The 72,089-nt window shown below is 41.9% G+C and overlaps 3 protein-coding genes and 2 pseudogenes across 3 annotated transcripts; 3 read left to right on the top strand and 2 right to left on the bottom strand.

Annotated features, from left to right (window-relative positions):
- Window positions 1-25,381: 25,381 nt before the first annotated feature.
- LOC148342094 (uncharacterized) lies at window positions 25,382-35,472 on the bottom strand. The gene is made up of 3 exons (XM_088286593.1): window positions 35,267-35,472; window positions 30,801-31,004; window positions 25,382-30,015 (listed from the first exon to the last, which is right to left on the bottom strand). Exons 1-3 carry the CDS (start codon window positions 35,388-35,390, stop codon window positions 28,451-28,453), a joined length of 1,893 nt encoding a protein of 630 aa, XP_088142719.1. The 5' UTR covers window positions 35,391-35,472; the 3' UTR covers window positions 25,382-28,450.
- Window positions 35,473-40,112: 4,640 nt separating this feature from the next.
- LOC148342093 (uncharacterized) lies at window positions 40,113-43,983 on the top strand. The gene is made up of 2 exons (XM_088286604.1): window positions 40,113-40,287; window positions 41,890-43,983. The coding sequence occupies exons 1-2, from the start codon at window positions 40,164-40,166 to the stop codon at window positions 43,650-43,652; spliced, it is 1,887 nt and encodes a 628-aa protein (XP_088142730.1). The 5' UTR covers window positions 40,113-40,163; the 3' UTR covers window positions 43,653-43,983.
- Window positions 43,984-45,297: 1,314 nt separating this feature from the next.
- On the top strand, window positions 45,298-46,425 carry LOC148342092 (uncharacterized). Its single transcript, XM_088284668.1, has one exon. The coding sequence runs from the start codon at window positions 45,691-45,693 to the stop codon at window positions 46,423-46,425; it is 735 nt and encodes a 244-aa protein (XP_088140794.1). The 5' UTR covers window positions 45,298-45,690.
- A 1,193-nt stretch (window positions 46,426-47,618) lies between these two features.
- LOC148342091 (uncharacterized) lies at window positions 47,619-50,203 on the top strand (annotated as a pseudogene).
- A 991-nt stretch (window positions 50,204-51,194) lies between these two features.
- LOC148342090 (uncharacterized) lies at window positions 51,195-53,278 on the bottom strand (annotated as a pseudogene).
- Window positions 53,279-72,089: the final 18,811 nt, after the last annotated feature.

Raw genomic sequence — 72,089 nt, 5'->3', positions numbered from 1 at the left:
CTTGGAGGCTCCGCCCCTCTGTTGTTCTCACTCTCATCCTTGTTTGCATCTTCAGTCTTTATAGGGACAAGGTTCACTGGTGACTTGTTAATCTCCTCCTCCTCCTTTTTGATGTGAGTCAAGTCTGGCTCCTCTTTCACAGAACAGAGATCGTTTTCACAGACGTCTGCAGGACACAAAAAGACAAATTTGGTTTGGTCAAGTCAAAGCTCATGCGGCGACTTTGTCTTATATTGTTTCTACCGTGCTACCTTGACTTGTGCCTGCCGCATACGGAGCAATGTGTGCAACCCCAACTTGGACCGGACCATGGGGGCATTTCACAAAATTACGTCCAACCATGTAAACCTCCCTTTAGCAGCACAACAACAGTGATAAACGAGCAATTAAAAAGTAAGCACGTTGCGGCTAATGCCGATTACATTCCTGACATAGTCACAGACGTTTCTGGAAGCTAAGCGAAGTTAGCACACACAAGCTATTGTGTGCGTCTGATGGAACACCTGTTGTGGGACCCGAACATATTGATGGGGGCCACTGGGGGCCATCGCAACATAATGTCATTGATAAAATAGGAATCCTTCAAGCGAAATATGTTTACAAGTATTTCTTTTTGCATTTAGAGATAGTTTCATCGTGGTTATCGTATTTTCGCGACCATCAGGCGCACTTTAAAGTCTTAAATCTTCCCCAAAACAAATGATGCGCCTTGTAATGCGACTCGCCTATTATATGGACTATGGATCCCCTGCTTGAAAATGGCAGTCTGTTCGGCACGAAAGCGGAAGAACAGGACACACCCCGCTGTGATATGATTGGCTGCTGGCCGTGTGGGGCACTGTCATCAACTCACCGACAGATGTCACCATTTGCGATGCAAATCATTGTCATATTCTTCTAAACATCGGAAAAACTTAAGATTTAAACCGTATGCAAATGAACAAACATTTTAGTTCCCAAACATAAACTTGACAGATGAATTAAACTTAACTTTTGTTTCTGGTTTTGTTGTTGCCACCATGTTGTCGGTTGGACAGTATTCCAAATGTCATGCCATGTCATTATCCACACCGCTTATCCTGTACTGGGTCGCGGGAGGGTGCTGGAGCTGACGTGATAAAGTGTTTCTTAATGTCAACATATTTGCACCTTTGCCTTTTTACAGGCTTTTTCGCCAGTGCTATGGTGCCTTGATTGTCCTCAAAAACAATTAGTCGCTCTTTATTTTTTGCATGAGATATTTTTTTATCTCCCAAGGGGATATTTCACGTGGATTGAGCTCTTAAGTAACTAAAAAAGTAAAAGAAAAAAATAATTAAGGTTCTTTAAGAATATGAATATGCAAGAAAGAAATCTCTCAGCTCAACATTTCACATTGTCGTTTGTCAAATGTTGATAAATTGTATTTTTCATTCGGGATTTGTCTGTTGTTTTTCATTTATTTGCACGTCACTATTTAAGTATTTTTTTCTTTTACTATTCTTTACCTCTATCAGTATTTAATTCGATTTTCATGGAATTATTTAAGCTTGCTTATGTAATACTACAATATTTATTCATTTTCTTTAATACATAAAAATTATTTCAATATTTTTTAATTATTTTTATTTAAATCTTGAATATTTGTCAACATATTTGTTCATTTAAATATGAGTGCAATTATTTTATTTATTTATTGCAATAATTAATACTTAAAATTTCATTCATTATTTTTTATCTTTCAAAATTCATTCAATATTTATTAAATGTTTCTATATTTATTATGAATTTAATTAACTCAGTATGTGGTTGTGAATTTTAAATTGAAATATGTCGCTGTTTTATTATGTAAATGTTAGAGTGTTAAAAAATATTTCGGTATTTATTTAGGTACTTAAATATTTAATTATTCGTTTCAGTATTCATTAAATTACGGTGATTCACTTTTGCAATTCAGACGCGCAGCAACGAACTGCGTAATGCGGATCCTCTCCTCCGTGGTGACGAAAAAAAAGAAGCGGGAAGATTTACGAAAGCAGGAACGGACCGTGCAACAGCAGAGCGATAAATACACTGTGTTCAGGAGGCGCACACGATATTTGTGCCTTTCTTCATTTTTACTTTGTTTATTAATGTACATTGTTTGCATTGGCCTCAAGGACTCATTCGGCGTGTATGTATTTGTAGTTTTCACTGTGTCACGTGATTTCCTAAAGCCATCAAAGGAAGAGAAATAAAAAAAGAAAATCTGGACATCAGTCTGAATCGTGGCCTTTTCGCTGGACCGGTGTAGCTACACTCTTGACATTCCAAAATCTTTGAGAGAAAGTTAGACTACTTGCATTTATCTTTCTTGTTCTATTTAAAGTTCAACTTCTCGTTCAGTTTTTCACCTTTTCACAGCGTAATGAAGGCCAGTTGAGCAAGTGGAACAAGTGATTTTATTGATGATCGTGGAAGGCACCGATTTCATAAGCACCGTTTCTTATACCGTTTCTTATATTTTATTCAAAATCACATCTTACCACAAAGAGTCGGTTCCTTCAGTTTTTTTGTCCTTTTTTTAAGCTTCAGATCGCTGCAATTCTCACCAGCACAATCGTGTTTCTCAGCACTCTGTTTAGTGGCAAATTTCTTAGCACAAACGCTGCAACTGAATGTCTTGTCTCCACTGTGCGTTCTTGTGTGGATTCGTAAATTTGACTTTACAGAGAAAGATTTACCGCAAACCGAGCAGGAAAAAAGGTTTTTCTCCACTGTGTGTTCTTGCGTGCCTTGTTAAATGAGAATTTTGGGAGAAGCTTTTACCACAAACTGAACAGGAAAAAGGTTTTTCTCCATTGTGTGTTCTTGTGTGGCTTGTTAACGTTGAGTTTTGAGAGAAGCTTTTACCACAAACTGAGCAAGAAAAAGGGTTTTCTCCAGTGTGTTTTCTTGTGTGGATTTGTAAATGTGACTTTCCAGAGAAGCTTTTACCACAAACTGAGCAGGAAAAAGGTTTTTCACCACTGTGTGTTTTTGTGTGAATTTGTAAATTAGCCTTTCTAGAGAAGTATCTTCCACAAACCAAGCAGGAAAAAGGTTTTTCTCCACTGTGTGTTCTTGTGTGGTTTGTTAAATGCGACTTTTGAGAGAAACTCTTGCCACAAACTGAGCAAGAAAAAGGTTTTTCTCCAGTGTGTGTTCTTGTGTGCGTTTTTAAACTTGACTTTTGAGAGAAACTCTTGCCACAAACTGAGCAGGAAAATGTTTTTTCTCCACTGTGTGTTTTTTTGTGCAGTTTTAAAGACAACTTTGAAGATAATGAGTCAGTGTGACATGCCCTCTCACCTTTAGTTTGCTCATTATCATCATCATCGTCACGAGCGCCTGATAATGTGTCCTCATTTTGTGCTTGTGATGGCCCCCAGTGGTCTTCATCACCTTCTGTTGTCACGTGATGACTTGAGCTGCTGCTTGGAGGCTCCGCCCCTCTGTTGTCCTCACGCTCACCCATGTTTTCATCTTCAGTCTTTATAGGGACAACGTTCACTGGTGACTTGTTGATCTCCTCCTCCTCCTCCTCCTTTTTGATGTGAGTCAAGTCTGGCTCCTCTTTCACAGAACAGAGATCATTTTGTCTGACGTCTGCAGGACACAAAAAGACAAATTTGGTTTGGTCAAGTCAAAGCTCAGGCGGTGACTTTGTCTTATATTGTTTCTACCGTGTTACCTTGACTTGTGCCTGCCGCATACAGAGCAATGTGTGCGACCCCGATTTGGACCGGACCATGGGGGCATTTCACAAAATTACGTCCTACGATGTAAACCTCCTTTTAGCAGCACAACAGTGATAAACGAGCATTTAAAAAGGAAGCACGTTGCGGCTGATGCCCGATTTAATTCCTGAATTAGTCACAGACGTTTCTGGAAGCGAGCTGAAGTTAGCACACACAGGCTATTGTGTGCGTCTGATGGAACACCTGTTGTGGGACCCTAACTTATTAATGGGGGGCACTGGGGGCCATCGCAACATAATGTCATTGATAAAATAGGAATCCTTCAAGTGAAATATGTTTACAAGTATTTCTTTTTGCATTTAGAGAAAGCTTCATCGTGGGTATTTTTGCTTCCATTATAATCTGGATCCCTAAAAGAATTAAAGGGGCCCTGGCATCAGAGTCGCTATTTATTGCATGATTTACGTTTGTTTTTTGTTTTTTTGCCCAAAATGACATTTAGCCTGCGAGTACGTTCCGACATTACCCTTTTTATTTTTTATAAAATTTCTGTTTTTAAATAAAATTTAAAACAACATTATGTTTGAAGAGTCAAAATCCCTTCACATAAGCATTAAGCAACAACACTTTCACTCTGACTTTCATGTTGACATATTTGAATAATGACTGTATATTTTAAAGTTATCCAATATGTATTCAAATTCGACTAAGATACACCATAATATTTTTAGAGTTCACTGAATTATTTTGGAACTGCAATGATGCTTAACAGCCATAGGGTGTCAGTAATGAGTAACAAAGTAACACAACATTGTCATTTGCATAAATTACCAGGAACTATGAGTTGCGGGGGAGATGCAAACCACCTGGGCCACAGGAACTTTATGACCAGGAACTAAATGTTCCTGGCCTTGTTGGTAGAAAAGGGGGTTGTGGCGTACTCCCTTTTTAAGCCCATTGTAAGCCAAAAATGCAGATGCATTCCTTGCAGCATGCGCTTTTTCACCGATGAGATCCTTGCAACCCTGGATGGATGCATTCAATGTATTTTAAATGTTTGGATGGGGTGAATCTACGCACATGTGCACAAAACAGTGCAGATCCACCTGAGGTTCATTGACTCTCACCCGACGAAGCCAGTACAAACTTAATAAATGAATAAGACCATTACGTTCTTGATTTTTTTTAAAAACTTAATATTTTGTGTTTTATCCACTAACATTGATCAACCGCCATTGATGTATTCGCCGCAGTGTGCACATTTTTTAGAGTCAGGCAGAATTCCTTCCGGGAGAAATTGCTTGAACAAGATATAAATACCAGAAAATGTAAAAGGTTAAATCAGTTCAAATTTTATAAAAAAAAAAACATGGAGTTCACCCCCCCCCCCCCATTGGTTATTCTTTGGCATATATTTTCTGCACTGATTTCATTTGGCAAAAACAAATGTTCAGCAGACCTGCAAGTAAAAGGCAATATTTAAAAATAAAGCGGCAATAACCTTGGACGCATTTCCCCAAACAACTTAATGTTGTGATGCATATTTTTAACGATAGAAAGTCGTTCTTGACAAAGCAAATGAGAGTAAAACGTGTACAAACCTGCTTTGTGTGGCACAACACGAAGCTGCTTGCAACCTTCGTCCAGCAGTTGAAGATGTTGCTCGTTCTCTTCTTTTATTCCACAAAGTTCCTCTTGGTACTTGGGTGTCGTTCTTTCACACATATTCAAATGATAATTCCCAAAAATCCGCACTTGATCTCTGCTTGGCGATGAGTCATGTGCCTCTTTTTGTTAGCGGCTAGCAAGCTAACAAGCTAAGCTAACTACGCCGAAAAGCATCAACGCGCGAAGATAAGGTTATCGGGACACAAAGACTTAATGAATTATGTCGTAGTCCTTTAGCGTATCACTGGACATCCTTTGAGAAAATTACAGTCAGTTCCACACTAAATCAGAAGAATTTAGCGGTGGGTGTTTTTGTTCCGGTGTGGACGGGTCGGTGGATGTGGTCGAGGTCCTTCGGAAGCTGCGCGCTTGCTTATGACGTCATGCTTTAAGCGCGTATTTTCCAAATATATTTATTTGCCTCAGTGGGTTTTTTTACACCTGGCTGTTCTATTTTAATATTTATTTTATATAATATTTTAATTCGGTTGATAAAAAAAATTAACAAAATAACTAAATTAACGCCACATTGGCGAGTCATCTCTCGCGTCACTTCCGCCTATGCCCCGAGAAGCCGCTGCTGGAACAGCAGTGGGACGTTTACGTTTCTCCGACCGAACTTGCAACAATGCTGTGGTTCACTCGGGCTGCAAGATTGTATGAATATAATGTCGGCATATACTCGCAGTGCCTCTCAATTATTTCCCCTACCAAGAAGAGAAAGATTCGCGCCCTTCACCACCATTTTTTTTCTGTCTTTGTATATTGATGTTAGATTGTCAATAAAATATCCCTTAACTAACCTAAATTGCCAAGAAATATAATTTTGAGAACTATTATAGTGAGGATCTCGAAACTCAGTACTCTGTTGTGCAAATATTGATGAGATGACAAATATTTGTCATGTTATTGTTGGAGTTGGGTCACCGTGGAAATAAGAAGTAGTTAGTAAATCAACCTTTAAAAGCCAAACTTACTCCAATGCGTGTTCGTTTTTTGTGCTCAAGAAGAAAAGGGTAAAAAAAAAGACTCAACAACTGATTAGAGTTCCGATATTTAGTTTCTTCAATTTCTGGAGTTCAGGAAATAATACAAAGACAGATATCTGGGCGTCTTTTTCTTAATCTCACGAGAAAACTGCACTCGGGCGAGCACAGTCGAAAAATGCGCGCCATCTTTCAGCCCAGCTTCAGTTTTTATAGGAGTTTTATATGTCAAAGGTAATGTAGGTTGAATCGGTCGTCCTCGCTCCCTCCCACGGTACGGGTCCACGTCCAAGGGAAGGTCCTCCCCAGGTTAGTCATCATCTGGTTAGTTGATTCCCGTCTGGTCCCCAAGACTGACACGCCAAGGCTGGCCTTCTCCGGCGGGCAGTCCCTCCGTCTCTCTCTCCGCTGGCATTCTTTTGTAATCTTGTCGGTGTGTGCGTGTGTATGTGCATGTGCTCCGATCTCCAATTGTTCTGTCTTTCGGAATGTGTTTCTTTTGATAGCGTCTGTGTGAGTCCTCCAGTGCCCAATTTGGTATATTTCCCTCTACAGCCCATGTGGAGAATGTGCTTCGTCGTATTTGTCCATGAAGTGCTGTGAATGTGAGGGCAGCTCATGGAAATGCTATGTGTAGAGGTTATTTTAGATTCCATTAGTTTCTTCTTATTTTCGTTGTTCAACCTCTTCGTTTGGTGGCGAATAAAAACAACTTTTTACGCGTGAACAAACACTGATGGTCGAAGCACGGCAAAAAGACCGTGTTGCTCCTTCGCCATCATCTTTATTTCTTCTTCAACCAAAAAACACTTTCCTCTTCGTGCATTACAGTAAATAAAGAATTGCGCCCTCTAACGTTGACACATTTCACTCCACAAATCAAAATAATTACAAAAGACAAAGAAATGTATAATTTCTTCTCACAAACATGCAAATGGCAAAAAACAAATATTTGCAATCATTATCCATAAAAATATAAACATTTGTGAAATGGCGCTAACAACTCATATTCAGAGACACAAAAGACAAGGGCCCGGAAACCCTCAGTGTTGAGAGAACACTATATCGGCAAAGGTAGGCCCCGCATTGTCTCCCTATACATTGATGACGGCGCTGAAGAAAGCGGACACAGAGACCGTGACTGAATATGTCATCAGAGCTGAACAGATTATCACGGCACTGAGACGCGCGGGTGAAGCGCCGAGCGAAGGGTTGATGATGGCAATGATTATGAGAGGGCTACCGGAAAAATATAAGCCTTTCACGTTAATGGTGACGCACAACTCAATGGACGTTTCGCTGGGGGAGTTCAAGGCCAAATTATGGAACTTCGAGGCAGCGGAAGACACAGGATCGCTCGCCGAGGAGGCGGGAGAGAGAGTGATGAAAGCACGGGCGGCGCAAAAGAAGAAAAGCGGACCGCCGACGGGGCTGGCGTGTTGGCGATGCGGCGAAAAGGGTCACCGTAAAGATGACTGCTCAAAGACTGTTTGGTGTAGTTTCTGTAAACACACGGGACACGCGGACAAAGCATGCCGGAAGAAGCGCGGACAAAGCGCTCGGTACGCGTGCGTCCAAAAAGGTGGAGACGATGACGCCGGTGGCAGCCATGAAATGCAACATGATGACGCCAGGAGCGCAACCGGAGGTGAGGATTACTTCTTCAGGATGGAGACTGAGAATACCAACTGGACAGCACAGCAATTTCAACAAAAGGTATTGATTGTGGACACAGGTGCATCGTCCCACTTTATGAATGACAAAAGATGGTTTAAGAACTTTGTGAGCAATTTCAGGCCGGAGAAACACAGCATGGGGCTCGCAGATGGGAAACGTGTTTTTGGGCTGGCACAAGGCAAGGGAGATGCACAGGTATGTTTAATCGACAGTAAGGGGCGTCGGTGTAAAGTCGCGTTAAAGAACGCCCTATACATCCCATCCTTCCCTCAAGAACTGTTTTCTGTGAAGTCAGCTACGGCTAACGGTGCCGAAGTGTTCTTCAAGGAAGGTGAAGACGTTCTTACGGCACCTAATGGCACAACATTTGACATTTATGTGCAGAACAGAATGTACTACTTGAAAACAGCGTGTGATGAAAACGATGTGTGTAAAGTCAGCCATGATATTCAGACATGGCACGAGATAATGGGGCACTGCAACTATGAGGATATATTGAAATTGCAAAATGTAACAGTTGGCATGCACATTAGTGGTGCGAAACACAAGCCTGATAAAGAATGTGATGTATGCATAAAAGGGAAGTTCACCCAAACGAGAAACCGAAATCCAACTGACAAGGTAAAGACATTGCTAAAACTGGTGAACACAGATTTAGCTGGTCCTATTAGCAACAAATCCATTGATGGTTTTAAGTATGTACAATCTTTTACAGATGTGTATACAGGTGCGGTGTTTGTTTATTTTTTGAAAGCAAGGATGATGGCGATGCTCTTCAAGCTACCAAGAAGTTCTTATCTGATGTAGCACCATATGGCACTGCGATCAGACAATGGAACCGAGTTCACAAACAGAGACTTTAAGACACTGCTACGAAAGAACAATATGAGACATGAAACCTCCTGTCCTTATTCCCCACACCAGAATGGGGTAGCTGAGAGGGAATGGCCGACTCTTTTTGATATGGCCAGGTGTAAGCTTATTGACTGCAACTTACCAAAGAGCCTGTGGCACAATGCTGTTCAGGAGGCGGCATATATAAGAAATCTGTGTTTTAATAAGCATACAGGCACCACACCATACACAGCACTGACAGGGAAAATGTGTAACTTATCTAGGATGCACAAATTCGGGTCAATATGCTATGCCTATCAACAAGACAGGGGTAAACTAGACTCTAGATGCGAAAAAGGACATTTTGTGGGGCACGACAAAGGCAGTCCAGCCTTTCTAGTTTATTATCCCAGCGACAGAAAAGTACAAAAGCATAGACTGGTAAAGTTTGTCACCAGGACAACATGTGAAGACGAAACGCAGACTTATGAGTTAGAACTGGAACCTAGAGTGAGTTGTGAAGTCAAAGACACCACACAATCAAGTATGAGCACAGACATAAAAACTGGTGATTCAAAACTACAGAAGGACGATGATGACAAGCACCCAAAGGGACACCACAGGTCCCAGGCAGTGGGAGATATCCTACTCAAGAACGAAGACCACCGGGTTATCTAAAAGATTATAGTCAAGACAGCAGTGAGGAGGAGGACAGTACACTCGTGAGTATAGACTACTGCAACAGAGTAATGTGCAATATTTCCCAAAACTTTAAAGAGGCCTTAACATCAACTGAGTCAGAAAAATGAAAGAAAGCAATGGACGAGGAGATGGTCCTTAGAGGACATCCAGACTTTTACTTTGACTAAATTGCCAGATGGCAGAGAGACAGTGGGAGGAAAGTGGATCTATTCAATCAAGGAAAGCAGTGATGGACGTGAGATGTACAAGGCCAGGTTTGTGGCTAAGGGATATAGCCAGAGAGCAGGAATAGACTATGGCGAAACATTCTCACCGACAGCGAATCTGACTAGTGTACGGGTAGTAATGCAAAAGGCTGCCCAGGATGACTTAATCTTACACCAAATGGACGTAAAAACAGCATATTTGCACGCACCCATTGATAGAGAAATATACATGGAACAACCTGAGGGTTATGAGAAAGGAAGAGATGGGCTAGTGTGTAAGCTGGAGAAGTCCATTTACGGCCTAAAGCAATCTGGACGTAATTGGAATTTATTACTTCACAAATTCCTAACCGAGAACAAATTTATCCAGAACCCAGCAGACCACTGTGTATACACAAAGGAATCGAAAGTAGAAGGGAAAGTGATAATTGTTATCTGGGTGGATGATCTTATTATTGCAGCCAATAACACAAGTGGATTAGAACAAGTGAAGAGCATGCTCTCCATCAAGTTTAAAATGAAGGATCTAGGCAGGTTAAAACATTTCCTTGGCACGGTCTTCAGCCAGTCGGAAGGCTGTGTATATATGTCACAAACAAAGTATGTGGAAAAGATCCTAAACCATTTTGACATGTAAATGTGTAGAACAAGGCAAACACCCTGCAAACAAAAACTAGACTACACTGAAGAATGACTGATGTAAAAATGTACAGAGAAGCGGTTGGCAGTCTCATATATTTGGTCACCGGCACACGCCCTTTTCTGAACCCCCAGATGAGCACTGGATCACGGTCAAACATGTCTTGCGTTATCTCAGAGGTACAACCGACGGACAGCTCTGTGTCCAAAAGAGCTGCGAGGGTCTAGGCCTTCGCGCTTACAGTGATGCAGATTGGGCATCAGACGCTACTGATGGACGCAGTACCACGGGGTATTGTGTGAGTATGTGTGATGACAGTGCACTGGTCTCATGAAGGACCAAGAAACAACAAACAGTAGCACTATGTTAGTGTGAGGCAGAATACATGACTTTAGCCTTAACAATACAGCAGTGTATATATTTGGAACAACTATTGAAAGGTATTGATGACTATGTGTACACGAAAACTGTCATTCATGAGGACAATTAAGGGGCTAGCGCACTTGTGAGGAACCCTGTATACAGGCAGAGGTGTAAATATGTGGTCATCAAATATCATTTCATTAGATCCATCATAAAAGATGAGAAGATGATACTTGTTTCCTGTTCCACAAATGACATGGCAGCAGATGTTATGACCAAGCATGTGACCAAATCTAAATTGTAGAAATTTACCGGGGTCATATTTGGCATATAAATATTCGACATTCAAATGTCATGTCATTTGTTTTTCTTGATATGTCTTTGTGAAAGTTGTACAGTTTACAAGTTATTCATAAGTGGGAATGTTGAGTGTTATTGTATGACTGCTTATTTATGTAATGTGCTTATTTGCCACAAGGGGTGCTGTCGCTGACAGATGATGTTAACGTGCGATGTTCAGCAGGTGTTCACGCCTTATTTCTCTCTCTCTGCTTTTGGCTCTTGTGAGGAGCAGTTCGTGGGCGTTGCTGGAATAAACTACGCCAGTTGGCAAAAGAGAGAAGTTGTCTGCATATCAGAATTATTCGTCTGCTGCGACTTGGCATTAAGGTATAATCCTAGGATGCGACATAACCGTGGATTTTATCAATGGCAAAATGGTTCATTCGTGCAGATTTATTAAGAGTCGCCCTTTGTTTTTCATTCATACAGAAGAAACGGACAATTTTAAAAAGATATTGTAGAAATGAGAAACAAAATGTGCTGTTCTAAAGATAAAGATAAATATGTCCTTTATTAGTCCCACAATGGGGAAATTTGATAATATGTTGGGTTTGTTTCTCTGAATATACTTTTTTTGTTGTTTATTATTTTGTGTGTTGTTTCCAGCAGCCAATCCCATCACAGCGAGGAATGTCCTGACTGACTTCCGGTTTTCACTCCGGTGTCGGTACCAGATGGGGACGGGTTGCTCGATGTGTTCGGGTTGTGGACGGGGTCCTTCGGAAGCCTGTTGATGACGTCAGGCGTTATAATATATTGATGAATTATATTTCTTTGACTGCATGTTTGCCACCCCTGTGTGTTACATTTGTGTGTTCTGAGTTACTAAATAAAAACAATTACAAAATAATAAAGTTCATTTACATCATACTTTTTTTCTTCTTCTTTCGGTGTCCACTGCGTGTCTGTCGAAGAAGTCACGTCAATTGTCGGAGGGAAAACTTGGAAATACTAGATTGAGAAATATTTCCCACTATATGCAGACATATTCATACAATATTGCAGCCCGAGTGAAACACAGCATTGTTGCAAGTTCGGCAGGAGAAACGTAAACGTCCCACTGCTGGAGCAGCAGCAGCTTCTCGAGGCATAGGCGGAAGTGACGTAAAGCTGACCAGCCATCGTGGCGGTCATGCAGTTATTTTGTTTTATTTTTTTTATCAACCAAATTAAAATATGATTTAACAGATATTAAAATAGAACAGCCGGGGGGTAAAAACAAACACAGAGGCAAAGAAATATATTTGAAAAAATGCGTGTTTGAAGCATGACGTCATTAGCAAGCGCGCAGCTTCCGATGGACCTCGACCACATCCACCGACCCGTCCGCACGGGAACAAAAACACCCGCCGCTAAATTCTTCTGATTTAGCGTGGAACTGACTGTAATTTTCACACAGGATGTCCAGTGCTACTCTAAAGGACGTCGACATAATTAATTAAGTCTTTGTGTCCCGATAACCTCATCTCGTCACGCGTTGATGCTTTTCGGCGTAGTTAGCTTAGCTTGTTAGCTAGCTAGCCGCGAACGAAAAGAGACACATGACTCATCGCCAAGCAGAGATCAAGTGTGGATTTTTGGGAATTATCATTTGAAAATGTGTGCAAGAACGACACCCAAGTACAAAGAGGAACTTTGTGGAATAAAAGAAGAGAACGAGCAACATCTTCAACTGCTGGACGAAGTTTGCAATCAGCCTCGTGTTGTGCCACTCAAAGCAGGTTTGTACACGAGTGGGTTGATCTGAATCAGAATGACTTGACCAAACTAAATGTGTGTTCGTCTTTTTGTGTCCTGCAGACATTAGTGAAAAAATATTTCTGTTCTGTGAAAGAGGAGCCAGACTTGACTCACATCAAAAAGGAGGAGGAGGAGGAGATTAACCAGTCATCAGTGAACTTTGTCCCGATAAAGACTGAAGATGAAAAAAAGGATGAGAATGAGGACAAAAGAGGGGCGGGGCCTCCAAGCAGCAGCTCAAGTCATCACGTGACAACAGAAGGTGATGAAGACCACTGGGGGCCATCACAAGTACATAATGAGGACACATTATCAGACGACGATGATGATGACGATGATAATGATGATGATGGGCAAGCTAAAGGTGAAAGGGCATGTCACACTGACTCATTAACCTCAAAGTTGTCTTTAAAACGGCACACAAGAAACCACAGTAAAGAAAAACCTCTCGTTTGCTCAATTTGTGGCAAAACTTTCTCTCGAAAGTTTCATTTGACAATTCACACAAGAACACACAGTGGAGAAAAACCTTTTTGCTGCTCAGTTTGTGGCAAAAGCTTTTCTGGAAAGTCACATTTGACAAGTCACATAAAAACACACACTGGAGAAAAAAACTTTTCCTGCTCAGTTTGTGGCAAGAGTTTCTCTCAAAAGTCGAATTTAACAAGCCACACAAGAACACACAGTGGCGAAAAACCTTTTTCATGCTCAGTTTGTGGCAAAAGCTTTTCTTTTAAGTCAAATTTCACAAAACACACAAGAACACATAGTGGAGAAAAACTTTTTTCATGCTCAGTTTGTGGCAAATGTTTCTCTGATAAGTCAAGTTTAACAAAACACACAAGAACACATAGTGGAGAAAAACCTTTTTCATGCTCAGTTTGTGGCAAGAGTTTCTCTCAAAAGTCGAATTTAAGAAAACATAGAAGAACACACACTGGAGAAAAACCTTTTTCCTGCTCAGTTTGTGGCAAAAGCTTCTCTGTAAAGTCAAGTTTACAAAGCCACACAAGAAGACACAATGGAGAAAAACCTTTTTCCTGCTCAATTTGTGGAAAATGCTTCTCTGTAAAGTCAACGTTAACAAGCCACACAAAAACACACAGTGGAGAAAAACCTTTTTCCTGCTTGGTTTGTGGTAAAAGCTTTTCTATAAAGGCAAGTTTAACAAACCACACAAGAAAGCACAATGGAGACAAGCCATTCTGTTGCAGCGTTTGTGCGAAAAAATTTTCCACGAAACATAGTGCTGAGAGACACAATTGTGTTGGTGACAAAAGCAGCGATGCTTGAAGATTAAAAAAATGACAAAAAAAACTGAAGGAACCGACTCTCTGTGGTAAGATGTAAATGTGATTTTGAATGAAATATGATGAATTGAATTTTGCAAAGCTCTTTTATTGACATTAAGCCAATGTGATCCGTGCCAGAAGAACCATTGTGTCTGAGTGATGAGAATTTTTTTTGTGTGTTTACATCGAACATTATAAATAAAATTAATTGCTTTTGCCTGGAACAACATTTTTTAACATTATGCTTTTCAGTTGTCTTTTTAAACGTACTTAATGGAAAAGGTGTGAGAAGAAAAGGTGCTTATGAAATCGTTGCCTTCCACAATCATCAATAAAATCACTTGTTCCACTTGCTCAACTGGTCTTCATTACGCTGTGTGAAAAGGTGAAAAACTGAACTAGAAGTTGAACTATAAAAAGAACCAGAAAGAGAAACGCAAATCGTCTCAGTTTCTCTCAAAGCTTTTGGTATGTCAGGAGTTGGCAACTTGATGGCGACTGGAGTCAGCGCTGGTTTTCTCGCTGTGTTTGGCTGGCTCGTACATGTATGGTCCATTGAACAAAACTCAAACTCTTCAAAGATCCCCTCAGATACATTTAATATTATGCTTTGTGAATAAATTTCTGACTGGTTAAATACACTTTCTAGGTTGAGCTCTATCAATTTTGTCAAATATACCAAATATTTTTTTCATGCTATATTATATTTTTTGTACGTTGGATTGTTTATATAATGTCAGGTTTAAAATGCCCTGACGCCGTTTTTAGACTGAAATAACTTACTAAAGACGGCTGAAAACCAAAACAAACCAGGTAAAGCTTTCGTTTTGCACCATTCGCGAATGGGAGAGGGCCAGCGGCAAACAGGCGTCTTGCCAGTTCAATCCCGCTCACCTTCTGCCTGGCTCCTCCCTGCAGCCTCTTTTTAGTTGTCTTTTTAATCGCACCGAATGGAAAAGGTGTGAGAAGAAACGGTGCTTATGAAATCGGTGCCTTCCACAGTCATCAATAAAATCACTTGCTCAACTGGCCTTTTTTTCTGAGCCTTTGTGTTAGTGGAGTCATTTCAAAGTCTAATATCGAAAACAGTGTCAGTGTGAAAATGTCGGTTTCTGATTGCCAAACTTACATTTATGAATAAAAACCTAGCCCTAAGTATGAGCAAATAAATTATGAAAAAAGCATCTTCGGCACCACTTTTCTAAAAGAAACAGAAAACAACATTTTCCCACTTTAAAGAAAAGTCTTTATAAATAAATAAACTGACAAATTTATTGAAGTCCCCCCAAAATGTCCTTGAGTATGAGCCGATCCAAAACGGCTGTCTCTGTGTGGGTTCCACAAAAATGAGCAACTCTTCCGGCTTCTCTCTCCTCTTGGGTACAAAACACAATTTTACGCCTACGTTGCAAACTGTGCCACAATTATTAACCAATCAGGAGTCGGACACTCGGGCTGATTTTGATTGGCTGTTTACTGTCCAATCGGATTTTACAACAGTACGACATCCGGGAAGACTCAAAAACACAGTCGAAAGAAGGGTCTTCTGCATTCTAACTGCTGCTCTTATTGTTTTTGTAATAATTTAAAAAAAAATTGTTTCCAAATATCATTGTTTGGTTCAATAATATTGTCCCTTGAGTTCTATATGCTTCGAAAACATTTTTGTTTGTTTGTTTGTTTTATTTTTAATAAGCAAACGTCACCACTCGGAGTTGTGCATTTGCGTCTTCGTCGTTAGATGGCGCCATGGTACTTTTTTTCTGAAATAAATTTGAAAATATCGATACGCAAACAACTTTGGCACATATTGAATACAAAAAGTGCATCGTTGAACAACAAAAATTAGGAGAGGAAGAAAAAAAGAACAATGTGAGGATGTCGTCCATTAAAGTTGAAGTATAGTTAGTGGAGAGAAGGACATGGACTTTTTGGGAACAATTTAATTTCACTTGCAAAACATTTTATCTGTTGGAGCAGTTTTCTTTTGAGTAATGCAGTATGGCAACACCACCACTAGGGCAATTGATGACGTCAGCACTGGTTGCGTTCATCCATAAATAACGAATGCAGGAAAAAAAAATAAATAAAAAAAAATAACGAATGCAGGACAAGTGGGGGAACGCTGGTCGGATACCGTTTTTCAACACTTACTCAAGACGCATTATTTATGTACAAACTGAAAGATAGAAGATAGTATATTGTATTGATTACCGCATATGCGCGTATGGTTTTGATTTGAAGTTTGGAAGACCGTAGCCATTGGTTTATTTATTTGATTTACTTGACTTCACGGCATGACATCTGGACTGAAATGACTACGATTAAGACTAACCCTTGACTTTTTGACGTGACATACATAACTACACATCAACATCAAGACCAGTGAAGCCGAGCGAACGTCATCGCAACTTCAACCCATGGTGAGTGAGTGCGCGTTAAAACTTTCTTTCGCCAGCTCATTGAAACGGCAGTAACAAAAGGTTGAAAAACGTCCGAAAGGAAAGTAATTGACGAAAGAAGTAAAAGTTTGAAGACGGAACGCTGTCGTGTGGATAGTGGCGTGGCCGTTTGGAATGATTGATCGTTTATAAATAAAGTGGATCGTTTAATGGTGATCGTTCAGCCAACGCGGAATGAATTGACGTGAAGCATTATTGAAACGCATGCAGCTTAAAGATAGAGGTATGACTTGTATTGTTTTTAACGCTTGCAAATGATAAACGAAGCACAAGTGAACGAACACATTCCAAACTCCCGTGTTGACTTTGCCGATTGTATATCGTGATAGAGACACTATTTTTTGAACAACGAACGAGCCAGTCAAGTCGCTGTCAAAACAAACGCCGCCTTGTCGCTGTAGATTGCGTGTACGCATATTCATGAAGTTAACACGATGTCTCGCACCAATGATAATAATGGCAATCTCGACCAAACTATTGGAATTGAGGATATTAATAAAGGCAGAACGCAAAATGACATCGTTAAGTGTCTCACCCATGAAATGGAAGAATTTGATCCCAATCATTCCGACGCCGATAAAATGACGGGTGACAAAAATAAGACATCAGAACCTGAGAAAGTGACCCCCAAACCAGTCGAACATGGGAAAAGAAAACCCAAACTAACTGAGAAGGCTCTGAAGAATAAAATGGAGGGATTAATAAAACATAGATCTGCTAAATATAGTAAATTAACATCAAAGATGAATTACATTGAGTCCATTATGCAAGTAGGATATGATGACATTGAAATAATCACCCAATCGTACAGCAATTTCAACGAAATAACTGAAGAATTTACAGCCATTCAAAAAACAATTTATGAATTGCTCAAAGAGGAAGAAAGGGATGTGGATCACACACATTGGTACCTGCCCAAAGCTGCTCAGATCTATAAATTTAGAATAACAGTAAAACAATGGCTGCAAAAGGCAACAACAGTTGAACAGTGGGTGCAACAAAGTACAGACTTTCCTTCTAATCAATAACAACATCTGAAGAAAGCTAAAGGACAACGAACGCAGTCCAACTGTGAAAGGGAAAGTCAGGATTCTTGTGTGTCAGTGGGAATAATGAGCAAATTGGAGCGGGATACCAAAGAGAGCAAATGTAGCAGCCGCTCATCCTCAACCAGATGCAACGCTGAAGTGGAGAGAGCTGCACTTTTAGTCCAGGTCGAAGGTCTAAAGAAAGCACAGGCCCTTGAACAAGAAGAAGCTAAATTAAAGGCGAAAAGAGAAATGTTGGTTCTTGAAATGCAACTTGCTGCTGCAGATGCAAAACTCAAAACCTATGAGGACATGAGTTTAAGTGTAAAGGGCAACAAATAAAGGCCAAAGAAAGGATTAGAACTCCGTTATGGTTATGGTAATGGTGAATGGGATATTGATGACGGCAGTGCTACGGAAACTGACGATGCTGATGATGAATGTGACGATGATGATGATGGTAATGATGAGCGGAGTGGAAAAACAGGTTGGCAACCACAACCATTTGATTGTTTTAACGGGACCAGGCCTCAAACACCATGGCCCACACACAGCAAAACCACCAATGCCAAGCCGACCCAGAAACCAACTGATTCCTGTTCCGAGCTATTAAAAATAATGCAAAAGCAAAACGAAATAACCGAAATGCTAATTAAAGAGCAGAGACTTTCCACTTTACCTGCGAAGGAGCTCACAATTTTTAAGGGAGACCCCCTGCATTACCATACTTTTATACGCACCTTTGAGCACTGCATTGAAAGCAAAACGGACAATGCTCGTTGTAGACGCCAAATAGGGGTCAAATGTGTGTGTGTGTATTACTTTTGTTGAGCACTGTGTGGCGCTCTGACTGATTATATAAAAGGGAAGAGCAAGAAGGTATGCCCAGGTATGGACTTGAAGGGCATACAGGTTTTTGACCGCTTGGGCGGAGCGTGTGCAACTTTATGGTGTTTTAGATTGATTTTAATATTGACGATTGATAAATAAACCTAACCTTTGAACAAGATTCTCATGGACTCTTTGGTGAATAACATCGCAAAGCAATCACAGGTAGCAAAGCCGCCAGCGCGTCAAGCCAAGCCAATCTAAGCAAACAAACAGACAGTCAATACCTCACTAGCCTACTAGTATACTGGCTAGTACACTGTCAAAAACCTGCCCAAACAAAGACTGTGTTGGAGGAAACGACGGAGCACGGCAGACGGCGTGGGACGATCAGGGAAGCCGGTGTGTGGAGGAGCAGCTGGGGTTGATCGACTTCGCAGGCAGCCGTGATGGTTGCTATCATGGCTGATCCAGAGGAGTGCTGCTGACCACCGAGTGGATTGGAGCACCGACGTCATCGTGTGGATTTACAGTTAAGGCGCCCAACGAGAGGTATATGTAGCGCTACTCTGTCGATGGCCAATTGTGTGCACACTTTAAAAAAAAAATATATTAAAATCCAATGCATTGGTAACGCTCCGTGCGTTAAAATTAATTCGAACGTCGCGGTTCAGAAATTGCGCTGGATCACGTGACTCACTGACCAACCTTCGCGTCATCACCGGAGCTGAATTTTGCGTTGCGTTCACTGCCAGCACGTACAATGGATGCCTGTGCTTCGGACATGGACACAAATAATGAAAATGAAGTACTTAATGATTCGGGAACTCAAAAACGTATTGTTAAATTAACAGAAAAGGGTTTGGTTGATAAACTTGAAAGGTTACAAAACAATAGGAAATGTAAACTTAACAATGCGAGTAAAGTTAGAAGCGAATTGAATGCGTTCATGTCTTGTGGTGATAAAACCAAGGTGATAAATGGTCTTGATGAGTTGAAAGGGTTGTGTGTTGATGCTAAAAATGTACATGATTCAATGATGGGTTTGTTGTCTGTTGAAGAGGGTGAAAAGCACGAAATATGGTTTAAAGCCAAAATGATCCCAAACAATGAGTGTTTTTCAAGGGTCAATCTATGGCTTTCTCAAGGTTCAACACAAATACAAGAAATCATAAAAGAAACCGATAAAGGTTATGCTAATGATGACATCTCTCCTGAAGATAGTGTGTCAAACGTGAGCAGCAGGGTTAGCAAAAAAAGTACCAAGTCCTCTGCTTCATCTGCTAAACTAAAGGCAGCAGCGGAAAGAGCTGCAGTGCTGGCTCGTGTGAAAATATTGGAACAACGACATGCTATTGAAGAAGAAGAAGCAAAACTAAGGAGAAGAATGGAGATGCTTGATTTGGAGGCGGAACTGGTGGCATTTGAAGCGCGGATGGACATTTATAATGCCATTGAAGAGGGCCAGTCTCAAGCGCAGTCAACTGTAAAGAAAAATGGAGCAATGAATGGACAAGGTTTAAACCCCACAGTCCAAGAGTTTAAACCTCATCATGATGATATGGAAACAGCACAACAAAAGGAGAGATTCAGGATGCCACAAATGGAAAACAAAACAACAGATGTGAGGCCAAAGAAATTGATTGCATCAAATATAAAGCAACAGCATAACCTCCTGGAACAAAGGAAATGGAACACAAATCAGGAGCACCCTTTGGTGGAGCAAGATGGAAAAGCAATGGAAGTAAAGGTACGGTCAACACAAAGTGATGCGCAAGCTCATTCATCAACCACTTCACAGGTTCCTGCAGACCTTTTGACCATTATGAGCAGACAAACTGAGATTACAGCAGCCTTAATGAACCAACAGCGTTCAATGACACTTCCACCAAGAGACATTCCAATATTTGATGGTGATCCATTGCACTACAGAACTTTCATTAAAGCATTTGAGCAAGGAGTGGAAAGTAAAGCAGCCGCAGCAGACAGTTTGTATTATTTTGAGCAATACACCCGAGGGCAACCTCAGGAACTTGTGCAAAGTTGTCAACACATGGCTTCAGATCGTGGTTATGCCGTGGCCAAGGCTTTGCTCCAGGATCATTTTGGAAATCCTTACAAAATGGCCACTGCATACATTAGTCAGGCTCTGTCATGGCAAACAATAAAAACAGATGACACAAAGGCACTGCACAGTTACTCCTTTTTTCTACGCGGCTGCTGCAACATCATGGAGGAGCTGGAGTATGTGCAGGAACTGGACATGCCTGCGAACTTGAGGGCAATCTTGGCCAAGTTGCCCTATAAATTACGAGAACATTGGCGTGGCAAGGCCTATGACATCATGGAATCAACAGGATACAGAGCTGGATTTGCTGACTTGGTACAGTTCATAGAGCGGCACGTAAGAATTCTTTCGGACCCCTTCTTTGGAGATCTGCATGATTACAGCCCTAACTCAACATAAATAGGTCAAGGCAGGTCATATGCGGGCAGTAGAGTGAAGGGGAACGTGGTGGCCAGTACCGTGACTGGGACAGACCCTCCCAAGGTTAAGCAGCCACACTCCTTCGAAGACTATGAAAATGGCCGTTGTATTTTTTGCTCACTGGAACATTTGCTGGAAAATTGTAAGCAGTTTGGAAGAAAGAAACACATGGACAAGCTGTTTATTTAGAAGAAAAGAGGTTTATGTTTTGGCTGCCTTCGTCATGGACATGTTAGCCGTGACTGTGATATGAGATTGAAATGCGACATTTGCAAGCAAAATCATCCAACAGTGTTGCACATAAATAGACAGGCAACTGCTCCTCAACAAGAGTTGGAAACACCAGAGCTTATTCCCATTTCTCACACAACTTGTGGACATACAGGGGCCGGCAATTGTCGCACCATGTTGTCAGTGCTGCCCGTTAAAGTAAAAGCTGCCAAAGGTGACTGTGTGATCTTAACATATGCATTCTTGGATCCAGGCAGCACCGGAACATTTTGTTCTGAACAACTGATGAATCGCTTGAACCTCTCTGGAAAGAGAACCCAAGTCCTGATACGAACAATGGGTCAAACAAAGATGAGACATGCCTTTTCACTTTTTAATCTCGAGGTGGCCGGCCTGGAAAGCTCTCAGTTCCATCCACTGCCGGAAGTGCTTACACAGGCGCAAATGCCAGTCACTACAGACGATATGGTAACATCTCAAGACCTCCTTAAATGGCCGTATTTGTCAGGTATACAGATACCGTCCATTCAAGCCAAGGTTGACCTGTTGATCGGGATCAATGCACCCAAGCTATTGGAGCCATGGGAAGTTATTAATAGTCAAGGTAATGGTCCGTATGCTGTCAAAACTGCGCTCGGCTGGGTGGTTAATGGCCCACTGGATGGGAATAGTAGGATGGAAGCTTCTGTCGTATCTGTGAATAGAATTGGTGTCAGCAGGCTGGAGGAGCTGCTAATGAACCAGTATAATCATGATTTCTGCGAGAAGCACATGGAAAGCCAGGAAATGTCAAGAGAAGACCAGCAGTTTCTCAATATAGTGGAAACATCTGCCAAGTTACAGGATGGAAAGTATACTATAAACTTACCTTTCAAGAAGAAAGATGTCTTCTTGCCAAACAATTTTGCTGTGGCCCAACAACGGTTACAAGAACAAGTACCTGATGATCAAAGAGACCTTGATTCAGGAAGAGTTTGGGATATTCCCCATCATGGTGTCCATCATCCCAGAAAGGGAACACTGCGTGTCGTGTCTGACTACGGTGCCCCGTTTAAAGGCTTGTCCCTGAATACGGAGCTGCTGCAAGGGTCCCTTCTCACAAGCACGTTGATGGGCGTCCTCATGAGGTTTAGACAACAGCCAACAGCCTTCATGGGAGACATTCAAGCTATGTTCCATCAAGTCCGTGTGCCAGAGGAGGATCGGGACTTTCTACGTTTTTTGTGGTGGCCTAATGGAGACACAACACAACAACCAGTCCCTTACAGAATGATGGTGCATTTATTTGGAGCCATCTCATCACCAAGTTGCGCAGCTTATGCTCTGAGAAGAATGGCTCAAGACAATCAGTCTAAGTGCCTACCGGTTGTTATAGAAGCTGTTCAACAGAACTTTTATGTTGATGATTGTCTGAAGAGCACAGCCACTGTCACAGAAGCTATCCAGCTGATACAGGGCCTCATTGCTGTCTGTCAACAAGGAGGCTTTGCTTTGAAAAAGTGGATTAGCAACAGTCGTGTTGTTTTGCAAGCCATCTCTGAAGGGTGGAGAGCCAAAGAGCTGAAGATGTTGGATTTGGACAATGACAAGCTTCCAGTAGAAAGAGCGCTTGGTCTTCAGTGGTGTGTGGAGACGGATGCTTTCGTCTTTGGATTGGAAATAAAGCATCGGGCTCTGACCAGACGTGGGATGCTATCAGTCAACAGTTCTGTTTACGACCCATTGGGTTTCCTGGCGCCAGTGACCCTTCAGGCCAAAATAATGCAACAGGAGCTGTGTAGAAGGGGCTGCAGTTGGGATGATCCTTTGCCACAAGACATTTTAAAGCGATGGAGAAGGTGGTTGGAGGACTTGGGCCAGCTAGCTACATTTAAAGTTGACCGGTGTATTAGACCAGCTGGGTTTGGAGCTGTAAAGCAGGCACAATTACATCATTTTTCTGACGCCAGCGAAGGAGGCTATGGAACTGTCACAGATGTGCGTTTAGTGAGCGACGAAAACCAAGTTCACGTATCCTTTCTCCTTGGCAAGGGTAGAGTAACACCCTTAAAGGTTGTGACTATTCCCCGACTTGAACTGTCTGCAGCTGTTCTCGTTGTGAAGATGGATGCTATGATCAAGGCTGAGCTTGGAATGCACCTTAATAGGTCTGTGTTTTGGACCGATAGCACATCCGTGCTGAAGTATGTTTGCAATGAAGATCGGCGATTTTATACAGTTGTTGCAAATCGAGTTGCCGTAATACGAGACTTGTCTGAGCCTGCACAATGGAGAGATGTTGGTACAAGGGAGAATCCAGCTGATTATGTGTCGCGAGGTCTGAGTGTTTCTGACTTTTTGAAAAGCAGAAGATGGCTGGAAGGACCAGAATACCTGTGGAGGGAAGAGGATCAGTGGCCACAGACACTGCTGGATGTCTCTTTGGACGTGGAAGATAAAGAAGTCAGGAAGGAGGCAGCAGCTCATGCTGTCAGTGTGTGCACTCCTGTACCAACAGATCAGCTGATCCTATTCTTCTCAGATTGGAGAAGGCTAAAAAGAGCAGCGTCTGGGTATTCAAAGTTGAAATCATGGTTGAAGGAAAAGTGCAAGGGGAACAAGCAGCTGCTTCCCTCAAGAAATGTCACCGTGTTATGTAATAAGCCCATCAGAAAGCAACAAAGACACATTTTAGCATTAAAAGATTTACAAGATGCTGACATTTCCATCATCCGTTACTGTCAGCATCAGAGGTTTAAGTTGGAAATAGAAGCTCTTGCAAAGGGTTCGAGTGTGAGCCGCCATAGCCCTATCTGTAAATTGGACCCTACCTTAGATGATGGGCTGCTAAGAGTTGGAGGTAGGCTAGGCAAAGGTGCAATGCCAGAGGAGGCCAAGCATCCAGTCATCCTTGGTAAAGGTCTGCATATTTCGAGCCAATTTGGATCAGGCAGCGATAACAGGACATCTTGCGCAAGTTGGAGTTAATTGGACTTTTAACCCACCTCCGTGCTCCCACTTTGGCGGCGTTTGAGAGAGGATGATTTGTTCAGTGAGAAGGGTCCTAAACTCTGTTTTACGTCAACAAACCTTGGATGATGATGGACTGGCAACAGTGTTATGTGAGGCAGAAGCTATCTTGAATGATAGACCAATCACCAAGCTGTCAGATGACCCCAATGACTTGGAACCACTCACGCCCAATCATATTCTCCTGTTACGAGGGAAGCCGTCAATTTCGCCTGGTGTCTTTTCGGCTGAGGACCAGTATGGGAAAAGGAGGTGGAAGCAAATCCAATTGCTTACTGATTTATTTTTGAAGAGATGGGTTCGTGAGTACTTGCCATTGCTTCAACAAAGACAGAAATGGAATGACAAGAAAAGGAACCTGGCTGTCGGAGACATTGTGACCATAATGGATCCATCTGCTCCACGGGGATCCTGGCTTCTAGGGAGAGTCTTGGAAGTTTATGCAGATGCACTTGGGTTAGTGAGATCCGTAAAATTGAGAACAAAATCCAATATAGTTGAAAGACCAATTTCCAAATTATGCTTAGTCTGTGAGACCTAATTTATTTAAAATGTTCGGGGGGGGGAATATATTTTAGGAATTGCCATGTTTGTGAACCATGTCAATTAGGGGCCGGTGTGTAGACGCCAAATAGGGGTCAAATGTGTGTGTGTATTACTTTTGTTGAGCACTGTGTGGCGCTCTGACTGATTATATAAAAGGGAAGAGGAAGAAGGTATGCCCAGGTACGGACTTAAAGGGCATACAGGTTTTTGACCGCTTGGGCGGAGCGTGTGCAACTTTATGGTGTTTTAGATTGATTTTAATATTGACGATTGATAAATAAACCTAACCTTTTAACAAGATACTCATGGACTCTTTGGTGAATAACATCGCAAAGCAATCACAGGTAGCAAAGCCGCCAGCGCGTCAAGCCAAGCCAATCTAAGCAAACAGACAGTCAATACCTCACTAGCCTACTAGTATACTGGCTAGTATAGCGGCTATGTTTTACAAAGATACACCAGGACATATGGATTCAACAGCCTTAACGGGGGATGCTGTTCACAAAGGTTTGATACGCCGATCGGAATTTGTGACGGGTTCCCGACCATTCACCGTGATAGGACCTCTACACACCGACATATTCGAGACATCTTCTCAATAACGTGGATCTACGAGTGAAACTCATCAAAGCCAACGACCAATTTTGTTTTATGAGTCCTCCCGATATGAACTATCATCTGAAAATCATGGGCGCATCCCTCTTTGTGAAAAGAGTCGCCGTCTCACCGGCCATCTCTATCGGTCATGCTGCGGCGCTCAACAAAGAAAATGCTTTATACCCGTTATCAAGAATTAATGTGAAAACTTATTCTATCCCCCAACATTCCAGAACATGTCAACAAGACAACCTTTTCCTCGGCCATACACCTCGTTATGTGGTGTTAGGGCTTGTCAACCACAACGCCTTTGTGGGCAGAAAAGATTTGAATCCATTTAATTTTGCTCATCATCATTTGGAATATTTAGCGCTATGTCAAGAAGGGAGACAGATTCCAGCCAAAGCCTTCCAACCCCAATTTAATGCGGGAAACGCGGTTCGAGAGCTTCATAACTTGTTTACAGCGACAGGAAGACATTTGAAAGATTTACCTCTTTGTATGAACCGCGAGGACTTTTCAGGCGGATACGCGCTCTATGTTTTTAACTTAAACCCCAACGATGATTCGGGAGCTCTTGCACCCGTCTCCAACGGGAGTTTGAGGTTAGAGATGAGATTCAGAGTCCCACTCCCACACACAACCACCCTTATTGTGTACGCCTGCTACGATTCCATCTTGGAAATTAATTCAAAACGACAAGTCTTGGTGGATTATTACTGATGAACGGGAGAGAGCTGGAGAAACTCACGAAACGTCTACGAGGGCGTTTATTTGGAGGCGTTTACGCTTCGGATGAAATAAATTCGCTGCAACCTACCCCACCAATCTTCTACATCGTCAACACACATCCTCGCAACCTACCTGGAGAGCATTGGCTAGCTCTCACGCTGGAAAAAGATGGAACGAGTACTTTTTTGATGCTTTTGGAATTCCCCCGGAATTTCAATATTATCCGCAAACCATAAACTCATTTTTGAAAAAACATTCCCGACGTATTTTGTACCATAACAGACGTCTGCAACACGAGCTGTCAATCACCTGCGGACAGCATTGCGTCTATTATTTAACCCATAGAGGCTGTGGGTTGAGTTATCAGGATGTGCTAGCATGCTACAAGGATGATGTGTGACAGAACGACGCCATGGTGTCTACTTTTGTTAAACATTATCAAACGTGTGTAGAAAAGCCATGTATCGGACAGGCGGTGTGTTCTTTTCACAAATTTAAAACATGTCATTGTCTGTAATGATTTCAAAATGTTTTTTATTGAATAAAACATGTAAAAACATAAACATTTCCGATTTTTCATTGACACTTATGAGGGGGTATAACCCAACCACTTTACAGAAGCAGGTCTTCTTTTTCTACTCATCTTCTTCCTACTGGATGTCCTCCTCTCAATATCGCCATCATCAGAGCTTAACGACCCTCGGAGTTTCAATCTTCTGAATTCATCGCAGGCGTGGGGGTTGACGATGGTGGTTTCAGGAATATTGAGTTCGTATAGAGTGTGCAGAAACTCCTTCGCGATGTTTTTGCCCGTCACAGTAATCTGTCTGAGTAAATCGGTCATATGAGATCCTTTTATCGGTTTATCTTGATACATAAATTCGTGACGAGGGGTCCAACTTCTATGGGCGTCCTCGAGTTTTCTCAAAACATAGTTGGCGTTTTTCCGATAACGAGTCGGAACGTTTTGCAGGATATCGAACCAGGACTCAGTTTCATCCCCCACCTTTTTGTCTTGCACTTCGACAACCGAGCTCTTTGAAGAGTTCAAAACTTCTGGTGTTAGCGGTAGGGTCATTGCCAGGGGTCGTTCTTCCTTTTCTCCTTGTTTGAGAAGAGTTAAATAACGGTGCAGTTAAGACTGATACTTTGTTATTTTTTCATGCTGGGTTAACGATCGATCTTCTAAAATGGCTTTCATCTTCACATCCAAAGCCTGTTCAGCCGTTTGTCTGATGGTAGGTTCGGGTTTTTTCAGTCGTTCCAGTTGTTGAGGCGATAGAAGAAACATCTTCTGGGTTGCTTTAAACTCATGATGGTTAATTTTTGTTGATTAATCCTTCTAAAAGATTACCTAGGAGGGGTACAACAGTCCCCAGCAGAGGAAGAATAAATCCACCCCTTTGAGTCAAAGCGGCGCGTTTTTTCTTCAGGCTCGTTTTTTTATGAGCCAATAGTCTAATAATTTTCTTTTGTTTTTCTAATTTCTTAAACTGTGCAGGTGAAAGGGGTATATGACCTTTCAACAGATTGAAAGCAATTTCGCACAATACCTTGATCAAAGAGGCCGGACCCTTGGTCAGTATGTCTTTACGCTTCTTGGTCGAGGCTTTAAACAGGGTCTTGAGGAGCGGAGCGTTTGTTTTTAAAAGCTTAGACATGTTAGCCTTTGGGGATGTAGACGGTAGGCCACTGATCCGGAAGTACACCCGTCCTCAAACGATATTGTTCTGGACATGAAGGATTTAAATCCACCAATAAATACCCATGAGCGTCTTTGGTAGCATCTTCAAAACTTTCTAAAAAGTATCTTTTCTTCGCAGGGAAAATCTGATTCGCCAAAATACTGGTATGTAATTTATCCCGAGGATTTTTGAACTGACTTCAGTCGCCATCAAGTTGCCAACTCCTGACATACCAAAACTTTTGAGAGAAACTGAGACTATTCACGCTTCTCTTTCTTGTTCTTTTTATAGTTCAACTTCTAGTTCAGTTTTTCACCTTTTTACACAGCGTAATGAAGGCCAGTTGAGCAAGTGGAACAAGTGATTTTATTGATGATTGTGGAAGGCAACGATATCATCAGCACCGTTTCTTCTCACACCTTTTCCATTAGGTACGATTAAAAAGACAACTGAAAAGCAAAACATTAACAAATGTTGTTCCAGGCAAAGGCAATTATTTTTATTTACATGTTTGATGTAAACACCAAAACAAATCATCATCACTCAGAGACAATGGTTATTCTGGCACTGATCACATTGGCTTAATGTCAATAAAAAAGCTTTGCAAAATTCAATATATCATATTTTATTCAAAATCAAAATTTACATCTTACCTCAAAGAGTCGGTTCTTTCATTTTTTAAAATTTTTTTAATCTTCAAGGATTCTCACCAGCACAATTGTGTCTTTCAGCATGCTGTTTAGTGGAGAATTTTTTAGCACAAACGCTGCAACTGAATGGCTTGTCTCCACTGTGTGTTCTTGTGTGGCGTCGTAAATACGACTTTTGAGAGAACCTCTTGGCACAAACTGAGCAGGAAAAAGGGTTTTCTCCACTGTGCGTTCTTTTGTGGATTGTTAAATCAAGCTTTTGAGAGAAGCTTTTGCCACAAACTGAGCAGGAAAAAGGTTTTTCACCACTGTGCTTTCTTGTGTGACTTGTTAAATTTGATTTTCGAGAAAAGCTTTTACCACAAACCAAGCAGGAAAATGGTTTTTCTCCAGTGTGTGTTCTTGTGTGCCTTGTTAAATGAGACTTTCGAGAGCAACTCTTGCCACAAACTGAGCAGGAAAAAGGGTTTTCTCCACTGTGTGTTCTTGTGTGGATTGTTAAATCAAACTTTTGAGAGAAGCTTTTACCACAAACCAAGCAGGAAAATGGTTTTTCTCCCGTGTGTGTTCTTGTGTGAATTATTAAATGAGACTTATGAGAGCAACTCTTGCCACAAACTGAGCAGGAAAAAGGGTTTTCTCCACTGTGTGTTCTTGTGTGGATTGTTAAATCAAACTTTTGAGAGAAGCTTTTGCCACAAACTGAGCAGGAAAAAGGTTTTTCACCACTGTGCTTTCTTGTGTGACTTGTTAAATTTGATTTTTGAGAAAAGCTTTTACCACAAACCAAGCAGGAAAATGGTTTTTCTCCAGTGTGTGTTCTTGTGTGCCTTGTTAACGTTGCGTTTTTTGAGAAGCTTTTGCCACAAACCGAGCAGGAAAAAGGGTTTTCACCACTGTGTGTTCTTGTGTGGCTTGTTAAATTTGCCTTATGAGAGAAGCATTTTCCACAAACTGAGCAGGAAAAATGTTTTTCTCCACTGTGCGTTCTTGTGTGCCTTACGAAATGAGACTTTCGAGAGAAGCTTTTGCCACAAACCGAGCAGGAAAAGGGTTTTTCTCCACTGTGTGTTCTTGTGTGGATTGTTAAATGAAACTTTCGAGAGAAGCTTTTGCCACAAACCGAGCAGGAAAAGGGTTTTTCTCCACTGTGTGTTCTTGTGTGGATTGTTAAATGAGACTTTCGAGAGAAGCATTTCCCACAAACTGAACAAGAAAAAGGTTTTTCACCACTGTGTGTTTTTCTGTGTCCTTTTAAAGACCGCTTTGAAGTTAATGAGTCAGTGTGACATGCCCTTTCACCTTTGGCTTGCCCATCATCATCATCATCATCATCATTAGCATCATCATCATTGTCATGAGCGTCTGATGTGTCCTCATTATGTGCTTGTGATGGCCCCCAGGGGTCTTCATCACCTTCTGTTGTCACGTGATGACTTGAGCTGCTGCTTGTAGGCTCCGCCCCTCTGATGTCCTCACTCTCATCCTTGTTTTCAACTTCAGTCTTTATAGGGACAACGTTCAGTGGTGACTTGTTGATCTCCTCCTCCTTTTTGATGTGAGTCAAGTCTGGCTCATCTTTCACAGAACGGAGATCGTTTTCACTGACATCTGTAGGACACAGAAAGACAAACACACATTTGGTTTGGTCAAGTCAAACCTCATGCGGCGACTTTGTCTTATATTGTTTCTACCATGCTACCTTGACTTGTGCCTGCCGCATACGGAGCAATGCGTGCGACCCCAACTTGGACCGGACCATGGGGGCGTTTCACAAAATTACGTCCCTGTTAAATGTGCCTTTTGAGAGAAGCATTTGCCACAAACTGAGCATGAAAAGGGTTTTTCCCCACTGTGTGTTCTTGTGTGCATTAAAAAATGAGACTTTTGAGTGAAGCATTTACCGCAAACTGAGCAGGAAAAAGGTTTTTTTCCACTGTGTATTTTTGTGTGGATTTGTAAATGTGACTTTTCAGAGAAGCATTTTCCACAAACTGAGCAAGAAAACGGTTTTTCTCCACTGTGCGTTCTTGTGTGCCTGACTAAATTAGACTTTCGAGATTTGCATCTGCCACAAACTGAGCATGAAAAGGGTTTTTCCCCACTGTGTGTTCTTGTGTGGATTTGTAAATGTGACTTTTCAGATCAGCATTTTCCACAAACTGAGCATAAAAAAGGTTTTTCTCCACTGTGTGTTCTTGTGTGCCATTTTAAAGACGACTTTGAAGTTGATGATTTCCCACACTGAGAACATACCCAACTGTCAGGGTGACATGCCCTTTCACCTTTGGCTTGCCCATCATCATCATCATCATCATCATTAGAATCATTGTCATGAGCATCTGATGATGTGTCCTCACTATGTGCTTGTGATGGTCCCCAGTGGTTTGCATCACCTTCTGTTGTCATGTGATGAATAGAGCTGTGGCTTGGAGGCTCCGCCCCTCTGTTGTCCTCACGTTCACCCTTGTTTTCATCTTCACTCTTTATAGGGAAAACGTTCAGTGGTGACTTGTTGATCTCCTCCTCCTCCTCCTCCTTTTTGATGTGAGTCAAGTCTGGCTCCTCTTTCACAGAACGGAGATCATTTTGTCTGACGTCTGCAGGACACAAAAAGACAAATTTGGTTTGGTCAAGTCAAAGATCAGGCTGCAACTTTGTCTGATATTGTTTCTACCGTGCTACCTTGACTTGATTTTCACAAAATTACGTCCTACGATGTAAACCTCCCTTTCCTAGCAGCACAACAGTGATAAACGAGCATTTAAAAAGAAAGCACGTTGCGGCTGATGCCCGATTTCATTCCTGACATAGTCACAGATGTTTCTGGAAGCGAGCTGAAGTTAGCACACACAGGCTATTGTGTGGGTCTGATGGAACACCTGTTGTGGGACCCTAACATATTGATGGGGGCCACTGGGGGCTGTTGGTGGAAAAGGGCATTGTGACGTTCTCCCTTTTTAAGCCCATAGTAAGCCAAAGATGCAGATGCATTCCTTGCAGCATGCGCTTGTTCACTGATGAGATCCGTGCAACCTTGGATGGATGCATTCAATGTATTTTAAATGTTTGGATGGGGTGAAACTACGCACACGTGCACAAAACAGTGCAGAGCCACCGGAGGTTCATTGAACGAGCCAGTAAAAATTTCATAAATAAGACCAATACGTACTTGATTTTTAAAAGAAAAATGAATCCTTTGTGCTTTATCCACTAAAATTCATCAACCTCCATTGATCTTTTTGCCGCAGTGTGCACAGTTTTGAGAGTCAGGTCGAATCATTCCAGAAGGAATTGCTTGAACAAGATATGTCAGAGTTTTTGTCAAAAACGAGACAAGCCTTCATAAATGAATCACCCAGCCAAGATTGTCTTTGTCACTTGCGAGGAGCAGTCCGGCAAAGAGAAAAGCGTTCCCGCTGCTGTGCGGCGTTTTATTGAAGCACAGGAAAGCAATTTGAATATGCAAACTCATAAAGAATGGAAAAACATGAACACTTTGACTTTATCACACCCGTCCACACTCTTCCTGTTGTTCGAACGGTTTCAGCTTACAAGACATGTTTGGGTCACACTTCTGTTCAATGCGAGCTAAACGGTTTCCTGTCAAACACGGTTCAAGACGTGCATCTGTTTTTGTGGCTTCTTGTTAATCTGCCAGCATAGACACAACTCTGTTACCACTGAACTCACGTTTTCCTGTTTAAGAGGTCCATGTTTTTGTGACCTTCTATTAACCCGTAAGCATAGTTTTGAAACATGATGACATGACAAACTTAATTTCTTTCACAATAATATAAAAACATTTGCAGATATAGCAAAAACAAATTGCAGAAGCTGTGGAACAGAGCACAACATCAGTCAGACCCCGGGTCCACAACCCCTCTGGCAGAGACGCAAACAGATTTCGCTTCAGAGTGACCCATTCACTGTCTACCATAGTGTCGAAAAACTCTGAAAATGTTCCATAAGAGAAGAATTCGGAATGGGTGCTGAAACACCACACCCTGCTAGTGACATGGAGTATTCGACATCTAAAATTAACTCTGCCAACCGTCTTCACCAATGGGCCGAAATCTTTAGTATGATGATGCGCACCGATAGTTAATGTGATTTGTGGCTCAGCAAACAGAGACAATTCATACCGTTTCCTCTGCTCTGGGGCAAGGCACACATGCGAGGCAGCACCGGTAGACATCACAAAAACATAATCCTAATGCAAGATGCGCTTCTGACTCTCGAAATTGGGTGAATGCATCCTGACAAACCAAATCATCAGAACTCAGTGTTCAATGCAAAGGACCAATTGGTGGTTTGAAGGGGTGGAGGCGGCTACACCGCGCAGACCAGAGCAGGAACAGGACGGACCACCCGCGGGAGGATGGAGACCCTGGTCTCAGAGCTGCCCAGTCGACTGGAACGGAGGACAACATATGCTTCCCCCGGCGGATGTGCACAGTCAAATTCAGTCCCTTCTGGAAATTCAGTCCCACTCGAATTCCAGTGTTTGTTTCACAGGTGTGGGTTCGGACCATGGCAGTGACTCGGCCAATGTCAAGAGTCCCACAAGGGTGACAGTGTTTTTGCTCACTGGGATATGCAGAAGGAACTTGCAAAGCGTGGAATATCTTGTTCCACCATCAAAAACTGTTGTCCATCAATCGTCACCGGAATGCCAAGACCTGCCGGTCCTTGAATGCTGAGGCGCCACGGGCACCCCTATCGTGGAATGTGGTCCCAATCGGGTTGAGGCGTCAAGTGTGCATTTGGAAGCCACAGAAGCGTTGTCGGAGGAGGGGGTAGCGATGGCGCCCCCGTGCTACTGGAGCTCTTTGTGTCAGGCATGGCGCTGGTCCACAGGCTGACACATTTCAGGAAGTGGCTCGGTTTGGACCGCTCATCACCCAGTGACCCCACAGCAAGAGCACGTCCCACTCACAACCCATGTCTATAACCACCCCTACTTCTGTTACGTGACCTTGTTGACCGGCCGGTGCGGACAACAAGTCTGCTGTGGCACTGCGTCACCAGAACCTGGCCCAGGAGCAGCGGAAACGGAAAGAGCAGACGCAATGGGAGCTGCATGCGTCGGCTGCTGCATTAACTGCTTCCCCCTGTTTTATTTTATTTATTTTTCCGTTTTCCGTTCCCGGTGAATTAGCACTCTTGGCCCTCTGAACCCACGAGTGTAACAATTCTTTTTCTCCATCCAATACAATATTTTCTTTCATCGATGCAAAAACGGGGGTTCTACTCATACTGATTAGCAGTTTCTCATTGACAGACTGTTCCGCATGATGTCAGTAAGGACAATTAACATTAGTTCGGAAAATATCCCCTTCTTAATCACAACTCAAAGGGATGATTCTATAAACATGCGAACCTTCAGAACACCCATGAACACGTCAACTATAATTTAGCTATTCTTTTTTTAACTAACTAATACAGTGATTCTCAAATAATGGGGCGCGGTGCGATGCTGAGGGGGGCGCGTGAGTTGATGACAGTGCGCCACATAGCCAGCAGCCAATCATATCACAGCGGGGTGTGTCCTGTTCTTCCGCTTTAGTGCAGAACAAACTGCAGTTTCCACGCAGGAAATCCGTTCAGCGCTGCTCTAAAAAAACGACGCCATCTTTCATTCGTCTCGTCGAACAAATAGAAGCACACGAGTTGTCGCCAAGCAGAGATCAAGTGCGGATTTGTTGGGATTGGCGTTTGAAAATGTGCGCTTTCTGAATTTATTGGTCTACGTTAATTACAATATCTTATTCAAGTGACTGATACAAGCTTCATAAACAAGTTTAAAAAGGTGATTGAGTGCAATTAATTACGGTAGTGTTGCGATTATTTAGTTAAGAAATTTAATTGCGGGACGGCACTAATTAATTTGTTACTTTTTGTTGGCTCATATAACTTTGATTGGGATCAACCCCACTAGGGGGGGGGGTCATAGTATATTTCTTGCCGCATGCATTTTTTGTGGCCACAGGTTGCGTTTTCATTTTGATGGTAAAATATTTTTCGGCGGGGATTAAAGGATTATATTACGATTACTGGCATTATTTTAAACACATACGGGACAGAATGTTGATTATCAAAGTTAGCAGGTAAGTAATTAAATAAATACAAAAAGAAGTAATTGAATAAATACAAAAATAATGGCTGGGGAATAAAAAAATAATAAGTTTTAATTATAATTTGTTTTTTTGTTCTAACATGAATTTCACTCTCTCTCTCTACCAGTATATATATATATTCTTTTTTTAAGCATTTTTGAAGGTGTGCCGCTACTTTGCACACACATATATATCTATATATATATATATATCTATATATCTATATATCTATATATATATATATATATATATATATATATTTTTTTTTTTTTTTTTATATACACGGTGTTTTTTTTTTTTTTTTTTTTTAGGTGCGACGCTACTTCGCGGATTTTCAGTTTTCGCGGGTGGTCTCGGTCCCCATTAACCGCGATAACCGGGGGTTCACTGTACACTACATCTGTCAGCATAATTTTGAAACCTGACATGACAAACTTAATTTCTTTCACAACGTATAAAAACCGGAATATGTAAAATGTTAAATAATCAGTTCAAATTTTAAACTGGGAAAAAAACACGGAGTTTCCCCCCCACTTATGGTTATTCTTTGGCATTTATTTTCTGCACTGATTTCATTTGGCATAAACAAATGTTCAGCAAACCGGCAAGTAAAAGGCAATATTTAAAAATAAAACGGCAATAACCTTGAACGATTTCCCCCAAAAACTTAATGTTGTTATTCATGTTTTTAACGATAGAATGTCGTTCTTTACAAAGCAAATGAGAGGAAGACGTTTACAAACCTGCTTTGTGTAGCACAACACGAGGCTGCTTGCAAACTTCGTCCAGCAGTTGAAGATGTTGCTCGTTCTCTTCTTTTATTGCACAAAGTTCCTCTTTGTACTTGGGTGTCGTTCTTTCACACATTTTCAAACGCCAATCTCAACAAATCCGCACTTGGTCTTTGCTTGGCGATAACTCGTGAGCTTCTCTTTGTTCGACGAGACGAAGGAAAGATGGCGTCGTTTTTTTCCTTCGAGAAAATAGCAGTCTGTTCGGCACGAAAGCGGAAGAACAGGACACACCCCTGCTGTGATATGATTGGCTGCTGGCTATGTGGAGCACTGTCACCAACTCACCGACAGATGTCACCATTTGCGATGCAAATCATTGTTATCTTCTTCTAAACATTGGAAAAACGTAAGATTTAAACCTAGGATGCACATGAACAAACATTTTAGTTCCCAAATATGAACTTGAGAGATGTATTGAATTTTACTTTTGTTGCTGGTTTTGTTTTCACATCTGACACCATGTTGTTGGTTGGATAATATTCCAAATGTATTTCCCTATTATTAACAGTTGACATAATAAAGTGATACTTTATGTCAACATATTTGCCTTTTTACAGGGTTTTTCCCCAGGTTGCGATATGGTTGCGAATTTTAAATTAAAATATGTCACTGTTTTATTACTTAACTGTTATTGTGTTTGAAAATGATTTCGGTATTTCTTTAAGTACTTTAATATTTCATTATTTGTTTTAGTATTCATTAAACTACAATAATTTACTATTAATTTCAAGATTCATTGAACTGTTTTAGGAATAATTTAGTATTCAATGTTTAATTGTTACAGAATTTACTTTTTAAATTTTTTTTCACCATTTTATTTATCTCTTGGAAAATTATTTAACAAGCACCAACACAAGATTTTTAAAGATAAAGATAAAGATGTCCTTCAATAGTCCCACAATGGGTAAATTTGAGGTGTTACAGCAGCATAGGTACAGATCACACAGAGGCGGTGGCGTAATGTAGCCGTTAATGTATAACATTAGCAGCAGACATTCAGAAAAAGCATGCAAATATATACTGTATGTACGTAAATGTGGGACTAATAAACGCAATCTTGGCTGCCAGGATGGCCGAGTGGTCTAAGGCGCCGCGTTCAGACCCAGATTCCCGAGGAGGCCTGGGTTCGAAACTCGAATTTCCACATTGTGGGACTAATAAAGGGATTCTTAAATACACAAATCCCCCTCAATATCCACACTTACCTCTGTTTTAATATACATTTTATATAATATTTTAATTCGGTCGATGAAAAAATTAACAAAATAACTAAAATAACGCCACATTGGCGAGTCCGTTCTTACGTCACTTCCGCCTTTGCCCGGAGAAGCCGCTGCTGCTTCAGCAGTGGGACGTTTCCGTTTCTCCTCCCGAATTTGCAACAATGCTGTGGTTCACTCGGGCTGCAAGATTGAATGAATATAATGTCTGCATATACTAGCAGTGCTTCTCAATTATTTCAAGCCCGCCCCTACCAAGAAGAAAAAGATTCGCGCCACCCCACCACCATTTTTTTCTGTCTTTGTATGTTGATCTTAGATTGTCAATAAAATATCCATTAACTAAGCTAAATTAATAATAAATATAATTTTGAGAATTATTATTGTGAGGATCTCGAAACTCAGTACTCTGTTGTGCAAATATTGATGAGAGGACAAATATTTGTCATGTTATTGTTGGAGTTGGGTCACCGTGGAAATGAGAAGTAGTTAATAAATCCACTTTTAAAAGCCAAACTTCCTCCAATGCGTGTTCGTTTTTTGTACTCAAGAAGAAAAGGGTCGAATAAAGACTCTGTCATGCACGGTCGGGCTCAAACAGGGGTCCATGTGGCGTCTCGACCACAAGTCGGATGTGGATGCAAAACGCTTGACATGTCTCCGCTCCCGTCCCGATGTTGTCCATATCGGGAAGTACGGTTTGCAACAAATATTTTCGTACCTCTTGTCGACTACTTTTATGAGGCGTTTAAATCTTGTGCGCACTGTCGCTCGAGGAGCTACATCTTTAGCTATGTGCTAGGCCAGTGTTTTTCAACCTTTTTTGAGCAAAGGCACATTTTTTTCATTGAAAAAATCCCGCGGCACACTACCAGCTGAAAATGTGAAAAAAAGTGTTTTTTAACATTGAAAAATGACCTATTAAAAGTCTTGAATATGAATCAAATCAACAAAGAATAAAGTATCGTAAAATCTTTCACATTTATACTCAGTGTGAAACCTGTGCCTGTTTGGATGAACACAGAGCTGATATATTGGCAGGAATCAAAGTATTAATTCCTCTGCCACGAGTGAGACTTTTTTTGATTTAGCCACAAGTTCAGCGACGTGGTAGCTAGCTTTAAGGGCTCTCTCGCTTACCTTTGCGGTTTTTCTCATGAAAGTTGATTGTTTCTCCGTGTGTTCACTCAGGCCAACAAAATACGCCACATTTTTGTTTTGAAGTAAAGGGCGTTTCGTTTGGAGATGGCGTTTAAGCGTGCTTGGGACCAGAGCGCCGTTGGAGAGCTTTTCACCACATACCAAGCACAACGGAGTCGGTGTCGTTGCATCTCCGGTAAAAGTGAATCCAAATGAAAGATAGCTTTCGCTGTATTGCCTCACGGCAGAAACTTTGCAGGACATCTTTGCTTTTTTTTTTTTTTTACCTCCACTCATACTAGGGCCTTCATCTATGTCTGGGTTTTGTCCAGGGTCCAGTTCAGAGTCAGCATTTTTTTCTCTTCAAAAACATATCCATTACTTTCACTGTCGTTCTGTTATCCACTTTTTTCATTCTGCTATCCACTTCTCGCTTGTCTCCAAGCACAAGGCAATTCACTACCTGCTGGCTGCTGCTGCCGCCGCCTACTGGTTTGGAAGAGTACTACATTTTACTACTCAACTCTGCAGGCGCTAGACCGCACAGGTACACAAATTGAATAATTTCCCACGGCACACCTGACAATATCTCACGGCACACTGGTGTGCCGCGGCACAGTGGTTGAAAAACACTGTGCTAGGCTATCGCGTCCACCTCTTAGACGTTCTCTCGTATGGTGTTTTTTTTTTTTTAAACACCGAATTAACCGACATGGGCAAAATGATTTTATTAAATTTCGATCACTGTAAATTTTCGGTTTATTGCCCAGCCCTACGAGAATAGCAGCGATCCTTGAAGCTTAAAAAAAGACAAAAAAAACCTGAAGGAACTGACTCTTCGTGGTAAGATGTAAATGTGATTTAGAAAATATGATATATTGAATTTTCAAAGCTTTTTTATTGACATTAAGCCAATGTGATCAGTGCCAGAAGAATCATTGTGTCTGAGTGATGATGATTTTTTTTTGTGTGTGTTTACATCGAACATGTAAATGAAATTAATTGCCTTTGCCTGGAACAACATTTGTTAACATTATGCTTTTCAGTCGTCTTTTTAATCGTATTTAATGGAAAAGGTGTGAGAAGAAACTGTTCTTATGAAATCGGTATCTTCCACAATCATCAATAAAATGACTTGTTCCACTTGCTCAACTGGCCTTCATTACGCTGTGTGAAAAGGTGAAAAACTGATCGAGAAGTTGAACGATAAAAAGAACAAGAAAGACAAACGCAAGTAGTTTCAGTTTCTCTCAAAGGTTTTGGAATGTCAGGAGTTGGCAACTTGATGGCGACTGGAGTCATCACGGAGGAGATGATCCACATCACGCAGTTTGTTGCTGCTGCTGTCTTAATTGAACCCCGCAGGCCACCCGCCAGCGTCCCTGAATTTCACCGTCGGATCGTCAGCTATCCCACGTCTGACCCCAGATTGTTGTGGAATTTTCAGCAGTTAGGGAAGATCAATGAGATAGTCTGGAAAATAAATTGTTTTTTGGGTCAGTATGCAGAGTGATCTCAGTGGGAGAAGTGCGTGGGAAGATACTGATGCACACAGGAAGATGAAGATTTATTTGACAGGAACTGCGTAATCTTAAAACAAAAAGATACTTTTTCTGCGTTGAGCCTACTTATCAGTCAAGGTCGTGTTGTTTTGGCTTCACAAAGAATCCTCGAGTACAAGAAGCGAAAGGCACTTCCTTCAAAAGCAGGTGGCCACAATAAATAACAAAAACCTTACTTGCAAAATAATTGTCCATAATATTAAAATTGAACAAAGTAGTGACACAAATATTGAAAAAGTAAATAATGTCACGATTAAACATTGAATACTAAATTATTACTAAAACAGTTCAATGAATCTTGAAATAAATAATGAATCACCGTAGTTTAATGAATACTGAAACGAATGATGAAATATTTAAGTTAGTTGTTATAAACACTGAAATCATTTTTAAGACTAACATTTAGAGAATAAAACAGTGATGTATTTTAATTTAAAATTCACAACCACGTCGCTGGCGAAAAACCCTGTAAAGAGGCAAATATGTTGACATAAAGTTTCACTTTACCATGTCAACTGTTAGAGAAATACATTTGGAATACTATCCAACCAACAACATGGTGTCAGATGTGAAAAGAAAACCAGCAACAAAAGTAAAATTCAATACATCTCTCAAGTTCATATTTGGGAACTAAAATGTTTGTTCATGTGCATCTTAGGTTTTTCTCTATGTTTAGAAGAAGATAACAATGCTTTGCATCGCAAATGGCGACATCTGTCGGTGGGTTAGTGACAGTGCGCCACACAGCCAGCAGCCAATCATATCACAGCGGGGTGTGTCCTGTTCTTCCGCTTTGGTGACGACCATTTTCTCGAAGGGAAAAAAACGACGCCATCTTTCATTCGTCTCGTCGAACAAAGAGAAGCTCACGAGTTATCACCAAGCAGAGATCAAGTGCCTATTTGTTGGAATCATCATTTGAAAATGTGTGCTAGAACGACACCCAAGTACAAAGAGGAATTTTGTGGAATAAAAGAAGAGAACGAGCAACATCTTCAACTGCTTGACGAAGTTTGCAAGCAGCCTCGTGTTGTGCCACACAAAGCAGGTTTGTACACGTCTTACTCTCATTTGCTTTGTAAATAACGACTTTCTATCGTTAAAAATATGCATCACAACATTAAGTTGTTTGGGGAAATGCGTTCAAGGTTATTGCCGTTTTATCTTTTAATATTGGGGGGGCTAGCAGAGAGAGGGTGCACAGAGCTGAAGGAAGCAGGACGGCTGTAAAAATGAACAACAATGCCTGCTTTTTCCCTGGTGTCAGTCACCTTTATCTGGTGCAGTAAGCTATTTCAGTCAGCAGCAAATTAAGCTCTCCCAAAGGCCTCAGGGCATTTCAACCTGACACCTCATGTTTCAAAACTATGCTTATAGGTTAATAAAAGGTCACAAAAACATGGACCTCTTAAACAGGAAAACGTGAGTTCAGTGGTAACAGAGTTGTGTCTATGCTGGCAGTTTAGCAGGAAGGCACAAAAACAGATGCACGTCTTGAACCGTGTTTGACAGGAAACCGTTTAGCAGATGTGTGACCCAAACATGTCTTGTAAGCTGAAACCGTTCGAACAACAGGAAGCGTGTGGACGGGAGTGATAAAGTCAAAGTGTTCATATTTTTCCATTCTTTATGAGTTGGCATATTCAAATTGCTTTGCTGTGCTTCAATAAAACGCGGCACAGGAGCGGGAAAGCTTTTCTCTTTGCCGGACTGCTCCTCGCAAGTGACAAAGACAATCTTGGCTGAGTGATTCACTTGTACAGGCTTGTCTCGTTTTTGACAAAAACTCTGACAGATCTTGTTCAAGCAATTCCTTACGGAAGGAATTCTGCCTGACTCTAAAAAATGTGCACACTGCGGCGAAAACGTCTATGGCGGGTAATCAATTTTAGTGGATAAAACACAAAATATTCAGTTTTTTTTTTTTTAAATCAAGTACACTTTGTACTGGCTTGGTCGTGTGAGAGTCAATGAACCTCGGGTGGCCCTGCACAGTTTTGTGCACGTGCGTAGTTTCACCTCATCCAAACATTTAAAATACATTTAATGCATCCATCCAGGGTTGCTTGGATCTCATCAGTGAACAAGCGCATGCTGCAAGGAATGCATCTGCATCTTTGTCTTACTATGGTCTCAAAAAGGCTGAACGTCACAACCCCCTTTTCTACCTACAAGTCCAGGAACATTTAGTTCTGTCTCTTAATGCAAAAAGAAATACTTTTATTTTACTTGAAGGATTTCTATTCTATCCATGACATTATGTTGCGATGGCCCCCAGTGGTCTGCATCAATATGTTAGGGTCCCACAACAGGTGTTCCATCAGACGCACACAATAGCCTGTGTGTGCTAACTTCAGCTCGCTTCCAGAAACTTCTGTGACTATGTCAGGAATGAAATCGGGCATCGGCCGCAACGTGCTTCCTTTTTAAATGCTCGTTTATCACAGTTGTGCTGCTCGGAAAGGGAGGTTTACATCGTAGGACGTAATTTTGTGAAATGTCCCCATGGTCCGGTCCAAATCGGGGTCGCACGCATTAATCCGTGTGCAGCAGGCATAAGTCAAGGTAGCACGGTAGAAACAATATAAGACAAAGTCGGCGCATGAGGTTTGACTTGACCAAACCAAATTTGTCTTTTTGTGTCCTGCAGACGTCTGTGAAAACGATCTCCGTTCTGTGAAAGAGGAGCCAGACTTGACTCATATCAAAAAGGAGGAGGAGGAGGAGGAGATCAACAAGTCACCAGTGAACGTTGTCCCTATAAAGACTGAAGATGAAAACAAGGACAACAGAGGGGCGAAGCCTACAAGCAGCAGTTCAAGTCGTCACGTGACAACAGAAGATGACGAAGACCACTGGGCGCCATCACAAGCACATAATGAGGACACATTATCAGACGCTCATGATGATAATGATACGAATGATGATGATGCTGATGATGGGCAAGCCAAAGGTGAAAGGGCATGTCACACTGACAGTTGGGTATGTACTCACTGTGGGAAATCATTAACTTCAAAATTCTCTTTAAAACAGCACATAAGAACACATAGTGGAGAAAAACCTTTTTCCTGCTCAATTTGTGGCAAAAGCTTTTCTGTAAAGTCACATTTAACAAGCCACACAAGAACACACAGTGGTGAAAAACCTTTTTCCTGCTCAGTTTGTGGCATGAGTTTTGTTCATAAGTCAAATGTAAAAAGGCACACAAGAACACACACTGGAGAAAACCCTTTTTCCTGCTCAGTTTGTGGCAAGAGTTTCTCTCAAAGGTCTAATTTAATAATTCACACAAGAACACACAGTGGTGAAAAACCTTTTTCCTGCTTAGTTTGTGGCATGAGTTTTGTTAATCAGTCAAATGTAAAAAGGCACACAAGAACACACACTGGAGAAAACCCTTTTTCCTTCTCAGTTTGTGACAAGCGTTTCTCTCGAAAGTCAATTTTAACATGTCACACAAAAGCACACATTGGTGAAACACCTTTTGCTTGCTCGGTTTGTGGAAAATTCTTCTCTGAGAAGTCTCAGGTAACAAGACACACAAGAACTCACAGTGGAGAAAAGCCTTTTTCCTGCTCAGTTTGTGGCAAGAGTTTCTCTCAAAAGTCAAATTTAACAAAACATAGAAGAACACACACTGGAGAAAAACCTTTTTCCTGCTCAGTTTGTGGCAAAAGCTTTTCTGTAAAGTCAACTTTAAAATATCACACAAGAACGCACAGTGGAGAAAAGCCTTTTTCCTGCTCAGTTTGTGGCAAGAGTTTCTCTCAAAAGTCAAATTTAACAAAACATAGAAGAACACACTCTGGAGAAAAACTTTTTTTCTGCTCAGTTTGTGGCAAAAGCTTTTCTGTAAAGTCAACTTTAACATATCACACAAGAACGCACAGTGGAGAAAAGCCTTTTTCCTGCTTAGTTTGTGGCAAGAGTTTCTCTCAAAAGTCAAATTTAACAAAACATAGAAGAACACACTCTGGAGAAAAGCCTTTTTCCTGCTCAGTTTGTGGCAAAAGCTTCCTCCGTAAGTCAACGTTAACAATCCACACAAGAACACACAGTGGTGAAAAACCTTTTTCCTGCTCAGTTTGTGGCAAGAGTTTCTCTCTAAAGTCACAATTAACAGCGCACTCAAGAACACACCGTGGTGAAAAACCTTTTTCCTGCTCAGTTTGTGGTGAAAGCTTTTCTATAAAGTCAAGTTTAACAAGCCACACAAGAAAGCACGCTGTAGTAAAACCCTTTTCCTGCTCAGTTTGTGGCAAGAGTTTCTCTCAAAATTCACAGTTAACAAGCCACACAAGAACGCACAGTGGAGACAAGCCATTCAGTTGCAGCGTTTGCGCTAAAAAATTCTTCACTAAACGTAGTGCTGAGAGACACGATTGTGCTGGTGAGAAAAGCAGCGATCCTTGAAGATTAAAAAAATGAAAGAACCGACTCTTTGTGGTAAGATGTAAATGTGATTTTGAATAAAATGTCAATTTAATTTTGCAAACCTCTTTTATTGACACTAAGCCAATGTGATCAGTGTCAGAAGAAGCAATGTGTCTGAGTGATGATGATTTGTTTTGGTGTTTACATCAAACATTATGAATATGATTGCCTTTGCCTGGAACAACATTTTTTAACATTATGCTTTTCAGTTGTCTTTTTAATCGTACTTAATGGAAAAGGTGTGAGAAGAAATGGTGCTTATGAAATCGTTGCCTTCCACAATCATCAATAAAATCACTTGTTCCACTTGCTCAACTGGCCTTCATTATGCTGTGTAAAAAGGTGAAAAACTGAACGAGAAGTTGAACTATAAAAAGAACCAGACAGAGAAACGCAAAACGTCTCAGTTTCTCTCAACAGCAGTTAAGTTGAATACGTTTTTCAAGTTCGTATTTGGGAACTGTCAGAGAAGTTTCTGCAAAACAACCGGACAAGCCTTCTGACTGTACAACTGAATCAACCAGCCAAGATTGTCTTTGTCACTTGTGAGGAGCGGTCCGCCAAACCTCTCAGTGAGAAGGCCCAGAGAAAAGTTTTCCCACTCCTGTGCGGCGTTTTATTGTAGCACAGCAAAGTGTGACCCACGAAATATGTGGTCACAGTTTGGTTCATTTGGGATGGTTGATGTGAAGGGAAATCCATTTTCCAGGTTGATTTGAAACATGTGCGTGTTTCGACAGCAGAGGGCAGTAAAGGAACAGCACAGTACCAGCGATGTGATTGTATCTTCACAACAAGCTGCAGTAAAGTGGCGTTGTGTCGTAATTTCTATGAGTTCGCGATTCTACGGAGCCCCTTAGGGGACACGGAAGAGAAAAAAAAAACTTTGCGTTCCCTCGCAAAATCTTTGCGTTCCCTCGCAAAGTTTGCGGGAATGCAAAGTTGTTTAGTTTTTTCTTCGAGTGAATGTTTTTTTTTTAATGCGCGTTTATGTACTTCCGGGTCATCTTCCGTGTAAACAAACGCAGCAAAGATGGCGTGTGTTCACCCGTGGGCGAGTTTAATTGAATTTTACTTTGAAATTGGCTTGAAATACAAAGAAATAAAATCAGTTCTGGATATTAAGCACGGTTTTCAAATAAGTGAAAGACATCTGAAGCGAGTGCTAAACAAAAAAGGATTATTTCGTCGTAAAACGTTCACTGACTTGTACGGAGCCCCTTAGGGGACACGGAAGAGAAAAAAAAAACTTTGCGTTCCCTCGCAAAATCTTTTCGTTCCCTCGCAAAGATTGCGTTCCCTCGCAAAGTTTGCGTTCCCTGGCAGACTTTGCGAGGGAACGCAAAGTTGTTTAGTTTTTTTCTTAGAGTGAATGGTTTTTTTTTTTTTTTTTAATGCGCGTTTATGTACTTCCGGGTCAGTTTGCCTACCCTTGCCTTGAATGCGCGGCTGTTCAAGAGACGACAGTACGTTGGAGGCGGCACTAATCATGGAGGAGGGCTTGGAACGTTTCTTGCAGTCAAGAGATGTCCCTCACGGTGACATTATGCGCATGAAAAGCGACAAGCAACATACAATCTCTAACATAATTCCTTAATAATAGCAATATGGGTCCCTACTGTTAACTTTCCGTTTTGCATAATACTAGCGTGCAAACTGTTTACCTCTTGAGTGTCAAGAAAAGCATAAATTTGATTGACTATTATTTTAGTAACTATTTTTTAGTAACATAGAGGTAAAAATACAGTGTGAACTTAACTGGGGGAGGGGTGAAGCCAGCATTTCTATCTAGTCTAGCTGCACTGTTAATGCTCTTATAGTATTGAAGATATTTAACACAAATTAAAAACTACGTTACAAAAATAGTAAATGTACTGCCACTTCCAGATGTTTAATATTGAATACATTTAATTATGACTGCTGTGTGCCATTACTCATGTGAATATATACAAAATACGTTATTAAGTAAGTAAACATTGCAAGTATTTATTCTCATATTTCATATTTGCAGGTTGACATGGCAGTAATTTCCCTTTTGACTGACGAGCAATTGGGCAAATATATCACTTCCTACGGTGATCGAGTAGCTGTCCTTTGCTTTTGTCGACAGAAAATGCCCAGTGCTGATAATGAAACTCTCATACAGACATTAAGGGACAAAATAAGATCAAGGAAAAAAGGTGTACTGAGTGGAACTCCAGGTGTGCTCCAAAACCACGACAGGGGAATGGCAAGAGAAAAAAAAATTTCTGCGGAAACGAGTTGCAGGAAGATTGAAATAGGATGGCTCCATTTTTATGGCAATGAATACCATCAAGTTAGGACAACCAATGGTGGAGGAACAAGGCATGCCATTATGGAAAAAACAGCAACTGTTGCTCAGATTTTGGAATTGGGAAAAGAGTTATTTTTCCCAGATGGAAGCTCAACCAAAGGATCAGTTGGTGACTTTACTTTTGAGGTATGTGACTTTAAAAGAAATCAGATTACTTTAGATGAAACGGTTGGCAGACTCTATGAAAAAAACAAACTGAAGCTGCTGAGATTTTACATTTGCACAAAAGAAGTTCCTTCCACATGTCAAGTGGATGAACACAGTGAAGATACTTTATCTGTCACCAACATGAAGGGAGGACTTTCACAGTTGAATGAAGATGGATCTCACCTTGACGGAGGTGATCTGTATAGAAATGGACTGGATCACGGACACTCATCTGACAGTGACGTAGGCGAACAGGTTTGTGCCAGTTGATGCATTATTTGTTATGCTCGATTTAAGTAAAACAGAAGTGAAGTCTTTTTGCTACTCAAAAAACAAAAACATGTGTGCCAACAATGAACATGTTTGCTAAAAAATGCATCACAAAGACTGAGGGAAAATTCACAGCTATTTAATACTATTTCTAATGTGTTTTATCCTAATCTGTAGTGTTCGCCCAGCATTTAATCAGAATAAAGTGCTTACCATTAGATGATTTTAAATTGTTGCAGACAATTGTTTTAGAGTTCACTGTATTTGTTGCAGAGTTTGCAATTACAAGCAAGGTGTGGCGGTTCGGTGAACCGAGTGGAGTGAAAACAGGACCCAAAAGCAAGCGTGGAGAGGAGAGGAGGTTTTATTGGTATGATAGGAGGGGAAGCAGTGAGTTCGGTAGCCGGGGAAGGGTGGCTGGTGGAGGAGCGACGCGACAGGGCAGACGAGCCTGCAGCAGCGGGAGAAGGCGGGCCGGTGACGGCGCAGCGGGAGCGGTGAGCGGGAGGCAGACAGGCGCTGTGGCGGGAGGAGCGCGGGCGAGGAGATCGGCGAGGCAGGGAAGATGCCGGCGAGGAGGCGGAAGCGGTGAACGGCAGGCAGGCAGCGTAGGGGCGGCCAAGGTGCAGGCGGCGGTCAGGAACTCGACGGTAGGCAGCAGAGGAGCGGGCTCGGACGGGCGCTGGGCGGCTGGAGGGAGAACGAGGACATTCAGAGGTTAACGACGAACGCATGTCACGGCAACCAGGCGAGAGCAAGGTGAACGACGACATGAGCCAGGTGCCACGGTTGGTCACGGGATAATCCGGCGTCTGGCTCCTGGCAGCGCTGAGCTTTAACCCTGCGGTGATTGCTGTTGATGAGCTGCAGGTGCGCAGGAGCCGACGCCCTCTCAAGCCGGAGGCGTGCCTGGCTGGAAACTGCCGGAGACCTGAAAACAACAATAACCTCGCCAGGCCCCACAAACCCGAACCCCCACACAAGGTTAAACAAACAACGACGACTTTCTGAGAGTGGGAGAGCAGAAGAGGCAGGAAAATCCCAACCATCTTCTTCAACCTCAACAGCAAATAATGAAACAAACATTGGCCAGGGGAAGGAGTCAGACATCAACACAAACGGACAGGATGCAGTTTGGATTAATCTCCCAAATTCTAAAGACTTCCCCTGATGCTTGCTTTGAAATTATGGACATGACCAGAGCAGTTCCGAATGGATTCTCACAAACAGAGATGGAGTACAGCTCCCCCGACACTTTTGAAGAAGCAGATACAGTTGAATGGGATCCAGAGGACAGCCTTGGGAGAATATATCAAGATGAGTCTGTAGTAATTGTTGGGGTAAGGTAGAAATACTAATGCAGGTTTTAAATCATTTGAAAGAGTGGATTAATCTGCTAATTAAAGTCTGTACATTTCATACTGTCATACTTTTCTTTTTCTGAAATATATTGAGATTTTGGGGGCGTTATAAAAATATGTAAAATTCCATTTTAGAAAGACTCAGTATACAGTAAATAACAGCGTAATAAATTGTTTGACAAGGCCATTAACTTGAGGTTTAACGAATAATACGTTTGTCATTTAATACATTGTGTTCAATTAATTCTTCAGAGTTCTGGGATGTAGGTGGGACCGAACAGGCTTCACAACCTCCTCTCCCTCCTGCTGCTAATGACCTGCCTTCGCAAGTTGGACAGTCCACTCAACAAGAGGTGACTGCACAGGTAGGCTCCATTGCAAGTTACCCCAAACACACTCTCTAAACTACTGACTTATTTTGCACAACTGTTAAGTAATATAATATCGTATTTTGTCATTTAATGGTCCTACAGTTTACATTTACAGTTTCAGGGATTGAGGGGAACATTATCATGGAGAAGCAGCATTCAGTTTTTGTGCGACGTCACATATATAAAACATACTTCCAGAGAATTGCAAGAATGCTTAAGGTGTGAATTTCTTGAAAACAAAAATATAATTTCGGAAATGTTTGTTGTTAAATAATCTGAAGCAACACTTTAATTTTAATCCTTAACATAAATTTTAAGTTGACTATTTATAGTAGTTCTGTTGGTTTTTGGGAGGTAGGGGCCAGGTCAGAGGTACAACCATTCGATTCCCACTCCATCCAATCATGTGTCCTCCACAGCCACTCACATTAATGTATGGCTTGGTGTGAATGTTTGGTGGTGGTCGGGAGGGGTCGTAGGCGCACACTCGCAGCTACGCTTCTGTCAACCTGCCCAGGGCAGTTGTGGCAAATACGTAGTTTAACACCACCATCGTGTGAATGCATGAGTGCATGAATAATGTATTCATTGTGAGCACTTTGAGTGTCTGGTAATTGTCCAGAAAAGCGCTATATAAATATGATGCATTATTATTATTGTTAGGTTTTTACTTGCATTATAGGACACATAGGATCAGGCATTATTTTGATACTCACACAATTATCGTCAAAGTTCATTTCACATTTCACCTTTGCTTTGTTGACTAAACAGTATTTTTGTTGTTTGAATGTTTATTCTTTCAGGACAGTGGACCAAATCAAACGCAAGACGTGCTCTCAATTTCAAGCAGTCTCCTGTCCCCGACAACCTCACCTGACAACCATAGCGATCCAAGGACTACATGGCATGCATCGATTTGTAGGATAAAGATTGTTGATGATCTTTTGTCAGTGTTTATGGACAGTAGTATAATGGAATTCAATTTAAAGATTAAGTTTGTAAATGAAAAAGCTATTGATGATGCTGGCGTGTCAAGGGAAGGTTACACTGCATTCTGGGAAAAATTTCTTGAACAGTGTGAGGGGGAAACAGAGCGGGTTCCAAGGCTGAGGCCAGATTTTTGTGAGGCTGAATGGCAAGCGGTTGGCCGGATCTGGGTGAAAGGGTTATTAGACCATGGTGTCATGCCAGTGAGGCTATCAAAAGCTTTCATGTTAGCCTGCATCCATGGCATTGACTCAGTTGATGTAGACATCCTTACATCATCATTCCTTAACTACCTTCCTCCCATTGAGAGATCAGCAGTTGAGAAGGGCCTCCAAGGGCACAATAGAGGAAAGTGATGAAGAGGACTTGCTTGATGTATTTACAAGAATGGGTTCCCATTTCCTCCCACCAAAGACTAGCTTACAGCCTGCCATTCAAACAATGGCTCATAAAGCCCTTCTACAAGAGCCCAAGTTTATACTTGATTGTTTCGCCACAATAATGATACCTGTGCATCACAAATTACCAGATAAGCGAAGTGTGTTGTCCCTGTATGACTCCAAGAAGGCCACAGGCAAAAAAGTGTTGCAACTGCTTAAAACAACAAAGATGGTGATGTCTCAAGGAGAGCAAGCAACCTTTAACTATCTCCAACGTTATGTAAAAAATGCTGATCAAACCAAAGCTGAAAAAATCCTGCGTTTCTGGACTGGTTCCTCTGTCATCTGTGTTGACAACATTCTGGTATGCTTCAATAGTGAAAGTGGACTGAACAGAAGGCCTGTTGCCCATACCTGTGGAGCCACACTTGAAGTACCATGCACATACAGCTCTTACCCTGAATTCCGCACAGAGTTTGACAACATTCTGTCCAGTAACTACTTAGAAATGGACATTCTTTAAATCTGACACCATGCAGAGAGTAGGCTTTTCTGTTTGTACATTAATACACTGCCATAGTTTCCACATTTTCTGCTCCACTTATTTTTATGATGGTTCCATGTTAGATGGAGCACTATCTTATTTTTGTGTGAGAAGCGGGGTTCATCGTGGATTGTTCACCAGACCAGGACCAGGAATGTGGGAGAAAGTTGGAGCACATGGAGAAAACCCACATGGTGCCAAATGCCACGCAGAAGGCTGAAGACTGGATTTGAGCATGCAACTTTTTAGGTGGATGTGATAACTTCTCATCCTCTGCTGCAGTTATATACATTTGATTTGATTAATTTAGCTTTGAAAAAGGCATGTTGTACGAGTGATCATCACGTTCCACAATTTTGAGGTCCTTTTGTGTGTGAAGTTGGCTTGTTCTTCCGATGATTGCATGGCTGTTCTACAGGTACTCCGGCTTCCCTCCAAATTCCCAAAAGTTCCCTAATTAAGGTCCGTTGAAGTTTCTAAATAATAATTAAAAATAATAATTGGGGAAAAAAGATGTCCCAAGACTCACAACACTTTTTTTAAGACCCAGAGTTGCCCATCAAGGGTCGAATGGTTAATTGCTGTTGATATGTAGTGTTCATACATCCTAAATTGTGAAAAAAATATTTGCTCTGTTACGAGAGTTTTTCCATTTGCCATTCCATTTGCATCCAAAGGCTGTTCGTGAACAGATATCCTAACGTTGCCTTTCTGTCAGGTAAATTGATGTTTGTAAGAATTTGTGATTGCTAATAAAATTTGTTCTATTTCAGTGTAACATATTGCATTTTTTAAACACATGACACCACCTGCTGTCCAAAGCAAGGAGTGACAATTATGTCATCATCTTTAACAGGCAAGTTTCTAAAATCTCAATTAGGATAATACAATACTACTTTATTTAAATAGCGCATTCCACAACAGCTGTCTGCAGAAATATTTAACATGCAGTTAGGTTCAGAAATTGTGGCTGAAGTCAGTGACCAAGACAGAAAGTGTATGTCATATTTTAATTTGAATGTAAAAGAAAATATGGATACCATACTCGCATGATTGGTGATAGGAAGGAAAAATAGTTTCACCAACAATGAATCTTTATGGCCAATGAAAACGTAATGCTTGGGAATTACAGAATTGCGGTGATGGCCTCTTTGAGGTACAAATACATGTTCACAGCCTGATATGGATCTCTTGGTAGAGTCATATCAGACTGGGCCATTAACACAGCACACAATACAAATGCATCCGGATCACAAGGCATGGTCTTACGAAAAACACACTGGTTTTTGCACAGTTGAACTTTGTCAGGTATCGCTCGCCGGTCGGCGAGGAGGAGGTGGACCCAGAAAGCGAGGAAGCAGGGGAAAGGGTAACTTAAAGGGAATTTATGAACTGAATCAAACAACGAGGACAAACAACGTGGCGTGGACAAACTAAACGTGACTAAATAGAACGAAAGAAGACAAGTGACGAGGATCGTGACAAAACACAAGGGACCGTGGGCATGAGCATGGGGCATGAGCATGGGGCAAGAGCATGGAGCAGGAGCGGGGGCATGAGCGAGAAGGAGGGTGGTCGTGAAGTCCATAAAATGGCGTAGCAGGAGAAATGTTCCGACGCAGAGCTGTCGGCCAGGGGTGGATAAATAGTCCGCTAATTAGGGGGAGCAGATGGGAATCAGGTGCGTGATGGTTGACAGGGAACAGGTGCGTGGCTGGTGGAGACGGAGTGCTGAGGGGAAACGCCCCTTCTCAGCTGACAAACATAAACAACGTGCACATGGCAGGGAGGTGACAAAAACAATAACAAAAAACACAGACATGCCCGACACGGGTCATGACAAACTTGTTCATTGTCAACAGGGGAAAGGAAGTCCCTTGTCCCATAAAGTTCAGGTAAAGCATACATCACGTTGGGCCGACCACTGGGGACATTTATGTTCTTTGAGGGCCGAATGAGATGGGAGTTCCAAACTTGGGCAGTCTCATCCAATTCATCCTGTTGAAAATAATATGCAGATAGATGTAGGAAAAGCTACACAGTCAAATCAATTTTAAAGAGCAAGAAATTACAGCATAAAGCCCCTTTTCTCTCCTTATTTGCCACTCACTCGCACCTTCATCCCACCTTTTCTCCATCTCTGTTTACCTTGGTCATTTCATATTCACTGTGTGAAACCCACCACACACACACGTACCACCATCTTCTTTCCCCTATCCATCCTTTTTTATTTCCTATCCTTGTTATTTCCATTAACACACTCTCATATGCACAAATACACGTTTAATAAATTACTATATTGGAATGTAGTAACTCACCTGAATAAGTCCCATGCAACAAAATTGCAGGAGGCTTTTGTCCAGAAATCCAGCATCAAAGAAGCCATTGTCTCTAAGGTCTGTGAAGAGTGATAACCAGAACTCCATACACTGGCTGCGAAGAAACCCCCACCAATATTCAATTCTTTGATTGGCGGTACTGGCTCCATCCAAGTAGCTGTCAAGGGTGCTTCCTGGTGGTATGGGGACAAGGAAACGCTGGAAGCCTTTGACATGGCCATTTTCAGTTCCAAGATCACCTCTAACGATTCGAGGACAACCCCCTAAACGCTGCACAACTCCCATGTAGTAACCTCCAATCAACTTTGGGTCACTACTTGTTGTGTAGGCATTGAGCCACATTATTTTCCTTGAAAAGCCATCAATAGCCCCATTGATGCAAATTCCAAATGGCTTCACTTTATCATAGGAATCCAGGTGCCAAATAAAGTTCGGCCCTTTAGAGAAGTAGCTTCGTCGTCTCAGACGTCTTGCCTGCCTTCAGGACACTCCACTCGGGTCCAACTCTTTCAGCACCAGACGAACATCCTCTTTCCTGACTTGAAGTCCATGTTCTCTGCATTTACTGTACATCCATCGGTACCCGTGTAACTGTCCGGAGTGCTGCAATTGACCTCTAATAAAGTCAACCAGGACTGCCAAGTCAGTGAACGTTTTACGACGAAATAATCCTTTTTTGTTTAGCACTCGCTTCAGATGTCTTTCACTTATTTGAAAACCGTGCTTAATATCCAGAACTGATTTTATTTCTTTGTATTTCAAGCCAATTTCAAAGTAAAATTCAATTAAACTCGCCCACGGGTGAACACACGCCATCTTTGCTGCGTTTGTTTACACGGAAGATGACCCGGAAGTACATAAACGCGCATTAAAAAAAAAAAACATTCACTCGAAGAAAAAACTAAACAATGCGAGGGAACGCAAAGATTTTGCGAGGGAACGCAAAGTTTTTTTTTTTCTCTTCCGTGTCCCCTAAGGGGCTCCGTATTCTAGTGATTAGTTTAGACTAAACAGACTTTCATTGTATTTTAATTTCTTGTCTCCTGGTGATTCTTGAGTCAAGCTAATAAAAGCAGAGCAGATCAGGGAGGAGGAGGAGAGAGGAAGGAGTCACGCGGAGCTGCCTGCTCGCTTCTGCTTTGTCCCACTCTTTCCCCCGCCGGCTGGTGAAAACGAACGCCATGTCTGGTTCCTCCTGGCCTCTCAGCCATCTTTTTATTTCGGCTGTTACCTTTAGTAAGTTATTTCAGTAAGCTCTCCCAAAAGGCGTCAGAGCATTTAAACCTGACAAAACGACAACTGAAAAGCATAATGTTCACAAATGTTGTTCCAGGCAAAGGCAATTTTATTTATAATGTTTGATGTAAACACAAAAAAACTCATCATCACTCAGACACAATGGTTCTTCTGGCACTGATCACATTGGCTTAGTGTCAATAAAAGAGCTTTGCAAAATTAAATTTACATTATATTCAAAATCACATTTACATCTTACCACAAAGAGTCAGTTCCTTCAGTTTTTTGTTTTATTTTTTTTAAGCTTCAAGGATCGCTGCTATTCTCACCAGCACAATTGTGTCTCTCAGCACTATGTTTAGTGGAGAATTTTTTAGCACAAATGCTGCAACTGAATGGCTTGTCTCCACTGTGTGTTCTTGTGTGGCTTCGTAAATGCGACTTTTGAGAGAAACTCTTGGCACAAACTGAGCAGGAAAAAGGGTTTTCACCAGTGTGTGCTCTTGAGTGCACTGTTAATTGTGACTTTCGAGAGAAACTTTTTCCGCAAATTGAGCAGGAAAAAGGTTTTTCACCACTGTGTGTTATTGTGTGGCTTGTTAAATTTGCCTTTAGAGAGAAACTCTTGCCACAGACTGAGCAGGAAAAAGGATTTTCTCCAGTGTGTGTTCTTGCGTGACTTGTTAAATTTGACTTAAAAAAGAAGCTTTTGCCACAAACTGAGCAGGAAAAAGGTTTTTCACCACTGTGTGTTCTTCTATGTTTTTTTAAAGTTGACTTTTCAAAGAAGCTTCTGCCACAAACTGAGCAGGAAAAAGGTTTTTCACCACTGTGTGTTCTTGCGTGACTTGTTAAATTTGACTTAAAAAAGAAGCTTTTGCCACAAACCGAGCAAGCAAAAGGTTTTTCACCACTGTGTGTTCTGGAGTGCCTTACTAAAGTAGACTTTCGAGAGAAACTTTTTCCGCAAACTGAGCAGGAAAAGGGTTTTTCTCCAGTGTGTGTTCTTGTGTGTTCTGTTAAACGCGCCTTATGAGAGAGACTCATGCCACAAACTGAGCAGGAAAAAGGGTTTTCTCCTGTGTGTGTTCTTGTGTGCCTTTTTAACGAATTTCATGCCACAAACTGAGCAGGGAAAAGGGTTTTCTCCAGTGTGTGTTCTTGTGTGCCTTGTTTAAACTTGACTTTACAGAAAAGCTTTTGCCACAAACTGAGCAGGAAAAAAGTTTTTCACCACTGTGTGTTCTTGTGTGTCTTGTGAAACTTGACTTTTGAGAGAAACACTTGCCACAAAATGAGCATGAAAAAGGTTTTTCTCCAGTGTGTGTTCTTATGTGGCTTGTTAAATGCGACTTTTGAGAGCAACACTTGCCACAAACTGAGCAGGAATAAGGTTTTTCACCACTATGTGTTCTTATGTGCAGTTTTAAAGAGAATTTTGAAGTTAATGATTTCCCACAGTGAGAACATACCCAACTGTCAGTGTGACATGCCCTTTCACCTTTGGCTTGCCCATCATCATCAGGAGAGTGTGATAATGTGTCCTCATTATGTGCTTCTGTTGTCACGTGATGACTTGAACTGCTGCTTGTAGGCTCCGCCCCTCTGTTGTCCTCACTCTCATCCTTGTTTTCATCTTCAGTCTTTATAGGGACAACATTCAGTGGTGACTTGTTGATCTCCTCCTCCTCCTTTTTGATGTGAGTCAAGTCTGGCTCCTCTTTCACGGAACGGAGATTGTATTCACTGACGTCTGCAGGACACAATAAGACAAATTTGGTTTGGTCAAGTCAAAGCTCAGGCGGCGACTTTGTCTTATATTGTTTCTACCGTGCTACCTTGGCTTGTGCCCGCCGCATACGGAGCAATGCGTGCGACCCCGATTTGGACCGGACTATGGGGGCATTTCACAAAATTACGTCCTACGATGTAAACCTCCCTTTCACAGCACAACAGTGATAAACGAGCATTTAAAACGGAAGCACGTTGCGGCCGATGCCCGATTTAATTCCGGACATAGTCACAGATGTTTCTGGAAGCGAACTGAAGTTAGCACACAAAGGCTATTGTGTGGGTGTGATGGAACACCTGTTGTGGGACCCCAACATATTGATGCAGACCACTGGGGGCCAAATCAACATTATGTCATTGCTAGAATAGAAATCCTTCAAGTGAAATATGTTTACAAGTATGTCTTTTTGCATTTAGAGATAGAACTAAATGTTCCTGGGCTTGTTGATAGAAAAGGGGGTTGTGATGTTCTCGCTTTTTAAGCCCATTGTAAGACAAAGATGCAGATGCATTCCTTGCAGCATGCGCTTGTTCACTGATGAGATCCGAGTAACCCTGGATGGATGCATTAAATGAATTTTAAATGTTTGGATGGGGTGAAACTACGCACATTAAGACTAAACAGTGCAGATCCACCGGAGGTTTATTGACTCTCACCCGACCGACCAAGACAGAACAAAGTTCCTCAATAAATAAGACCAATACGTACTTGATTTTTTTAAAAACGTAATAATTTGTGTTTTATTCACAAACATTGATCAACCTCCATTGATCTTATTGCCGCAGTTTGCACAGTTTTTAGAGTCAGGTCGAATCATTCCATAAGGAATTGCTTGAACAAGATATGTCAGAGAAGTCATTTTCAAAAACGAGACAAGCCTGCACAAATGAATCACCCAGCCAAGATTGTCTTTGTCACTTGCGAGGAGCAGTCCGCCAAAGAGAAAAGCTTTCCCACTCCTGTGCGGCGTTTTATTGAAGCACAGCAAAGCAATTTGTATATGCAAACTCAAAGAATGGAAAAACATGAACACTTTGACTTTATCACACCCGTCCTCACTCTTCCTGTTGTTCGAACGGTTTCAGCTTACAAGACATGTTTGGGTCACACTTCTGTTCAATGCGAGCTAAACGGTTTCCTGTCAAACACGGTTCAAGACGTGCATCTGTTTTTGTGGCTTCCTGCTAAACTGCCAGCATGGACACAACTCTGTTACCACTGAACTCACGTTTTCCTGTTTAAGAGGTCCATGTTTTTGTGACCTTTTATTAACCTGTAAGCATATTTTTGAAACATGACATGACAAACTTAATTTCTTTAACAACATATAAAAACTGGAAAATGTGAAATGTTAAATAATCAGTTCAAATTTTAAACTAGGAAAAAAACACGGAGTTTACCCCCCACTTTTGGTTATTCTTTGGCATCCATTTTCTGCACTGATTTCATTTGGCATAAACAAATGTTCAGCAAACTGGCAAGTAAAAGGCAATATTAAAAAATAAAACGTTAATAACCTTGAACGATTTCCCCAAACTTAATGTTGTGATGCATATTTTTAACGATAGAAAGTTGTTCTTTACAAAGCAAATGAGAGTAAGACGTGTACAAACCTGCTTTGAGTGGCACAACACGAGGCTGCTTCCAATCTTCGCCCAGCAGTTGAAGATGTTGCTCGTTCTCTTCTTTTATTCCGCAAAGTTCCACTTTGTACTTGGGTGTCGTTCTCGCACACATTTTCAAACGTCAATCTCAACAAATCCGCACTTGATCTCTGCTTGGCGATGAGTCATGTGCCTCTTTTCGTTAGCAGCTAGCTAGCTAACAAGCAGCTAAGCTAACAAGCTAAGCTAACTACGCCGAAAAGCATCAACCCGCAAAGATTAGGTTATCGGGACACAAAGACTTAATGAATTATGTCGTAGTCCTTTAGAGTAGCACTGGACATCCTGTGAGAAATTTACAGTGAGTTCCACATAAATCAGAAGAATTTAGCGGTGGGTGTTTTTGTTCCGGTGTGGACAGGTCGGTGGATGTGGTCGAGGTCCTTCGGAAGCTACGCGCTTGTTTATGACGTCATTCTTTAAGCGCGTATTTTTCAAATATATTTATAATAATATGTATATTTCTTTGCCTCTGTGTTTTGTTTTTACCCCTGGCTGTTATATTTTAATATATATTTTATATAACATTTTAATCGGTCAACAAAATAACTAAATAAACGCCACATTGGCGAGTCAGCTCCATGTCACTTCCGCCTAAGCCCAGAGAAGCCGCCGCTGCTCCAGCAGTGGGACGTTTACGTTTCTCCTACCGAACTTGCAACAATGCTGTGGTTCACTCGGGCTGCAAGATTGTATGAATATAATTTCTGCATATACTAGCAGTGCTTCTCAATTATATCACGCCCACCCCTACCAAGAAGAAAAAGATTCGCGCCCCCCACCACCATTTTTTTTCTGTCTTTGTAGATTGATATTAGATTGTCAATAAAATATCCCTGAACTAAGCTAAATTGATAAGAAATATAATTTTGAGAACTATTATAGTGAGGATCTCGAAACTCAGTACTCTGTTGTGCAAATATTGATGAGATGACAAATATTTGTCATGTTATTGTTGGAGTTGGGTCACCGTGGAAATGAGAAGTAGTTAGTAAATCAAGAGCATGAACGAGATCAGAGAGCGGTCGTGACAGTCCGTAACGGAGCAATGCACCGCCAATGAGTTGTCGGAGTGAGGTGTTCAAATAGTCCAGTAATTAGGGGAGCAGATGGACATCAGGTGTGTGAGGGTAACGGGGAACAGGTGCGTGGCTGGTGGGGAACGAGTGCTGGAGGGAACGCCCCACTCAGCTGACTAAATAAACAGAATGAGCACTTGGCAGGAAGGTGAAGAAAATAAGAATAAAAACACTGACATGACCGACAAGGGTTATGACAGCAGTATTTTTTATCATTGCAGCATTTCATTAATTTTCTCTCTGTACCATAGACAGACATTCGGAGTGTTTCCTTACACTTGTAAATGTTGTGGGATGTAAGTGTGTATATACACATGGGGATTTGTGTATTTACGTATATACTGTGTATATTCGCATAGGTTTGCTTTTTCTGAATGTCTGCTGCTAATGTCATACATTAACGGCCACATTGCACCACCGCCTCTGTGTGATCTATATCTTTGCTGTCGTAACACTGCAAATTTACCCATTGTGGGACTATTGAAGGACATCTTTATCTTTATCTTTAAAAACCTTGTGTTGGTGCTTGCTAAATAATTTTCCATAAGATTAAGATTGAACAAAATGGTGAAACAAAAATTTAAAAAGTAAATACTGTAACGATTAAACATTGAATACTCAATTAATCCTAAAGCAGTTCAATGAATCTTGAAATTAATAGTGAATTATTGTAGTTTAATGAATACTGAAACGAATAATGAAATATTAAAGTACTTAAAGAAATACCTAAATCATTTTCGAACACAATAACAGTTAAGTAATAAAACAGTGACATATTTTCATTTAAAATTCGCAACCACATCGCAACCTGTTGAAAAACCCTGCAAAGGTGCAAATATGTTGACATAAAGTATCACTTTATCATGTCAACTGTTAATAATAGGGAAATACATTTGGAATACTATCCAACCAACAACATGGTGGCAGATGTGAAAACAAAACCAGCAACAAAAGTAAAATTCAATACATCTCTCAAGTTCATATTTGGGAACTAAAATATTTGTTCACGTGCAGACGGTTCAAAACGGACGTTTTTCCAATGTTTAGAAGAAGATAACAATGATTTGCATCGCAATTGGCGACATCTGTCGGTGAGTTGGTGACAGTGCGCCACACAGCCAGCAGCCAATCATATCACAGCGGGGTGTGTCCTGTTTTTCCGCCTTCGTGACGAACAGGAAATCCTTTCTGTGCGACTTTGAAAAACGATGCCATCTTTCTTTCATCTCGTCGAACAAAGAGAAGCACACGAGTTATCGCCAAGCAGAGATCAAGTGCGGATTTGTTGAGATTGGCGTTTGAAAATGAGTGCAGGAATGACACCCAAGTACAAAATGGAACTTTGTGGAATAAAAGAAGAGAACGAAGCAGGTTTGTACACGTTTTACTCTCATTTGCTTTGTAAAGAACGACTTTCTATCGTTAGAAATATGCATCACAACATTAAGTTGTTTGAAATAGAATAGAAATAGAAATCCCTTTATTGTCATTGTACTCAAGTGTGCAACGAGATTAGAGGGCTCCCCTCTCCAGTGCAATACAACAATAATACAGACAAATATATAAATTAGATAAATAAAGAAGGCAGTGCAATGGAATTCAGTACTGAATAGGGCATATAGAAACACATCACAATGCTGTTTTGCGAGGTTAGGGTGGTCTCGTGTGTGTGTGAGAGTTCAGTATGGAGATGGCTCTCGGAAAGAAACTGTTTCTCAGTCTATTGGTCCTTGATTTGATGCATCTGTAGCGCCTGCCAGAGGGCAACAGGTCGAACAGGTGTGAGTTTGGGTGGGTATTGTCATTGACGATGTTGAGAGCCCTTCTGAGGCACCGGGCGGTGTAGATGTCCGACAGTGGGGGGAGAGGGCAGCCAATAATCCTTTGCGCTGTTTTGACTGTCCTCTGGAGCCTCACTCTGTCCGCCTCAGTGCAGCCGCTGTACCAGGTGGAGACACAGTACGTCAGCAGGCTCTCGATGGACGAGTGGTAGAAGGCCAGCAGCAGCTTCCTGTCCAGGTTGAATTTCCTGAGGACTCTCAGGAAGTGCAGACGTTGGCGGACCTTCTTTACCACTGCTGTGGTGTTGTGACTCCAAGAAAGGTCATCGGAGATCTGTACTCCCAGGAACTTGAACGTGTGGACCCTCTCCACACACACGCCTTCGATGCAGAGGGGGGGCGGCAGCGTCTTGTTCCTCCTGAAGTCGACGACAATCTCCTTTGTTTTAGCAGAGTTAAGGTGCAGTCTGTTGTCCTTGCACCAAGTTGTCAGTCTCTTTACCTCCTCTCTGTAGGCTGTCTCGTCACCTTTCGAGATCAGACCGACCACTGTCGTGTCGTCAGCAAACTTGACGATGGTGTTGTTGCCGTGGGCCGGGCTGCAGTCGTAGGTGTAGAGGGCGTACAGGAGAGGGCTCAGCACGCATCCTTGGGGGGAACCGGTGCTCAGCATGAGGGTGGAGGACGTGTAGGGGCCGAGCAACACAGTCTGGGGTCTGTTGGTCAGAAAGTCCTTAATCCAGATGCGTGTGAGGGCAGGGAGGCCGAGAGTGTCCAGTTTGGCGACGAGGATGTCTGGGATGATCGTGTTGAATGCCGAGCTGTAGTCCACAAAGAGCATCCTTGCATAGCTCTGCTGTCGTTCCAGGTGGCCCAGCACAACATGCAGAGCAGTGTCGATGGCGTCCTCAGTGGATCTGTTAGCCCGGTATGCAAACTGGTAGGGGTCCAGAGTGGGAGGAAGGCAGTCCCTGATGTGCTGGAGAACCAGCCTCTCGAAGCACTTCATAATGACTGGTGTGAGAGCAACAGGACGGTAGTCATTCAGGTGGACGGCTGGTGACTTTTTGGGGACAGGAATAATGGTGGAAGTTTTCAAGCAGGAGGGGATGACTGCCTGAGCCAGGGAGCGGTTGAAGATCCTGCAGAAAACATGTGACAGTTGGTGGGCACATGCTCTGAGGACCTTGCCTGGTATTCCGTCGGGTCCAGTAGCTTTCCTGGGGTTGACCGCCAGGAGCGCGCGCCTCACATCGTGTTCCTCTACGATGAGTGGGGGGGAGTTGGAGCTTGAAGTGCGGGGGTGTGACGGTTGGGGCGAGTCAAAGCGAGCGAAGAAGCAGTTAAGCTCCTCTGCCAGCGATGCACTCGGGTCTACAGAGGTCGTGCTGCTGCCACGGAAGTTGGTGATGCTCCGTAGACCCTGCCACACCTCCCGTGGCCTGTTACTGGCAAGGTGGGCCTCCAGCCTCCCCTTGTAGGTTGCCTTGGCTAGCTTGATGCCTTTGCTCAGGTCAGCACGAGCCACCCTGTACTGGGCTTTGTCGCCTGACCTGAAGGCAGCGTCACGGGCCTTGAGGAGAGAGCGAACCCTGCTGGACATCCAGGGCTTCGCATTTGGAAAGGTCCGTATAGTCTTATGTTGGGACACAGTTTCCATGCAGAACTTGATGTAGTCCAGTACACAATGCGTGTAGACATCAAGGTCCTGATGATCAAAGAGGTCCCAGTTTGTGTCATGAAAGCAGTCCTGTAATTCACTCATGGCGTCGTCACGCCAGGTTTTCACAGTCTTTGTGGTAGGCCTGAATCTGCGCCTGAGAGGGGTGTACGCAGGTGCGAGCTGCAAGGACAGGTGGTCTGACTGGCCGAGAGGGGCGAGTGGGAGGGCTCTGTATGCGTGCTTGATGTTCGAGTACACATGGTCGAGAGTGTTGTCTCCCCTCGTTGGGCACTTGACATGCTGGTGAAACTCTGGGAGTACAGTCTTTAAATTGGCCTTATTAAAGTCTCCCGCTACTACGTGAACGCCATCAGGGTGGGCCCGCTGATGTTTATTGATGACGCACGCGAGTAGCGAGAGCGCCGTGCTAGTGCTAGCGTCGGGAGGGATGTAAACAGCTGTGACAATCACTACCGTTAGCTCCCTCGGGAGAAAATAAGGCCGGCATTTAACGGACATGAACTCGATGTCGGGGGAAGAGTGCTTCTCGACGATCGTGCTATCGCCGCACCAGTTCTCATGCACGTAAACACAGAGCCCCCCGCCCCTCCTCTTACCGGTGTCCCTCGTCCGATCCGCGCGATGTAGCGAGCGCCCGGCCAGCTGGATGCTAGCGTCGGGGACGTCTGCGTGCAGCCAGGTTTCCGTGACGACGATCACACTGCTATCGCGCACATAGCGGTTTCCCAGGATTTGTAATCCCAGGTCGTCGATTTTGTGGACCACGGATCTGGCGTTGGTGAGGTGCAGACTCGGTAGTGGTTGCCTATGGGGCTGCCGTCGCAGCCGTTGCAAGACACCGGACCTGCAGCCTCGCTTCTGCTTCCTCTCTCTGCGTCGCCTGCGCCGCCTCCCGGCCCCGATGACCAGCCATGGTGAGCCGGGCAGCCTCGCCAGTTCGTTCGGAATTTTGCGATCATAGCAAAATTCCTCTGTGATGGTTATTTCGCATCGATATCCAATGTTCACGATGTCTTGGCGGGTATATCGATGTTGGAATGGGGAAATCGTTCAAGATTATTGCCGTTTTATTTTTAATTATTGCCTTTTACTTGCCGGGTTGCTGAACATTTGTTTATGCCAAATGAAATCAGTGCAGAAATTAAATGCCAAAGAATAACCATTAGCGGGGGTAAACTCCGTGTTTTTTTCTCAGTTTAAAATATGAACTGATTATTTAATATTTTACTTATTCCGGTTTTTAAATGTTTTAATATAAATTAAGTTTGTCATGTCATCAGGTTTCAAAACTATGCTGACAGATGAAGTGTATGTTTATATCCACTGTTGGAGTTGAGCCACCGAGAAAATGAGAAACATTTCGTAAATGAATCTTCAAAGCCAAACTTACTCCAATGCGTGTTCGTTTTTTGTACTCAAGAAGAAAAGGGTCAAATAAAGACTCAACAACAACTGATTAGAGTTCCGATATTTTAGTTTCTTTGATTTCTGGAGTTAAGGAAATAGTACAAATACAGATATCTGGGCGGCTTTTTCTTAATCTGACGAGAAACCGTACTCAGACGAGTCCAATCGAAAAATGTTGCGCTGATCTCAGCCCAGCCTCACATTTTCTAGGTTTCCTATGTCAAGGGTCATGTAGGTTGAATCGGTCGTCCTTGCTCCCTCCCCCGGTCCACGTTCCACGTCCAAGGCTGACCTTCTCAGGCAGGCGGCAGTCTCTCCGTCTCTCCTTCCCCTGTAATCTCGTCAGTGTACAGATTGTGTGGTGTATGTTTTCCCAGATCAAATTATGTTTTTGGTGTTCTTGATCGCGCCCCTGTGACGTCCTCCCCGGCCCAACTTGATATGTTTGTATCTTCTATGGCCTATGTGGAGAATGTGTTTTATTGTATTTGTCCATGAAGTACTATCTGGGGTGTCATCAGTTTGACCTGAGCAGACTGAATTTGTTTGTTCTGAATGAGAGTGTGGGTCATGAAAATACTATGTGTGTAATTTTGAGGTTTTACATTTAAACGAAGTCATATAAATGCATCAGTAAACACCATGACTACAATCCCAGTCAATCTTATCGATGCACTGTACTTCTACTTTCATTTGATAAATGCTTTTTGTTTAATCAATGTTGGCAGAGTGGTACTACGCAGCAGTAGTTTCGCGTCCAACTATTTTCAGGATCAGCAAACCAGAATTTCTGTATTGACAGAGGAATAACTGCACACAACCTGTCTCGTCTGACAGTGTGGAAGAAGTGATTTTATTCTGAGGCTACAAAGGATAAAAGGGATGAAAGGGGCGGCACATCATAAGCATGCATGTGACAAAGTAATACATCATAAACATACGTAACAAAGTAAGGACGTTGAGAGCACATCTTTAACAATCAATGTCGAACATATTCAGTAAATATGAACCTGCTAAATTAAATAATTGACCTTCGGTCCTGTAAGTGTTTAAAATAATGCCAGCAATCGTAATACAAACCTTCCATATTCATGTCTGGTGTGGCCATTCCCTATAAGAAGGGAAGGCCGGAGAGAGGGGACACCTTTCCCTTTTTTCTTTTTGGGGAGACTTCTTTTGACATCAGCATGTGACGAGGATAAAATCTCTTTCTAACCAAAATGGCTGTGTCAGAGAATTTTTTTCCATCACCAATTCTGCCATGCTCGGCGACCTGTCCGGAGGGAAGCTGAGCCAGACCCACACATCAACAACAAAATATACCACATTTTTGGCATTTTGCTCCATTGAGGGTCTCAAGGGTGCTGGGGCGCAGGCGTTCAACAGCCGGCCGGCTGAACTTTAGGTGAGATGCTTTTACTCACAATGGGTGTTGTGCGCCTGTGTCCAAGCGGTCGGGGCTTTTGGGGTCGTTTAAGAGAGCTTGTGCGTGTGGGTCTGCTGGCTGATTGGTCATGGAAAATGTACCTGTGTTAGTTTCAATTATTGTTTAAACAAGAGGCCTCTATAATGATTGATTAAGACATAAAAAGATGTCAAAGTACCGCACTACGAAAGAACATTAGAAAAAGTATAAAAAAAATAAATTAAAAAAATGATGATAGGAACTAAGTAAATGGGGACTAGTGCGGGAGAAATGTGCAGAAGATAAAGAAAAGAAAGGTCTAGTGGTTAAAGAGATGAGAAATAAGAAGTTTAAAACTATAGCTATAGACAACAGTCGTGAATAAGCTCAGTTTGAGCACAGACCCTGGCCAGGGTGTAAATTTTAGCAGGAAAATTATGATCTGAAAATAGAAATAATGAAGAGAAGCGCGCTTCCACGAATCATATTGGACACTTTGTGGCATGGAACACAGTAAGGATCGAGGTGTACCGTTGTGTGGAGGGCCCGACGGTTTTGCTGGTACGTAGCAATAGTAATGCATTAAGTCTGGGCCGGTTCGACTCCGCTGTTCAGATACGTACACTGTGATTACTCGTGTTCTGGTAAAGGCCACGCAAAATCAAAAACCTGGCTACCATCTACTGTGGGACCAAGAAGTCAGGCAGCCCCCACGCAGGAGATAAGGGGTGATAGTTATCAACCAGTGCCAGTCCCTCCTTTGTAGGAAGAAATGCCCCTTCTAAAACCCAAATGTTATTGCATTAATATTCCGTTTTATCAGTTCAACTAACGCGTGTGCATCTTAGTGTGCATTGAAAGATGCAGCATAAAAAATGTTTAAAAATGTGGATAAGAACTAAAGCAAAATTAGAATGAGAAAGATAATTGGCTACATAATCATTGGGGTGAAATTAATCTTCATTGCAAAAAGGGGTAATTTAAATAGAGAAATCTAAGATCATAAAAGGATGAATGCATGTTCCATGGAATCTGATTTGTCAACACGGAAAAGCCCTGAGTGATGAAAACGTTAACATATGGTTAAGGAACAGGTCTCTTTGATGGCAAAAGTCTGACTACGGTAAACAATTGATAATTAGACCTCAATGATTGTGCAGTTGAAAAAGTTCATATCTTGACTGTGAAAAGCTAAAGTGAGAAACTAGGATTAACTATTTGGCAAACACTAGAACGTATTCAGTCTCGAGGAAGACTGAATGCAGTAAAATTGCAATAAGAAGAACAATAAACCAGCCCAGAGTGTTACAGTGTCCTGGAAACAAAAGTTTGGGATTGCCCCTGAGGGTGAAATTCCTCTCTGAACTCCTCCTTTGTGCCCCCGGCAGCAACTCATGAAACAGGGATACTGGTAAGAGATACAATTTTGTTGAAACAGAACATGCAAGGTTAAAGGTCATGCAAAACGAAAAAAAAAAAAAACATCTAATGTTCCATACTTCAGTTTTGCGACCGATGTACTACGGTAATTCAATTAATGGAACGACATTTTGAGATGGAAATGACAGGAATATGATGAATTATCATGTTATGAGGGGACTTTTGATATACAGTAAATTGATATAAATTAAATTAGAAATTTTTAGTCTGCGGATAATCCACTTCAAAGAATACTGACTCATAGGTTGAGGAAAACGGGGTTATATTAGTTAGTTAAAAAAGAAGAGCTAAATTATAATTGACGTGTTCATGGGGATTGAATATGAATCATAAACACAAGACAAAACCAATTGGCATTGGCATTTGTAAAATATGATGAGGGATTAAGTTGGTGAGCTCTTATGGGAGACGGGGCGAGACGCGAATGGATTGAAGCTTCCGCCAGTGACCCGTCCAATAGTGTCACCACCACTCAGCTGTGCCGGGTGGCCGTCCTCGAGGGCGTGCGCCTCCCAGTTACTGACATCAAGCGAAACAGTCCGTCAATGAGAAACTGCTAATCAGTATGAGTAGAACCCCCGTTTTTGCAAGAAAATATTGTATTGGATGTAGAAAAAGAATTGTTACACTTGCAGGTTCAGGGGGCCAAGAGTGCTAATTCACCGGGAAAGGAAAAAAGAATATGTGGGGGGCGGGGAGATTAAATAAAACCGGGGAGAAGCAGCTAATGCAGCAGCCGACGCATGCAGCTCCCATTGCGTCTGCTCTTTCCGTTTCCGCTGCTCCTTGGCCAGGTTCTGGTGACGCAGTGCCACAGCAGGATTGTTGTCCGCACCGGCCGGTCAACAAGGTCACGTAACAGAAGTAGGGGTGGTTATAGACATGGGTTGTGAGTGGGACGTGCTCTTGCTGTGGGATGTGGTGTCACTGGGTGATGAGCGGTCCAAACCGAGCCACTTCCTGAAATGTGCCATCCTGTGGTCCAGCGCCATGCTTGACACAAAGAGCTCCTTTAGCACGGGGGCGCCACCGCTACCCCCTCCTCCGACAACGCTTCTATGGCTTCCAAACGCACAGTTGACGCCTCAACCCGATTGGGACCACATTCCACGATAGGGGTGCCCGCGGAGCCTCAGCATTCAAGGACCGGCAAGTCTTGGCATTCCGGTGACGATTGATGGACAACAGTTTTTGATGGTGGAACAAGATATTCCACGCTTTGCAAGTTCCTTCTGCATATCCCAGTGAGCAAAAACACTGTCACCCTTGTGGGACTCTTGACATTGGCCGAGTCACTGCCATGGTCCGAACCTGCACTGAAACAAACACTGGAATTTGAGTGGGACTGAATTTCCAGAAGGGACTGAATTTGACTGTGCACATCCGCCGGGGGAAGCATATGTTGTCCTCCGTTCCAGTCGACTGGGCAGCTCTGAGACCAGGGTCTCCATCCTCCCGCGGGTGGTACGTCCTGTTCCTGCTCTGGTCTGCGCGGTGTAGCCGCCTCCACCCTTTCAAACCACCAATTGGTCCTTTGCATTGAACACTGAGTTATGATGATTTGGTTTGTCAGGATGCATTCACCCAATTTCGAGGGTCAGAAGTGCGTCTTGCATTAGGATTATGTATTTGTGATGTCTACCGGTGCTGCCTTGCATGTGTGCCTTGCCCCAGAGCAGAGGAAACGGTATGAATTGTCTCTGTTCGCGGAGCCACAAATCACATTAACTATCGGTGCGCATCATCATACTCAAGATTTAGGCCCATTGGTGAAGAGGGTTGGCAGAGTTAATTTCAGATGTAGAATACCCCATGTCACTAGCAGGGTGTGGTGTTTCAGCACCCATGACGAATTCCTCTGTTATGGAACATTTTCCGAATTTCTCGACACTATGGTAGACAGTGAATGGGTCACTCTGAAGCAAAAGCTCTGTTTGCGTCTCTGTCAGAGGGCTTGTGGACCCGGGGTCTGACTGATGTTGTGCTCTGCTCCACAGCTTCTCCAATTTGTTTTTGCTATATCTGCGAATGTTTTTATATTATTGTGAATGAAATTAAGTTTGTCATGTCATCATGTTTCAAAACTATGCTTACGGGTTAATCGGTCACAAAAACATGGACCTCTTAAACAGGAAAACGTGAGTTCAGTGGTAACAGAGTTGTGTCTATGCTGGCAGTTTAGCAGGAAGCCACAAAAACAGATGCACGCCTTGAACCGTGTTTGACAGGAAACCGTTTAGCTCGCATTTAACAGAAGTGTGACCCAAACATGTCTTGTAAGCTGAAACCGTTCGAACAACAGGAAGCGTGTGGACGGGTGTGATGAAGTCAAAGTGTTCATGTTTTTCCATTCTTTATGAGTTTTCATATACAAATTGCTTTGCTGTGCTTCAATAAAACGCTGCACAGAAGCGGGAACGCTTTTCTCTTAGGCGGACTGCTCCTCGCAAGTGACAAAGACAATCTTGGCTAGGTGATTCATTTGTGCAGACTTGTCTCGTTTTTTACAATAACTTCTCTGACATATCATGTTCAAGCAATTCCTTATGGAATGATTCAACCTAACTCTACAAAATGTGCACACTGCGGCAAAATGATCAATGGCGGTTGATGAATTTTAGTGGATAAAACACAAAGGATTAAGTTTTTTTTGTAAATCAAGTACGTATTGGTCTTATTTATGAAATTTTTACTGGCTCGATCAATGAACCTCGGGTGGCCCTGCACTGTTTTGTGCACATGTGCATAGTTTCACCTCATCCAAACATTTAAAATACATTTAATGCATCCATCCAGGGTTGCACGGTTCTCATCAGTGATCAAGCGCATACTGCAAGGAATGCATCTGCATCTTTGGCTTGCTATGGGCTTAAAAAGGGAAAACGTCACAACCCCCTTCTCTACCTACAAGTACAGGAACATTTAGTTCCTGGTAATAAAGTTCGTGTGGCCCAGGTGGTTTGCATCACCCCCACAACTCAAAGTTCCTGGTAATTTTTGCAAATGACAATGATGACAGAACAGTGGGAGGTCTTGTGTTACTTTGTTACTCATTACTGACACCCTATGGCTGTTAAGCATCATTGCAGTTACAAAATAATTCAGTGAACTCATAATATTTTGGTGTGTATCTTTGTCAAATTTGAATACATATTGGATAACTTTAAAATATACAGTCATTATTCAAATATGTCAACATGAAAGTCAGAGTGAAAGTGTTGTTGCTTAATGCTTATGTGTAAGAACTTTTACTCTTCAAACGTAATTTTGTTTTAAAATTTATTTCAAAACAGAAATTTTATAAAAATAAAAAGGGTAACGTCTGAACTTACTCGCAGGATAAATGTCATTTTGGGTAAAAAAAAACCCAAACGTAAATCATACAATAAATAGCGACGCTGATTCCAGGGCCCCTTTAATTCTTTTAGGGATCCAGATTATAATGGAAGCAAAAAGTACCCACGATGAAACTATCTATAAATGCAAAATGAAATACTTGAAAACATATTTCACTTGAAGGATTCCTATTTTATCGATGACATTATGTTGTGATGGCCCCCAGTGGCCCCATCAATATGTTAGGGTCCCACAACAGGTGTTCCATCAGACGCACACAATAGCCTGTGTGTGCTAACTTCAGCTCGCTTCCAGAAACGTCTGTGACTTTGTCCGGAATGAAATCGGGCATCAGCCGCAAGGTGCTTCCTTTTTAAATGCTCGTTTATCACTGTTGTGCTGCTAAAAGGAGGTTTACATCGTAGGATGTCTGTGACCATGTCAGGAATGAAATCGGGCATCAAAAGGGAGGTTTACATCGTACTACGTAATTTTGTGAAATACCCCCATGGTCCGGTCCAAGTTGGGGTCGCACGCATTGCTCCGTGTGCGGCAGGCACAAGTCAAGGTAGCACGGTAGGAACAATATAAGAAAAAGTCGCCACATGAGTTTTGACTTGACCAAACCAAATTTGTCATTTTGTGTCCTGCAGACGTCAGTGAAAACTATCTCCGTTTTGTGAAAGAGGAGCCAGACTTGACTCACATCAAAAAGGAGGAGGAGGAGGAGATCAACAAGTCACCACTGAACTTTGTCCCTAGAAAGACTGAAGATGAAAACAAGGATGAGAGTGAGGACAAGAGAGGGGCGGAGCCTACAAGCAGCAGTTCAAGTCATCACGTGAAAACAGAAGGTGATGAAGACCACTGGGGGCCATCACAAGCACATCATGAGGACACATTATCAGACGCTCATGACAATGATGATGATAATGGGCAAGCTAAAGGTGAAAGGGCATGTCACACTGACTCATTAACTTCAAAGTTGTCTTTAAAAGGGCACAAAAAAACACACAGTGGAGAAAAACCATTTTCTTGCTCGATTTGTGGCAAAAGCTTCCTGCATCAGTCAACGTTCACAATCCACACAAGAACACACAGTGGAGAGACATCTTTTTCCTGCTCAGTTTGTGGCAAAAGCTTTTCTTTTAAGTCAAATTTAAAAACACATACACGATTACACACTGGAGAAAAACCTTTTTCATGCTCAGTTTGTGGCAAAAGCTTCTCTCGAAAGTCTCATTTAGTAAGGCACACAAGAATGCACAGTGGAGAAAAACCTTTTTCCTGCTCAGTTTGTGGCAAGAGTTTCTCTGACAAGTTTAATTTAACAAACCACACAAGAACACACAGTGGTGAAAAACCTTTTTCTTGCTCGGTTTGTGGCAAAAGTTTCTCTAAAAAGTCACATTTAACAACGCACACAAGAATACACAGTGGAGAAAAACCTTTTTCCTGCTCAGTTTGTGGCAAAAGTTTCCCTAAAAAGTCACATTTAACAACGCACACAAGAACACACAGTGGAGAAAAACCTTTTTCCTGCTCAGTTTGTGGAAACTGCTTCTCTCAAAAGGCACATTTAACAGAACATACAAGAACACACAGTGGTGAAAAACCATTTTCCTGCTCAGTTTGTGGCAAAAGCTTCTCTGTAAAGTCAATTTTAACAGATCACACAAGAACACACACTGGAGAAAAACATTTTTCCTGCTCAGTTTGTGCCAAGAGTTTCTCTCAAAAGTCCTATTTACGAAACCACACAAGAACACACAATGGAGACAAGCCATTCAGTTGCAGCGTTTGTTCTAAAAAATTTGTCACTAAACAGGGAGCTGAGAGACACGATTGTGCTGGCGAGAATTGCAGCGATCCTTGAAGATTAAAAAAATTAAAAAAAATTAAAAAAACGACTCTTTGTGGTAAGATGTAAATGTGATTTTCAATAAATGTGATCAGTGCATTGTGTCTGAGTGATGATGATTTGTTTTGGTGTTTACATCAAACATGTAAATAAAATTTATTGCCTTTGCCTGGAATAACATTTTTTAACATTATGCTTTTCAGTTGTCTTTTTAATCGCACCAAATGGAAAAGGTGTGAGAAGAAACAGTGCTTATGAAATCGTTGCCTGCCACAATCATCAATAAAATCACTTGTTCCACTTGCTCAACTGGCCTTCTTTACGCTGTGTGAAAAGGTGAAAAACAGAACTAGAAGTTGAACTATAAAAAGAACAAGAAAGAGAAACGCAAGCAGTCTCAGTTTCTCTTTCTAGGTTGAGCTCTATCAAGTGTTCGGGGTTTGTTGCTAAGCAGAATCTCACTTCGGAAAAACTATCATTTTGTCAAATATACAAAATACTTTTTTCATGCTATATTATATTTTTTATACTTTGGATTGCTTATATAATGAAATCTGGAAATATTGAAATGTAAAATTAGCAACGACATACAGACTTAATGCAATTAATAAGAAATATAGAAACATTTTATAAATATTGAACACATTGAGAAGAGTTAATCTTGAAATAAATATTGAAATATAAAAAATACTTAGGTATTAAATTAATTCAATAACCCGACCCCGGATGAGCGGCAGAAAAGGGCTGGCTGGATAGAATAATTTAAATTGCATACATATTCAATTGAACAAATAAGTTAAGAAATAATCAAGAGTGGAATAAAAAGGTTTAAATTAATATTGATATAATTCCACATTAAAATAATTGAATAAATATTGTAGTATTACATATAAAATATAAATATACATTGAAATAAATAAAAAAAAAAGTCATGTATTTTTAAATGGCCTACTATAGATATGGGAAGTTCAAAGAAGTGACCAGTCTTGGTTCTGAA

Source organism: Idiotropiscis lumnitzeri, chromosome 2 (assembly GCF_059441095.1).
Source record: "Idiotropiscis lumnitzeri isolate Australia: NSW breed Sydney's pygmy pipehorse chromosome 2, RoL_Ilum_1.0, whole genome shotgun sequence".
NCBI lineage: Eukaryota > Metazoa > Chordata > Actinopteri > Syngnathiformes > Syngnathidae > Idiotropiscis > Idiotropiscis lumnitzeri.
Note: the sequence above shows the minus strand (reverse complement) of the source record. Positions and strands in the feature narration are given on the sequence as shown.

What these genes read in the sequence shown, in the direction of transcription:
- LOC148342093 (XM_088286604.1), top strand. Translation starts at nt 40,164, where the DNA reads ATGTGTGCTAGAACGACACCCAAGTACAAAGAGGAATTTTGTGGAATA. An exon ending in TGTTGTGCCACACAAAGCAG is followed by an intron (nt 40,288 to 41,889) that starts GTTTGTACACGT and finishes TGTGTCCTGCAG; the next exon opens with ACGTCTGTGAAAACGATCTC.
- LOC148342092 (XM_088284668.1), top strand. Translation starts at nt 45,691, where the DNA reads ATGGCAGTAATTTCCCTTTTGACTGACGAGCAATTGGGCAAATATATC.
- LOC148342094 (XM_088286593.1), bottom strand. Translation starts at nt 35,390, where the DNA reads ATGTGTGAAAGAACGACACCCAAGTACAAAGAGGAACTTTGTGCAATA. An exon ending in TGTTGTGCTACACAAAGCAG is followed by an intron (nt 31,005 to 35,266) that starts GTTTGTAAACGT and finishes TGTGTCCTGCAG; the next exon opens with ACGTCAGACAAAATGATCTC. An exon ending in TCATCACATGACAACAGAAG is followed by an intron (nt 30,016 to 30,800) that starts GTGATGCAAACC and finishes TGTGTCCTACAG; the next exon opens with ATGTCAGTGAAAACGATCTC.